At 35.2% G+C, this 64,449-nt stretch overlaps 6 protein-coding genes across 13 annotated transcripts; 3 read left to right on the forward strand and 3 right to left on the reverse strand.

The window, feature by feature from the left end:
• The first annotated feature begins 7,986 nt into the window (after positions 1-7,986).
• Positions 7,987-9,386, forward strand: LOC112733288 (uncharacterized). Of its 2 annotated transcripts, none has more exons than XM_072205750.1 (2): positions 7,987-8,260; positions 9,088-9,233. In XM_072205750.1, exons 1-2 carry the CDS (start codon positions 8,080-8,082, stop codon positions 9,090-9,092), a joined length of 186 nt encoding a protein of 61 aa, XP_072061851.1. In that variant the 5' UTR covers positions 7,987-8,079; the 3' UTR covers positions 9,093-9,233. The 2 variants fall into 2 exon arrangements, with proteins under 2 accessions (XP_072061851.1, XP_025637993.1); XM_025782208.3 differs by having other exon boundaries at positions 7,992-8,286; positions 9,088-9,386.
• A 71-nt stretch (positions 9,387-9,457) lies between these two features.
• Positions 9,458-14,977, forward strand: LOC112733264 (TMV resistance protein N). Of its 4 annotated transcripts, none has more exons than XM_025782171.3 (6): positions 10,065-10,824; positions 11,327-12,419; positions 12,564-12,893; positions 12,997-13,670; positions 13,785-13,998; positions 14,189-14,977. In XM_025782171.3, exons 1-6 carry the CDS (start codon positions 10,211-10,213, stop codon positions 14,948-14,950), a joined length of 3,687 nt encoding a protein of 1,228 aa, XP_025637956.1. In that variant the 5' UTR covers positions 10,065-10,210; the 3' UTR covers positions 14,951-14,977. The 4 variants fall into 4 exon arrangements, with proteins under 4 accessions (XP_025637949.1, XP_025637956.1, XP_072061844.1 ...); XM_072205743.1 differs by having other exon boundaries at positions 13,141-13,670; XM_025782164.3 differs by having other exon boundaries at positions 9,458-10,824; positions 12,997-13,998.
• A 12,835-nt stretch (positions 14,978-27,812) lies between these two features.
• Positions 27,813-32,203, forward strand: LOC112733298 (TMV resistance protein N). Of its 2 annotated transcripts, XM_072205753.1 has the most exons (6): positions 27,813-28,377; positions 28,892-29,984; positions 30,131-30,403; positions 30,507-30,898; positions 30,983-31,436; positions 31,516-32,203. In XM_072205753.1, the coding sequence occupies exons 1-6, from the start codon at positions 28,100-28,102 to the stop codon at positions 32,065-32,067; spliced, it is 3,042 nt and encodes a 1,013-aa protein (XP_072061854.1). In that variant the 5' UTR covers positions 27,813-28,099; the 3' UTR covers positions 32,068-32,203. The 2 variants fall into 2 exon arrangements, with proteins under 2 accessions (XP_072061854.1, XP_029146827.1); XM_029290994.2 differs by having other exon boundaries at positions 30,507-31,436.
• A 2,320-nt stretch (positions 32,204-34,523) lies between these two features.
• Positions 34,524-36,305, reverse strand: LOC112733307 (uncharacterized). Of its 3 annotated transcripts, none has more exons than XM_025782229.3 (5): positions 35,858-36,305; positions 35,604-35,685; positions 35,303-35,505; positions 35,074-35,143; positions 34,524-34,798 (listed from the first exon to the last, which is right to left on the reverse strand). In XM_025782229.3, the coding sequence occupies exons 1-5, from the start codon at positions 36,002-36,004 to the stop codon at positions 34,644-34,646; spliced, it is 657 nt and encodes a 218-aa protein (XP_025638014.1). In that variant the 5' UTR covers positions 36,005-36,305; the 3' UTR covers positions 34,524-34,643. The 3 variants fall into 3 exon arrangements, with proteins under 3 accessions (XP_025638014.1, XP_072061857.1, XP_072061858.1); XM_072205756.1 differs by having other exon boundaries at positions 35,074-35,139; positions 35,299-35,505; XM_072205757.1 differs by lacking the exon at positions 35,074-35,143.
• A 617-nt stretch (positions 36,306-36,922) lies between these two features.
• On the reverse strand, positions 36,923-40,458 carry LOC112733315 (adenine DNA glycosylase). The gene is made up of 7 exons (XM_025782238.3): positions 39,680-40,458; positions 39,252-39,311; positions 39,048-39,167; positions 38,879-38,976; positions 38,064-38,611; positions 37,595-37,701; positions 36,923-37,246 (listed from the first exon to the last, which is right to left on the reverse strand). The coding sequence occupies exons 1-7, from the start codon at positions 40,151-40,153 to the stop codon at positions 37,151-37,153; spliced, it is 1,503 nt and encodes a 500-aa protein (XP_025638023.1). The 5' UTR covers positions 40,154-40,458; the 3' UTR covers positions 36,923-37,150.
• A 1,295-nt stretch (positions 40,459-41,753) lies between these two features.
• On the reverse strand, positions 41,754-45,363 carry LOC112733319 (putative disease resistance protein RGA1). Its single transcript, XM_072222596.1, has 2 exons — positions 42,530-45,363; positions 41,754-42,194 (listed from the first exon to the last, which is right to left on the reverse strand). Exon 1 carries the CDS (start codon positions 45,361-45,363, stop codon positions 42,583-42,585), a length of 2,781 nt encoding a protein of 926 aa, XP_072078697.1. The 3' UTR covers positions 41,754-42,194; positions 42,530-42,582.
• Between the last annotated feature and the right edge of the window lie 19,086 nt (positions 45,364-64,449).

The raw sequence follows: 64,449 nt of genomic DNA on the forward strand, positions 1-64,449 counted from the left end.
TCCCTAGAAATTGGCTGAACTGGTGTCTCGAGAAGTCTCCAACGAAGTCGTGGATTAGTCGTCTGAGAGATGTATAATCAAGCTGGCGGTTTACACTTTCCAGTCATGTATTCACACGAACCCAAGTGGACACGGGTGATTGTCAGGCATGCGGTCCTAGTATGATAAACAGAGCTGATTGTTACTAATCATCCTATTCACCATGTTGAAGAACGAGTATACATCTTAGAATTAAAGCAAACACTTATCGAAGAGAAACAGTAATACTTTTATTAATTCATAGAACTCAGCAGGGCTCCTTCCCCCAACCTAGGAGGTTTAAAAACTCATACTGAAAGGAAAATACAATGGTAAAACTCGAATATGGCATAAAAGTCTCTAGATGATGTAAATCTAATCCTTTAAATACTAAACAAATGACTAGTAAGGGTAAAATAGTCTTTTTAGTGCTAAAATCCACTTCTGTACTCACTTGGTGAGTGTTTGGGCTGAGCTTTGATGAGATCCACGTGCTAGGAGGCTTCTAGGGTGTTGAACACTGGCTAAGGGGTCCTCTTTGGGCATTTGGATGCTGGTCTCTACTCCTTGGGCGCTGGACGCTTGGATGGGGGCAGGAGGCTGGCGTTGGACGCCAGTTTTGGGCCTTCTAATCTGAAGCAAACTATAGACTATTATACATTGCTGGAAAGCTCTGGAAGTTAAATTTTTATATCAATTAAGAACACTCCATTTGGACTTCTGTAACTCCAAAAAAGCTCTTCCGTACAAGGAGGTCAGATCCGGATAGTATCTGCAGTGCTTTCTCTGTCTCTGAATCAGACTTTTGCTCCAGCTCCTCAATTTCAGCCAGAAATTACCTGAAATTATACAAAAACATACAAACTCATATTAGAATCCAAAAATGTGATTTTAACACTAAAACCTATAAAAACTTAATAAAAATTAAACAAAATATACTAAAAACTATATGAAAATGATGCCGAAAAGCGTAAAGAAATATTCGCTCATCAATGTTCTTTGATTTGAGGGCTAATTGAATTGCACGAGCCCAAGAATGGTAGTTAGATGCATTTAAGGTCACATTCACAATGTAGATCCCAGGGTTCTCTCCTGGATGGCTGTAATAGGGATTGTGTATGTCATAGTTCGAATTCCAACTTACAGTGACAGCTAGTGGATTTTGGTTTATCTTGTTTTGCAAGTGTAGGTTTCCAAATCTTGAAAGATGGTTCAGAACTTTTGTGAGACATTGAATGTCGCTTGGAGAATACTCGTCCTCCGCCACTTCAAATGGATCTTGCATTCGCTCCTCATTTGCTATGGATGGGCCGAATCGGGAGCTTTCAACAACAACCTGTTCTTTCTCTTGAGCTTCGATCGTTTCCTCTCACTAATGCGAATCTTCCACGCTTACTGCACCATGTGAAAATTGAAATTGTGGAAGGTTCAGAGATAGAAAACGAGAAGGAAGAGAAGCAGAGAAAGTGGTGAAATAATTCAAATTTCTTGTCGAAAGAGAATGAAAAATTACAAGGGTAAAGTTCGGTACAACTGCACTATGTATACAACAGCATGTGGACCAACCAACCCTAGTTGAGCAAAAGCCAACTAACTAACTAAGGTAAGTTAACAGTTAATAATCTCTAACTAACTAGCTTCACTATACTTAGCATATGGTATAATAACGACCTATATCAACTAACAGTTTATCAAATGAATTAAAATTTCATAATAGATATTAGACGACTTTATCCTTTATTAATATAACATCATATTTAAATAATAAATATATTTATATATTAAATGATATGAAATAATTAAAAAATTATATTTTTTAACTAATTTTTTAAACTAAATTTTGTTCACCTCTTTTAAAAAAATAAAAATTAGATTAATCTAAAAATATTAAATTTTAAAAAATTATTATTGATTAAAAAATTAAATATCTCTTTGATGGTGAGCATCTTTTCTTTATTTTCTGTTCATTTTAGAGGTGAAATTACTGAGTTTTAATTAAATTTTAGTGTTTGAAACCTCTTTGGATGCTACTTTGAGTTGCTTTGGTGTTTTAATTATTTCAGGTGAAGTTTGGATCGGTTTAGTAGAGTGCGTGTACAAGAAAAGAGAAGAGTTTCGAATCAGTCAAGCTGACGCTAAATGCAGACCCAAAAGCCTTGTAATACGTGCCAAGCTTCTGCCAGCAGGGGCGTTAAACGCCAAGCCTGGCGTTTAGCGCCAGCAAGCCAGAAACGATTGGAAGTTCTCTGCCACTAGCCTGGCATTTAGTGCCAGGAAGTTAGAATCGAAATGGGAGTTTTTGCCACCTGGGGCGGTAAACGCTAAATCTAGTGTTTAATGCCAATGATGCGGATCAATCTTCACCAAAGGAGCATCTTTAGTTGGATTTGATTTTTAATTATTGTATTTTATTTTGTTTTAGTTATTTTTATTTACAAACAAAATCTTTTAGGTTTAGAATTTATTATTTTATTTTAATTTCAAATCAAATTAGGTCAGATATAAAAGGAAAAAGATTCAACCCTTCGGGAATGTTCTCTCTTACGCACTTCATTCAATAGTTTACACTTTTTAAAACCCTAGTTCCTCTTTGAGTCATGATCAACTAAACCTCCTTGGTTAATTTTAAGAGCTCTGTTTATTCTATAGATTAATACTATTGTCTCTCTATTTTAATTAATGCATTGATTTCAATTTCAAGGATTTGTTTTCGTTCTTCATCCTAGGAATTAGTGTATATTGGAAGATAACCCTTTTCTAATTGAATTCTTGTTAAATCTTGGAAAAGTAATTTACTTGGACAAAAGTTTGAAAGTAATTCCTCTTAAATACTAATTGCTTGGACTTAACAGAATACGTGACATATAATCTTCTTATATTTGGGTAATTAGGGTTTTTGTGGCTAATAGACTAGAATCGTACTTAAACCTCTAATCGAAATTAAGTGACCAAGGGATTAGCAGTTGACTAGGTTAGAGGAGACTAAATCACTGAAGAATTAGGGCTTAGTCAATCACAGTTTGCCATGAATTGAATCTTACATGATTAAAATAGTTGGTAAGAAATAGAATTAGAAATCCGGAAAATGAACAACTCTGAAGTCTTAACGGTTTTCTCACATATATTTTCACGCCAATTTTACTATTTGCTTTCTAAATCACTGTTTAATGCTCTCCAAAACATCATTTTCTGCTTGTCTGATTAAGTGAATCACTCAACCATTGTAGCTTGGTCTATCAATCATTGTGGGATCGACCCTCACTCACTTGAGATATTATTTGGTACGACCCAGTGCACTTGCCGATTAGTTTGTGGACTTTGAATTCCGCACCATTCTTCATGTTTGATTCCCACGACAAACCAACAACAGAAAATAAACATGAACTATCAAGAACTAACTTGTTGGGTGGTCTAAGGACATAACAAGTAAAACAAAACTAGTTATTAACGGTAATTTATAGTAACTAATTTATGTTATTAAAATAGAACAAAATTATGTCACTTTTTGCTAGTGTCATCATTAACACAAGTTCACTTAAAATTTTTAGACATATTGACAAATGCTTGGTATCATTATTCTAAGTTAAACACATAAAATTTGACCTTTAAAAAAAATAGATTTATATTATATTAAGTTACTTAAAGGAAAGGGAAGGGAAGGGAAGAGAATGAAGATGGTAAGAGAAGAGAGAGTATGTGTTAAAAGGTGGGAGGCGTTGAAAGAATATGAGTGACAAAAGTTAAGAAGAAATAATTAAATTATAAGGATATTTTAAATATTTTAAATTTTAAGTAAAATTTTAATAAAATGAAATTTTAAATTAGACCTATTTGAGTTGAATTGATTTTGAGAGAAAATAATGGAATTGAATTAAATTTTATTTAAATTAATTTAATTATTTTTGTTTCAAATATTAGAATTGAATTCAATTTCTACCAAGAGATTTCCAAACAGCCTCAAAGGAAGACAAATAAATGATGGATTTTATTCTAGTTGGACTACTCCACTTGTATGTTACGTCTAATTCTTCTCATAATCATGACGGAGATTTATCCGCTATAATTCAAATTTGAAATGTGTGCTTAGAAAATCACTACAATTTAAATAATTTTGGCTGTGTTTGTTTTGTGGACAGAATAGAACATGATATTAAGATAAAAATAATAGAATAGAAATACTAAAAATTATTTTTTATGTATTGTGTTTGGATATGATGTACAATACACTAATATAATGTTCAATTTTATGTTTGGATACACATAAACAAGATTAAAATATTATGCAAAATGACTAAAATAGACATATCTTTCATACCTTCTTTTTCTTTTCTCTGTCTCTCGCTCCTTTCTTGACGTTTAACCCTTCTCTTTGCTAAAAGACGGTAGAGGAATGATACCTACTATACTTGCTAAACTCTGCTTCTACCAATTCAAAATTTTTTGGGTACAATTTATTTACGTATTTTTTGAATTTTTTATTTTTCTGCATCTAAAATTTTTATTGTGGAAATTGGAAGATTCAATAAGTGTTGGATTTGATCTTTTTACCCCAACTAAAAGAAGAAGAAGAAGAACACAATAAAAGAAGATGAACACAGAGATAGAGAAAGAGTAGGGAGAAGAGAGTACCTATCTGTATTCTCTGAGTACCTCTCTGAGAACAACAATACAGAGAAGAAGCTCAAATTAGGATTTTTTAAAAAAGGGGTAATTATCTATGGCCAAAAAGGAAAAAATTTTCATTAAAGATCCATGTCCACCCTTCCAAATTCCGTGTCCATCATTATCCTTCGTTTAAAATGACACAAAAAAATAGAGAAAACTATCCTAGAGACACTGTGCCCAGTATCCACGTCTCTTTATCCAAACACTTTTTGGATGTTTACTGTCTATGTCTCTGTGTCCTATCCACAAGAACAAACGCAGCCTTTGATACACCTAACATAAATTTTCACCTTTTTTTTTGTGTCTAAACAACAAAGAAAAACACAAAGCAAAACACCTATCCTAACTCAGACATAATGATTTGCTAGAGAGCTTCACAAAGACTCAGACTAAATAATATTATTGAAATTATTTCTAGCTCCATATCTAGCCATTTAATCCGTAATTTTATTTGCTTCCCTACATATCTAATCAAATTGCATGTACTAGGATCTTAATAATAGCTCCTAAATCTTGTTAACTAAATCAACAACTTTAGATTTACACCCTCCAGGAGAGTCATACAAAAGATGAAGAATGTCAGATAATCCGTTTCACATACTATGTCTCTCAGTCCACAATTTCAAGCTAAAAGAAGGCCGCTCGAAACTGCAAAAAGCTTACATTGAATTATGGACCAGTGAAGAGAGCTACGAAAACAACTCGCAATCCAACCCCCATTAGAATTTCTAATAAGATAATCAAATTCAGTCAAGCTCAAATCAGTAAACAAACTAGCATCACAATTAACTTTAAAACTATTATCTACAGGAGGTTCCCAGGACAAATGGTTCCTGAAGGTACTAAAAAAAGTATACATGTTAATATATAACCTTAGATCCATAACCGTGCTACTGATGAGAGCAACCACCTTATGATTTGTTTAATGATTTTCAGCATTGAAAATGTCATTATACCTATGCATCTACAACCACCACACTTCGGCCCCCCTAAAAGAGCCTCCTTACCAGATATGACCTTTCGAAACCAAGCTTCTATAAAGAAGCCTTCAACCGAATCAATAACTCGAGGATCTAGTATCTGCCAAATAACTCCGGAATATACACAATCTCTAAGGTAATGTTCTACTGTCTCCGAAGTCACATTGCATCTCTGGCACATAACCGAACTAGCTAGATGCCGCGTGAAGCAGAAAACTTTCATTAGAAAAGCGTTATGAACCCTAAACCATACAGTCAATTTGATCTTTTCCGAAATATTCAAGTGCCAAAGCTAGTTCCAGTTGCTATTTTCATTCCAATTCAATTTATTCTTTAACAACCAACGATAAGCCTCTCTTGCACTATACCCTTTTGACTCTGCAGGCCACCAACTCCACCCTGGTTCCATGTCAGCCAAAGTCGGATAGTACAGGCAGTGAATGAAATGCTTGATCTCAAGAGGAATTGTTGATGCAAGTATCTCCACCTCCCAAGATCCATCATGCCACAAATTCGCTACTACAAAATCGGACTCAGATATGTGAACATAGGGAACAATATCACAAAGCCTTCTAAAAGGAGTCCACTTATCATACCACACAGATTGTTGCACATCTCTAACATTCCATCTGAAACCATTCTTAAGAATTGAAAATGTTCTTCCAAATGGTTGTTCTGACTGTTATTGTTGCTAAGAAAAGTTGAATTTCGAAAATATTTATGTATCATAACCTAAACCCACAACTTGTCTCTATTATTGAAGCGATCCCAAACTAATTTGCCAAAAAGAGCCATGTTAGCTGAGTAGGTGTCCCTAACACCCAAACCACCCATCCTTTAGGAGTTATAGCAACGACAACCCTCTCCCATTAGTTTGGCCGCTCCATAAAAATTGTCTCATCAAAGAATCTATCTTTTCACGAGCATACTTCGAAAGAAGAGCAATCTGCATGTTATAAATTGGAATAAAAGTCATTACCAATTTAACCAAATAAAGTCTTCCTGCCTTATTAAGCAAACACTCCTTCCAACTAGTAAGCTTCTTCTAAATCTTTTCAATAATATCCTAAGTCGTCCTCCTGAAAGACCTTTTATGCCCAATATTCATCCCTAGATATATTCGCAAGTCCTAACAAAAGCGGATAGTAGAAACTCCCGAGGGCACCTCTTTTCTTCTCTCAGAGATATTCTTTGAGCATTGAGCCTTATATTTACTAAGGTTCACCTTCAATCCTGATGCTTTGAAAAATAACTCCATAGTCTGCATAACCTCCCCTATCTGAGCTTTCGTAGCTTTACAAAAAAGCAGGAGATCGTCAGCAAACATCAAATGGGAGATTTAGAGCCATATCTGGAGACCAACACAGGTATCCACAACCCTTAAAAAATTCTATGAGTAATAAAACAAGAAAGAGCCTCCATACAAAACACAAAAAAATATGGCGACATAGAATAAAAATGATATGTCAACTAATTATAACTGGATTATGTGACAAATTGTCCATTGAAGCTGCTCCACCAATAGTTAGTTACTGGTGTTATTAATATTGTTCCAACAAGTCTATATTTAATGCTAATGAATTATAACTCAAATATTTTAGTTTTCTCATATTCACTTAAAAAGTTGCGAATTATGGTGTGTTAGTAACAAGTTAGTATAAAATTGTCAAATTATATCCTAATTGTGATTGAAGTACTTGAGGAGGCCCCAAACACCTTGACCTCCCATGGAGTATCCAGTGACATAAAATTAGGGTTCAAGTTGCAGCTTATCAGCAAGCTCTTCAACATCAAATGCCAAGCTTTTCGAAGCTTGGTTAGGATCCGAATCACTTTCATCGTATCTTGATCTATCAAAAAATTTTAATTCTTCAAAAACACACTAATCGATCAATACAAAATTAAAGATTTAATAAGAATAATATTAGAGTGCTATCAAAATTTATTGTTATTGGTTGTTTGTTAGTTATTAATATTTAAAATAATTTTGAATTATTATATTAAAAGAACTAAACTAAAAAAATTAAGTTTATAATTACGTGAGCAAAAAATAATAAATTCTAATAGTCTTTGCTACTTTTTTTTTAATAAATGGTCTAAATATCTGGGCTGAATTAAAAAGAACAATCCCACTAGATAAACAATGAGGTATGCGAACAATAGACCACGTTTTTAAGCCTAATTCTATTCCTGTTACTAAATGGGCCACAAGTTGAATCATCAATGGGCCAGGCTGAATCGGCCTAACATAAATGGGTCAATAAAGCAAAATAGTAGGCCCAATTGAATAATCTCTTTCTTGAAACGACGTCGTTTTTCATAGTGCGTTTTCTTCTTCCTCTATCGAAACGTCGTTTTTCCCAGGGCGTTTTCCTCTCTCTCTCTCTCTCTGTGATTGAAGAAGAAGAAGAAGAAGATGATGCGAACAAGGTTGCTATGGTCGAGCTTGGGATTCGTGTCAACAAGTGCAGTGTTCTCTCATTTCATATGGAAGGACCTTTGGGTTGATCGCCACGCTCTTTCCTCAGAAATTGACCACCATTTTCACGCGCTCCAAGCTCGCGTCTCCAACCTCGAGTCCTCTTCATCATTGTCTGGTAATCAAAATCCAGTTTCTGATCAGGTGCTTTCCATTCTACACTTTAATTTTTCCGGAATTGCCTTCAATTTTGACAATTTCCCTCAAATTTGCATCAAAATCGCTTTTAATTTTAATTAAAAATTAGTAACAAACTAACAATACATGACAGAAACAAAGAAAATGTGAAAATTGACCTATGTAAACACTTGTTGACTTTACGAAATCAATTTATGGTGATAGTCACTTAGATTTAGTGTGCTAAGTGAACAAATTCTGGCAAAAGTTATGATTTCCGATTTTAGCCCTAATTTTAGCTTTATGATTGTGATTGTTGTAAGAATGGTGAAAGGATTTTCGTAGTAGGAGTGATTTTTCTCTTTGATTGTTTTCGAATTCTTGGTTTTGACAATGTTAATGCTCTTGATTCTAGAATAGCTCAAGCTTTGACTATATTCTTATAAATCCTACTTTCTCTTAACTATGCAAATCTAGAGAATTCTTGAAGTTCAGGCTATGCAGATCTCAAATCAATTATGCAAACACTATATTCTATAAGCATGTTGAAACTAGAATCAATTACCCTCGGCTGTGTTTGGTAGCAAGAACATGACAAAACTATAAAGATAGAGGCACAAAAATGTGTTTGGAATTGGAGACAAATATACAAAATCAGTCTCAACATACACATTTCCTGCATTTTACATTCTTCCAAAAACTTGAGACAGATTTGATTGCGAAAGATTCAGTTAAAATAAAACTCTGTGCGTTGGAAGTGATAGCTTTGGTTTACATGAAAGTATTGTGTACTGATATTAAACTCTTATCTGTTTTTTTATATGGCAGATTGAAGGCTCTAGCTAAGTATTATTTTCTGCTCAAACGTTGTGTCTTCAAGATTTTGAGAGTGCTTTGCTTCAAAGCAACTGATGAGAAGACCCAAATTTTCTTTTCCCTTTGAAATTAGCAGATAGTTTACAATGAGATTTTATTAAACAGTATGCAACATTATAATATAACAATTCCATTCCTTTGGATGTTGAATTGAATATTGGGTATATTTTGGTAACCAAAGAAAACAGCTGAAGTAATATTTCATTGATTGTAGTGATTCATTTCATGAAAATTATTGCTAATTCAGTAAATTGTTTCAATTAGAATTAGAATTAGAATAGATTGAAATCTAACAAAGAGGTACTAGTAATTATTTACTTAAGGGGGGGGGGGGGGGGTTATTAACTCAGTACCTCCAATAGGAATAGGAATATTTATTAATGTATTTTTAAAGGAATTCCTCTAATACTCTTTTGAAATTAGAAGATAAATTATCTTCTCTCATGTTTTATTATGCAATAAGTATGTTTTATATATTTTAACACTTGAAATAATCATATTTAACCAATCCCAACACATAAAAATAAGCTTTTGGAACACATGAAATATACTTTAGGATTACACAAGTGTTTCTCAAGTTTTATAGTTCTATGAGAAAGAAAATGATGCAATAAGTTAATTATTTAGAATTTAATTCAGAGGTAATGCTCTATATTCAAATAAAACATAAGAAAAAATTTTATATGTTAAATACGTGTGTAATTAAAATTATTATGTGATAACTGATGAGTGATAACATACAAGAAGGGATTATTTACCTTTCAATTTTCAAAAAAATATCGAAATAATTTTAATTTTTAAATATTGCATTTACATGTATATATCGTCTCATTTGTTCTTTCTTTAAAATGTTAAATCTTTGTCCAAATGACAAATATCACAGCGACACGATGTTATTTCAAACACTTTTACTTTATTGAAAAGTTGACATCACGTTATTTCAAACAATCTGTTTCATGGAAGATGGAGCCTACCAACAAACACTTTCTGAGAAATTGTCCCTTGCCATTGGCGTTTTCTTCAGCCTTCTTCCAATTAGAACTTCTGCAACTGTATCTGAAGTTTCCCCGATCCAATGATTCCAATTTCCACACACATTCCTACCAAGGCTCTTAAAAAGACCATATTCATACTCTTAACAATAGCATCAAAATCAAAGTCAACTCTTGAATCAGCAATGATCACTGATGTACCTTCTTCTTCCTCCTCTTCCTCTCCCTCCGTCAAGACCCGTAGATGGATCAACCATGTATTCATCAGTTTCAGGGGTGAAGACACCAGAAAAGGTTTCACAGATCACCTTTATGCTGCACTGGAAAGAAGGGGTTGTATCAAAACTTTCAAGGATGATCATGACCTTGAGAGTGGGGAAATCATATCTGAAGGGCTCATCAAGGGAATTCAAGAGTCCATGTTTGCGCTTGTTGTCCTCTCACCAAACTATGCTTCCTCAAGATGGTGCTTGGATGAGCTGCAAAACATCGTTGAGTGCAGGGAAAAGTTCAACCAAGTGGTTTTTCCTATCTTCTATGGTGTAGAACCCTCTGATGTAAGGTATCAGAGAGGAACCTTTGAAGAAGCTTTCAGAAAACATGAAGAGAGGTTCAAAGAAGAGGAGGGTAAAGTCCAAAGATGGAGAGATGCATTGCAAAAAGTTGCAAGTTATTCCGGTTGGGACTCCAAAGATAAGTGAGTTCTCTTGTCATTCATTTTGATTTTTTTTTTTCCCTAGTGATCTGAAGTTTTTTTAACTTTTTGGTACCGAAATGAGAGAATTGGACACCAAACATAGTTAAAGTGATCAATCCCTTCTATATATATATTAGTTTATTTCTTGGCCCATAGTGAAGTATTTCAAGTTTTTAGGAGTAGATTTAACTCATACTCTAGAGACATGCATAACCATCTCTTTTCATTATAATGTTTAGAAGTTATATAAAAATCAACAATGAATGGTTTTGTAAATGGTTTGAGCACACATTAAATGTGCAGTAGACAGTAGTGTGAGTTTTCGAATTTTCTCTTTGTTCAAATGATAAGTCATCATCGTATATAGAAAATAGATGATACATAAAAATCCAAGTTGTGATCCATTCATTAATTCTTGAGTACATGAAAATTAAACTTGAGACCTAACCATGGACATGCGAAATTTATAATCATAGCCTATATTTTTTCTCCCTCTATGCAGTCATGAGGCAGCATTGATTGAAAGAATTGTTGATCACATACAAAAATTACTGATTCCTAAGTTGCCATCATGGGTAGGAAACCTCGTTGGTGTTGAATCAAGGATGAAAAAGTTGAATTCACTCATTGGTATGCAGTTGGATGATGTTCGCTTTATAGGTATATGGGGCATGGGAGGCATAGGAAAAACAACAACTGCCAGATTAATATATGAATCAATCGAAGAGCAGTTCAACTTTAGTTGCTTTCTTGCAAACGTTAGAGAGGTTTCTGCAACAAATGGCATAGTTCACATCCAAAGGGAACTTCTTTCTCATCTTTCTGTAAGAAGTAATTACTTTCATAATTTGTTTGATGGGGTAAAAATAATAGCAAACTCTTTGCACAACAAAAAGGTCCTCCTTGTTCTTGATGATATAAGTGAAAGAAGCCAATTAGAGAACTTAGCCGGAAAACAAGAATGGTTTGGTCCCGGTAGCAGAATAATAATCACTACTAGAAATAAGCATCTGCTAATGACACATGGCGTGCATCAGACATGCGAGCTTGAAGGCTTAGTTCAGGAAGAAGCCCTTCATTTATTCTGTCTGAAAGCTTTTAAACAAGATCAACCCAAAAGCAAATATCAGAATTTGTGCAACGAAGTGGTTGAATACACAAGAGGCCTTCCATTGGCACTTGAAGTATTGGGGTCTCATCTTTGTGGAAGAACTCCTGAGGCTTGGCATAGTGCTTTAAAGCAATTAAGAAGTTCTCCACACCCTGAAATCCAAAATTCATTGAAAATAAGTTTTGAAAGTTTGTCGAGCACAGAGAGAGAAATGTTTTTGGATATTGCTTGTTTCTTCAAAGGCATGGACAAGGATGAAGTAGTAGAAGTGTTAGAAAATTGTGGTCATTTTCCACAAATTGGAATTGAAATTTTGATTGAAAAATCTTTTGTCACTCTTGGTAGGGGTAATAAATTGGAAATGCATGATTTACTTCAAGAAATGGGAAAGAATATAGTGTTTCAAGTATCTCCAAATGATCCAGGAAAACGTAGTAGATTGTGGTCTCAAGATGACACCAGCCATGTGTTGACACAAAATAAGGTTTGTGCCAATTCTTCTGCCACTACTGATGATTGGTTTCAGATCAACAAAAATGGCATGCAATATTTCTTTTTCTTTAAACATTTGTTTTATCTTTTAATCAACAATATTGCACTATTGAATAATTACAATTCTGAATGTTAGGGAACTGAAGCAATTCAAGCAATAGTACACTATGCTCAACCATATGAAGCAAGATGGAGCTCTGAAGCAATTCAAGCAAAAGTACGCTATACTCGACCATATGAAGCAAGATGGAGCTCTGAAGCTTTCTCCAAGACCAGCAACATAAGGTTGCTAAAGATACGTAATGTGTGTCGTCTTTCCCATGGCCTTGATTGCCTTCCTTATGCACTCAGAGTTCTTGACTGGCAAGGATGCCCTCTGAAAACTCTGCCACTTACTGATCAACTGGATGTTGTTGACATCAATTTGTCTTGGAGCAAAATTGAACAACTTTGGCACGGAAGAAAGGTAAAATCCCTTGGGTAAGTGCTTTTTTCAAACTATGTTTTAGCGATGTTCACAAATCACAATAACATTGAAATTTTGCTTTCACATGTATACTTTTGATCAGATTTTACATAAGTTGAAGTGCATCAACTTGAGTTTTTCCGATAACCTAAACCAAACCCCTGACTTTGTGGAGGTTCCGAATCTCGAATCGTTAGTTCTTGAAGGTTGTACAAGCCTAACCGAAATCCACTCATCTGTTATGCAGCTCAAGAAACTTGTTCAATTGAACTTAAGAGGCTGCAAAAGGCTCAAAGCTCTTCCAGGTAAAATGGAGATGAGTTCATTAAAGGTTTTAAATCTTTCTGGTTGTTCAAACATGAACACTGTCCCAGACTTTGGGAATTGCATGGGACATCTAGCAGAGCTTCATTTGGATGGAACTGCTGTAACAGAGCTACCTTCATCACTAGGATGTCTGGTTGGACTTGTTCTTTTGCATTTACAGTATTGCAGGTATCTTCTTTGCCTTCCGGATACCATTCATAAGTTGAAGTCCCTCGAAGTTCTTAATGTTTCTTATTGCTCGAAACTCAGTAGCTTGCCAAAGTGCTTACAGGAAATGAATAATCTGGAAGAACTTTATGCAAGCAATACTGCCATTGAAGAACTACCCTTATGTTTATGTTATCTAGAAAACATCAAAGTAGTGTCATTTGCTGGTTGCAAAGAGTCAACATCTGAGTTAAATTGCTTTCGAGTTGCATCTGCTGTTTGCGGTCCATCCCCTTTGATAAGGTTAGATTTAAGTTATTGCAATCTACTTGCTGAATCAATACCAGATGGTTTTTGTGGCTTATCTTTACTGAGGGATTTAGATCTTTCTGGCAACAACTTTGTTAACCTACCAAGCGACATTTCTAAACACACTGCGCTTGAATATCTTCGTCTAAACTCGTGCAAGAAGCTTCAGTCATTGCCTGAGCTTCCATTAAGCATAAAAATGATAGAGGCAAGCAACTGTTCCTCATTGGTAACTTCTAAATTCCATCCATCTAGCAAATGCAGCATTTTTGCATCACCTTTACAATGGCACTTACCAAGAGAACAGAAGAGCCTGCTCAAGGTTTGTAACCCTACTATTTCTTGACAGAATTATCCATTCCTGTCAATTATTCATTATTGCAATTCTATGCCAATTTCAGGTCTTTTTTATTTTTGCTTGTGTTATTTCCTGTGTGTGTCTGTGAAATTGTGGCTACTCTCTTCTGAGAATCACGCGTTCCTTAACTATCGGAAAAAAATGTTAATTTCAGGGGATTTGCTTTCCGAGAACACGATTCGACATGTTTATCACAGGCAATGAAATTCCATCATGGTTTGCACCTCAAAAGTCCTCTTCCTTTGCAGAAATACCATTTCCTCATCCTTCTCCTCCAACTGAATGGCTGGGATTTGCTCTCTGTTTCTTGCTGGTAGCGGATCGGCCTCTGAAGGGTTACCATGCAGAGATCGGTTGTTTCACGGCAACACAAACATCATTAGAGTCCTGCATACTCGTACCAGATATTCAGGCCAACAAAATAATGGTACCGTACAAAGATGATTGGAGGGCTGAGTCTCCCGTGATCACCAGGCATCTTCCTGATATGGAGCCAAAACAACCTCACCTTTACATTCTCTTTCTGTCCATTGGAGAATACCTTGAAAGAATGCATACAGGTTATGGATTTGGTTTGATGAGTTGGTCTATCTGTTCATTGAGAATAGTGCAGGCTGGGTGTCGTCTGGTGTGCAAGGAAGATGTTCAAGATATTTATGGAAATCATTCCCATACTTCCTCTGTAGGGCCTAAGGAAAAACAAACAAAAAACAAACAACAACGATGGACCAAGCTCATAACCTTTCTTTCTTTTCCTTCCACTCCAACGGCACACACAAACACTTCATTGCAGCAATACACACACACCTCTCACCGCCAATGCTACTCTCTGATCTCCCTCCCTCATGTCACTTCTTCAACAATAATTTTATATACTTTTATTACAATTAATTTCATTACTCTTCTTCTATTCTAATTCTATTATGTCCTATCTATTGTGCTCTCTTGTGTTGGCTTTTATTCTAAAATTTTATTGAAGTAGTCTAAACTTAAAAAAGAGAGAAATCACCTTTAATTCAAGCACAAAAATACTAGGAGAACAATGATTATTTTGAACAATATGAATAACCACCAATTAAATAAAAACACGTTACACCTCCAAATTAATCCTCTAAATTTTAATATTAAAATAATCATCCGTACATTAGTAAAATAAACATCCGATATATCTATTGTTTACATTGTTTAATATTTTCATTGTCTACCTATACTTTCCATTCAAGTATTACTAATTATTAAGACATGAAGATAATTCTTTAACTTAATAATTATCTATATTTTTAATTTTTATCATGCTTGGAGTGATGGGTATTAATAAATTTGAAAATTTAGGATTAGGGTAAGATAGAATTTAAAATTTTTGGGTATATAGGTTCTATTATGTCAATTGATGTTAAGATTAATTTATTAGAATTATTATCGTTATGTTTGTGATATTAAATTCTCAAAGGAACCACTCTCCTTGCTTGTTAGAAGTTGTTGAGTAAAAATTTCTCTCTTAGAGTTTAATCTCTAAGTAAATTTTGTATCTATAGTTAAATTTTAGCATTTGTATCATTTTTACAATTATCAAAAATAATTTTAAATTTTATTATTTAATTATTTACTAACTTATTTGTCAACATGATGTTTATGTTAAATATTTTACAAAGAAAATCCCACTTGAGACATAATATTTTTTTGTTGAAATTAATGAAGTTGTTATTTGAGAAATTAAATTATAATGTAAATATTATCTTACGTATACACTTTGAATGTAAGTTAGTATTGTATTGATGATGTACTTATTGATTTGTTTGCCAACTTTTAGCTTGATAATAGTTTATATGTCAAAATATTTTAGAAGGTTCTATGACAGAAGCTAGCGACAGTAAGCGCTAGACTTGGTACACCATGTCAGTATATAATTGTACTTTCAGGTCCATATGAATGAAAAATGGTACTTCTCTGTTTCATGTCTGCAAAATTAGTGAAGTATGTCTATTTAGAATTCACACAAAGAAAAATAACCTAAGTGTGATTTTTCTTTGTTATTTTGACTTTTCTGAATTAGATGACCTTTCACTGATATTTATATAAAATAAAAAAGTTTGAATGTTTGATGTCTATAAATAATTATCCTTGTGTTTGAGTATATTTCTGTCACTATTATTAAAGTGGATTTATTTTGACTAAAAATTTATTATTTATACAATTATCTTTTGTGGAGTTATGAATGCTCTGTTTACTCATTGAATTGTAAAATTCAATCTGTTGTTCTTTCATTTTTTTTAGATATGGGTCTTGATCCTAATTTAACTTCATCAGTTTCGTACTAGGTTTATTTGTGTTGGTGAGTCTTTTTTTTTTTGTTCAAGGACTTGATGTTTTGTGTAAATAATTTAGAAACTCTTTAAACTTATTAAATTGTTCCATGTTGTTTGTAAATATTAAAGTCGAATTTTCTATAAATATAATGAATATGTTTTAAGTATGATGCTGAGAATGTAATTTTTTAGTATACTTAAAAAATTTATTTATTTTTATTTTTTGTAATATCGATTTTTGATGCTAATTGAAAAGATTTTTCTAAGTGCCAATCACGATTAGATTGAGTCATGACATCTTCTTACCATGTTTAGTTTGTTATTACCATGTTGGTCCTTGTGAGTTGCTGCTAATGACATTATATATAGATTTGGTTTTGTTCTGTCTTCAATACTTTAGTGAATGGACTTGGAAATTTTGTTGGGTGCATTTTTTGTTATCTATATTCTATCTATAATGCTACTAATTTAAGTTCTCTGATTTGAAAGATTTTGGAGTCTAGTTTTATTGACATATATAAAAGTTCTCTCTTAATGATAAACTACAAATAACGAAAATAAATCTTCTCTAATGAAAAAAAAATTAGATGGTGTGTAGTATTTAATCTAATTATTTATTGTTTTCTCTTATTTATTTCTAATTACTTATAAAATTAAAGGTGAGAAATCACACTATATTCTATTAAATATTAAAAAAACTGGAAAAGATTACTTTTCCACCTTTTTACTTTTCTCAAGATTATTGATTATACAGGGGTCAAGCATCTTTTATTCTTTTCTACCAATCATTTTGATTTTATTAGAAAAACGCTATCACTTGCCAAATTTAAAGTACTTGAAGATTGTTTCATCTTACATGGATATTACTAAATAAATAATGAAAAACTTGTGCATTGATCAGAATGCCCTACCATAAACACATGTATATATAATATAGTTTTTAATTAAGCCAAGGGCCCAAGGGACAATAGAATGTTAAATTGTTTGTTACATCACTTTGCAACCCAAACGAAAATGTAAAATTCTCACTATTTTGAAGATTTTAATCATTCTTTCCATACAGGAATGATACCCTGTGCTGCCAAACGTTTCTCAACCCAAAAGATTATGAGCTTTGCAGTAACTTTCTTTTCATCAACAAGAAATGGCTCAACCGTGCTTGGTCCTGAGTTATATGATGACAATGAAAACCTCTTTGGACCTGTTCCAAGCCGAAAATATAATGTTGGAATTATTAATATGTCATATGTGTAACTAAAATAATGGCATAGTAAGAGTTTTAATATATATAAATAGTAGAATTTTAGTATTTGTAACTAAAAATTTTATAATTAATATTATTATGATATTTTTAATGTATGTTTATTGTATTTAATTAGTACTAATATATTTTAATTGAATAATAATAGATAAAATTTTTTAATTAAAAAAAGTATTAAAGAATTATTGGTTAATTTTTAAGTTTTACCAAATAATCAAAGTTGTTGATATGATATGATATTATTAGAGGAAAAAATATGGTTTAAACCCAATGTAAAAAAGATTAATGTTAATTTTTATATAATATAGATAGATAGATAGATTGAGCAATGCTATGACGCAAGATAGACACGGATACAGGACGACAAACGAATTTTAAAATTTTATACGACATAGGGACACACATATATATAAAATATAAAGTATTTTTTCGATAAATTATAATAATATTTTGATATTTTATTGATATTAAAGATAAATTAATTTTGTAATTATTTTTAGTGTCTTATTTTAATTATATAAGTATTTAAAATATTTTTTGTTATAATAAATAATAATATAATTTCTAAATTTATTTTAAAAATACATGTTAAAAATAAAGCTGGATACGTTGACACACGTGATAGTATTTAAGTGTGTTCAAATGTGTCCCGAAAAACTTTTTTTATGAGTAATTACCCAAATCAATCCTGAGAATTTTAGAATCGGATATTTTAGTCCCCAAGGATTTATTATTGAGTGACTATATATATATATATATATAATAATTTAATGAATAAATTTATCATTATTTTTGTCCAAAAAATACAAAAAATATAGTACAATATTATTGTGCAATTAATAATAATTATTATTTTATTTTATTTTATTTTATTTTTGGACGGAGACTATTATGTCTAACAGAGAGAAACGTTGGGGATTAATTTGTGCATTAGTTTTTCTTAAGGACTAAAATGTCCGTTTTTAAAATCTTTGGGGATTGATTTGGGTAATTACACTGCCGGAAAATAAACTGGGGACTGATTTGTCTGACGGAGTAAAACCTTGGAGATTAATCTGTATATTAATTTTCCTTGGGGACTAAAATGTCCAATTCTAAAATCTTCGGGAACTACTGATTTGGATACTTACTCTTTTTTTATTTCTTATTAAGTCACAGTGAAATATAGCACACATCGCATATCGAACGAATATAAATGAATATCATATTCAAAATATATCCGATACACAGACACATCCGATACAGAGACACGATAACTCAACAAGATGTACCTGCTTTATTGGAGCAATGTGATGTATATAGTCTCTATTAGTTTGTAAATATTTAAACAAATACAAAAATTGATATACAGTTATTCGGTAATTTTTTTTATATTGGGCTACATGGTGTAAATTCAGTTGGGACTAGAAGATCCATCATGGATCATGAACTCGTGACAAAGACTAAAACACCCCTATAAAAAGCAGGAAATTACACTCCTAAATTCTGCATTAACCCATTTTAAATTTTCAATTCGATTCTTCTCTTTGCTGTTGCTCACGGTGGTCCAACCGTTTTTTCCGCTGCTTCTTCTTCACTATTTCTACGTTTTCCTCTGTTCGTCTTCACATCTCAAAATTAGTAGAGAAAAAATTAATTCATAAGTGATTATCTAGGAATAATGTTACATTGAAAGGATCCCATTATAATTCACGACACTAACTATATACCAGTAAAGTAGCATTAGTGAAACAAGGAGAAAGAAGGACAAAATGCATCAAAAAATATCATGGTAAAACAAAGAGAAAGCAGGACAAAATGCATCAAGAAAATATCTTGTCTATCAATTGAGTTTGTTAGAAACAAGAGACTGGGAGAGGAATCTGAAAAGTGTATTATTCAGTGTGATCAAAAGTACAATATACAAGGGATATTTATAGGTGCTAAATGAATCAGAGTAATAAAGGCATAGAATCCTATAATTAATATACAGATATACTATATAAATATAGACGATACTAATTAGTCTAAATTGATGCTAATGATTCTCTAACATCCCCCCTCAAACTTAAGTGGGAGCTAAGGAGACCAATTTGAGTTTGGATAACAAAGTCCGGAAACGAGTCGGGTGATGGGCTTTCGTGAAGATATCAGCAGTCTGATCTAGTGTTCCAACAGCAATGAGACGAATAGCATCAATAAGGATACATTGCCGAACAAAGTGACAATCAATTTCAATGTGTTTGGTGCGTTCATGAAAAACATCATTATAGGCGATCTGAATAGCACTGCGGTTATCACAAAAAATATCAGTAGGGGACGACTGAGGAGCACCCAGATCCGCGAGAAGCCAATGAACCGAGATAACTTCAGCAGTGGTGTCAGCGAGGGCACGGTACTCAGCTTCTGTGCTTGAGCGAGCAGTGAACGTTTGCTTCTTAGCACGCCAAGAAATGAGAGCGTCGCCAAGAAACAAACAGTAACCAGTAGTGAAACGACGATCAGTGGGATCACCAGCCCAATCAGCATCGGAGTAAGCCTGAAGAGACAAAGAGGAATGGGCCGAAAAATAAAGGCCATGAAATAGAGTGCCTTTGATGTAGCGAAGAATGTGAAGAACTGCCGCATAGTGAGTAGTACGAGGAGCTGACAAGAACTGGCTAAGTACATGAACTGGATAAGCGATGTCTGGTCGGGTGACAGTCAAGTAGACGAGACCACCAACTAACTGTCGATAGAGAGTCGGATTATCCAAAACAGTGTCATCCATAGGGGTAAATCGAACATTAGGCTCAAGAGAAGTAGACTCAGTGCGACTATCTGTAATCCCAGCGCGAGCAAGAAGATCTGAAGCATACTTAGCCTGAGAGAGATAGATACCATCATCGGTGGAGATGACCTCGAGACCAAGAAAATAGCTGAGAGAACCAAGATCTTTCATCTCAAAGGTTCGGTGAAGTGAGGCCTTGAGATCAGAGATACCATCAACATCATCCCCAGTAATGATCATGTCATCAACATACAGAAGTAGAAGAACGACTCCACGTTCACTTTTACGAATAAAGAGAGCATGCTCATGAGGACTGCAAGTGAAACTAAGACTGCATATGGTAGTGCTGAACTTGTCAAACCATTCACGAGGAGCTTGCTTAAGCCCATAGAGTGCTTTGCGAAGGAGACAAACTTTGCCAGAGGGACAAGAATAACCCGGAGGGGGCTTCATATATACCTGCTGTTTCAAATCTCCATTAAGAAATTCATTCTTCACATCCATTTGACTGAGAGACCTTTTTTGACCGCAGCAATGGCAAGAAGAGCGCGAACAGATGTGAGACGAGCAACAGGAGCAAAAGTCTCTTCATAGTCAATACCATATTCTTGCGTACAACACTGAGCAACCAATCGCGCCTTATACCGGTCAATAGAACCATCAGAGCGAGTCTTGATCTTGTATACCCATCTGCTGCCTACAACTTCTTGAGCAGAAGGAGGATCAACCAAATCCCAAGTGTGTGTCTTTTCAAGTGCCTGTATTTCTTCCTGCATTGCTTGTTGCCAATTTGGATTTGTGGAGGCTTCTCTGAATGACTTAGGTTCATGTTGATGAAGGATAGTAGAAAAACAATGATAATCAAGAAGATGAGGAGGTGGATTCCTTACCTTTGAAGAATGAGTGGGAGGAGGAGGCATGGCAGTAGGAGCAGAATCATCGTCCAGTTTGGAATCATTGGAAGATGGAGAAGGCGGAAGAACAGGAGGCTGTAGAAGGTCACTCGAGATAGAATCTGTAGAATCATCACTAGAAAAAAGATCAACATTGGGGTTAGTAAATAGAGGTGACTGAGTAGTAGGGATTGACTCAAAGGATGAGAACCGAGAAAACATGTGATGCTCCCAGAAGACAACATGACGAGATATACGGACACGTTTAGGGAGAGGATCCCAACAACGATAACTCTTGTGTTCAGTGCCATAACCAAGGAAACAACACATACGAGCCCGAGGTTCAAGTTTACTATGTTCGTGAGGCTGAAGAAGAACAAAACATACACATCCGAAAACTCGAAGAGAACTATAATCTGAGGGGGTATGATAAAGACGCTCAAAGGGAGTAACATTACCAAGAACAGAAGAAGGGAGTCTATTAATAACATGAACAGCAGTAAGAACAGCTTCACCCCAAGTACGCTCAGGACACGAAGAAGAAAGGAGCATTGCACGGACGGAGTCAAGAATGTGACGGTGTTTACGTTCAGCTCTACCATTTTGTTGCGACGTACCAGGACAAGAAAACTCAGACAAAGTACCCTGTTCTGCAAGAAAGGTTAAGAGTTTGGAATCACGGTATTCCATAGCATTATCACGTCTGAAAACCTTAATGACCTTTGAAAATTGACTTTTAATCATAGTAGCAAAGTTGATATAGATTTAGGGTAACTCATGGCGATTAGTCATCAAATAAACCCAAGTAAAACAGGAATAATCAATCAATGAAAACGACAAAGTATCGAGCTCCGCCCATAGAGGCAGTAGGAGCGGGGCCCCAAACATCAGAGTGAATGAGATCAAAAGGAGAGCAAGCAAGAGATGAATTATTGTGAAAAGATAAAGCAGGTTGTTTGGCAGTTTGGCAAGAAATGCAATCAAAAGATTCATTTGGAACCTGATCTAAAACACCCTGAGACACAAGAGGACGCAGTTTTCCTAAGGAGGTATGGGCAAGACGTTGATGCCATAAGTGAAGGGTAGAGGGAGAAGAAGCAGCACAGAGATTTGGTACATGAGGAATATGAAGTTTCTCGAGTTCAAACAACCTTCCGACCTTACGTCCAGTCCCGATGATCCGTCCCGTCCGAGGATCCTGTACACGACAACCAGAAACAGAAAAAGTGACTTCAAAACCCAGATCAACAAGTTGACCAACAGAAATAAGATTAAAGTTTAATTTGGGAATATAATAAGTATCAGGAAGATTAAGAGTCGACTGGGATATAGAACCCTTGTGTGTTGGGTGCAAGAGGGAACCGTTTGCAGTATTGACAGAAGGTCCATTTGTAGTGGTAGACAGAGACGAGAAGAGATTACGCAATGGAGACGTGTGATTAAAGCATCCCGAGTCAAAATACCATTTAGAAGTACCTGGAGGGGTCGAAAGAGCAGCAGGGGTATTACCATAAAGGGAGAGAAGACGTTGAAGAAGAGACGCAATATCAGATAGAGAGACAGGAGACGAGTTAAGAGAAGCAGTGGTGGTAGATTCAACAGTAGAAGCAGGCGCGGGACGTGGTGGGCGAGTAGGACAGGTAGTAATCAAATGTCCCGAGAGCTTGCAATAATGGCAAAACAGTTGCGTACAATGGTAACTAATATGACCTTTCTGGGGGCATGTGCGACATTCAACAGAGAGACAGCTGGAGAATGGGTGCCCGAAACGGTTACAGTTGCGACAGAAGGCCCCCTTTCTGTCTGTGGCAGCAAAAACATCTGACTTTTTCATAAAAGTAGTCATAGAGAACAAGGAGATGAGAGAAAAACTGCAATTTCTGAGCAGAAAATGAGGAAACGGATGGCAAAATCAGAAAGAGCTCACCAAAAAATCTTAGGAAGAGTCCCACTTGTCCGCCACGTCGTCAGACACGTCAGCGAAGAATGACACGTGGCAGCACCTGAGAGGAGGGAGAGAGACACGTTGGCAGCGTGCTGGAGGCGCGGGCCAGGCACGAGTCGGGTCGGGTCGGGCACGCGGGTCTACGGAGGAAAGCTTCGTCGCGACACGTGGTAGCACCTGGAGCGTTGGATCGGTGCCGAGATCAACGGCTGCTGAAACTTCTGGAAGGCAAAACAGCAGTGGTGGCCAGCTCACTTCCGGCGGCGCGTGGTGGCGCGTCCTGTGGCGTCCAGTGGCGAGGTTGGCGGTGTTGGAAAGCTGACGAAGAGGAGATCACAATGATGCCAGAGGTGACGAACCAAAGCGTCGAAAACACAGAGAAAAATGAGGGCAAAGAGGCACGGGTGGAATCTGGAAAGGAGAGCAACCTGATCGTGGCAGCGTCTTTCGGCGGCGCGTGGAGGCGGATGGCGGCGATTCTGGTTGCGTTGGAAGCACGGCGACAAGACGAACAAGATGGTTACGGGAGTGACGAACCAAAGCGTCAAAAAGGAAACGAAAAAGGAGGCCAAAGAACACTGCCGAAAAGGGAAGAAAAACAATGGGGCTATAAACTAAAATTCATTTGAAAAAAAAAACCTAAACTCTTGATACCATGTTAGAAACAAGCGACTGGGAGAGGAATCTGAAAAGTGTATTATTCAGTGTGATCAAAGGTACAATATACAAGGGGTATTTATAGGTGCTAAATGAATAAGAGTAATAAAGACATAGAATCTTATAATTAATATACAGATATACTATATAAATATAGACGATACTAATTGGTCTAAATTGATGCTAATGATTCTCTAACAGAGTTGTTAAACTATAATGGAATTCACAAGCTAAATAGCTAGATGTGGTTAAATTCTTGGAGACTCAAGTTATCTCTTAGCACAAAAATAAAATAAAAAACTACTAATAGATGCATGATTTATCAATTAGGATCAAGTAGAGAGAATAACACATTAGAGAAGTCTGCACTTATTATCTAAATTTGCACTTATAAAACACATTTACAATATAATTCAATGAAACAGGGCTGACCAATTTTTGTTAGCAACCAAGAAACACAACACAAAAACACGATCAATAAAATCAGAAAAGTAGAAAAAAAAACATGGCATTTTAATCCTATTGCGCTATGTCACATCCAACGAACTGAATCACATCAATACCAATGACTAATATTTTAAAGGTGTCAGGTAATTTAATACATTTCAATAACTGAAAACAAAAACTACAATGGATGAAATGAATTTGTTTAGGAAATTTTATTTTTATGATAAATATAGAGAAAATCATTCAAACTCAAACTCAGATTAACTGGGAGATAAATATCCTTCCGTTAAATGTAAGGAAAAGTGAATCCAGCCGTTTGATCAGAGATGAAGGAACCTGTACATAATTCGAATGAGAACTGAATAATAATAATAATAATAATAATAATAATAATAATAATAATAATAATAATAATAATAATAATAATAATAATAATAATAATAATAATAATAATAATAATAATAATAATAGTAGTAGTAAATACCATAAACAACCATGGTGATACAATGCTAATTCATTTTGGTGTTGTATAAGTGGTTTGTTCTTTAGGATTATTTGAGATTTGTTTTCACAATTCATTTGTTATGGATGGATTTGAAAATAATGCCGTTGGTAGATGTAGGATGAGTCATGGTTCATGAGTGGTTGGTGTTGGTGAGTATAATTTAAATTCAGACCTTCCGTTTTTTGAAAAACTAACTTTTGATATATTAAAATAGTAAAGTTATCCACCACTCAACGTAAACATGGAAGCTTGAACTTTTTCCTCTTTAAAAACAAGACCATTAAAAAAGAACACTAAAAACAAGTTTCACAAATCACTTGATGATAAAGAAAGTTTCACAAAGAAGAACACTAAAAAGAAGTTTTACAAATTACTTGATGATAAATAATTTGTGTTTACTATTTTTTGCTTTCAGTTGCTGAATTTATAAAGGTTAGATGAGTGAAAAAATACTAAAAATATCTCTTTGATGTGGAGATAAGTGTTGAGAGGGAATGTGAGAAATCGACACATCACATGACATGTGGCTCCTTCAAGAAGTTTCAATGCTAAAAACAAAAGTATTAGAGAAGTTAAATTTGTAAGTATAATTTGAATAACAAAATTTATTAATGCAGTCTTAGATTCCATTAAAACATCCCAATAAAATTGTTATAATTATTTAAATGACATTGTTGTCAAAATTTATTAAATAGCTAAGTATTTAATTATTTCTTTATTCTTTGTTATTATAATCATACGCGTGAATATTTGATCCAGTACTTAATATTTATTTTATGATTTTATGATATGTATTACTCTAAATTGATTTTAATTTGACAAATTGTCATTAATTAGACAATAAAAAAAATTATGCAACTTAACTTTAACAAATAAAATTATAAAAATAAAAAAAATGAAATGATACTAAAATTAATCAATCTTCCATTTACAATAATGCTAATGTTTATTTTGTCCCTTTTTTTATATTTTATTTTTTAGAGATAGAAAGGTGTTGAATAATCCTACTTCAATTAATCAAACATAAAATTTATTTTAACAAATTATATCGATATAACAAACGGGTTTATTTTTTAACACACTACATATATACTTCGTAAATTAATCTTTTAAAAAAAATATTACAAATTTTTTTTAAGGATAAACCATAAAAAATATACTTTAATAATTTTATCGTTGATAAAAATACGTTTAAATTTTATTATCAACAAAATTTTTTTAAATAACTAAAAAAAACAACAAAAATTACCAATATTAAATATGTATTCTCAAAACATGTTTTAGAGAATAAATATTGATAGTTTTTTTGCAAGTATAACTAGAAAAAAGAGATATTTTTATTCCTAAGATATTATAATTTTTATGTCTATATTTTTTTTGGTGATTTCTTTTATTAATATCCAAAAATAAATTTAAAAGATAAAATAAAAATGGAGAGATCAAAATTTTATCTCATTTTATGTATGTATATTTTAAAATTATCTCAATATTTTTTATAAAATTTTAAATCAAATGTATAAATAATTTGTTAAATACAAAATTATTTATCACTTACAAATAAATAATATTATTTTTATTTATTTTTATTATATTTTTTAATTATTTAAAAATATTTTTTGTCAATATTAAAATTCGAATGTATTACAACATATTCAAGTATAATTTCAATATATTTTATCCATTTTATAAATGTACCATACAATAATATAATAAGATATGTTAGATACACAGTTCGCGCATGAAAATAGATTCTTTCCATTTTCTTTACTTGAGAGAATAAAGTGTGATCTCTCACCTTTAATTTTATAAACGGAACCAAAAATAAATAAGAGAGAAAGAACAATTAAAGATGAAATTAAATACTGAATACCATCTAATTTTTTTTTGAAGAAGATCCACTCCTGTCCGCATCGCGCAGAGTCCACACTAGTTTCATTTAATAAAAAGAACACTATTGAGCATCTCACATGTGCCTAATGGCCAATGTTCTCCCGCATTTTTTTCCTTTATTTTTTTTTGGTATTCTCATTTTTTTTCTTTATTATTTACAGGCCATATAATAAAAGATCAAACCATCACATGACCCAACAATCAATCCGGCCCAAATCTCCCAGTTAGCACTGACGAAAAGCAAGACAATGAAAATTCTGTTCGACTCAACTGATTCTTCCATGAGCGCCCATATATGGTTGACATTCTGCTTCTTCCTGCAAAAAAAAAACAAGTGTCAAAAAAAGATGCATTAAAAAAGAATATTTGTATATCTGTATGAATTTAGATCTGTACATTAGAGCAACCCTGTATGTATATATCGTCTCATTTGTTCTTTCTTTAAAATGTTAAATCTTTGTTCAAATGACAAATATCACAGCGACATGATGTTATTTCAAACACTTTTACTTTAATGAAAAGTTGACATCCCTTCTTTTTCTGAAGTTTCCCCAATCCGGTGATTCCAATTTCCACACACATTTTTAGAGGTGTTGCGGATGGGATCAGATCGCTGAAAATTTGATTCGATTCGCACAATTTTCATCGGATATGATATTTGCGTTTTTTAGTGTGGGATCCGATACGGATCAGATCGGATCAGATCGGATATCGGATATATTCGCATAATTAATTTTTTTTAAATTATATTTCTATATTAGAAAATTCAATAAAAATATTTCTTTTATATTTTTAAATTTATTTATTCCTAAAATATTTTTAATCAAACTCTTTCTAAATAACAAAAATAAAATAATACAATATATGAATAATAATTACTAACTAAAACATACAAACAAGTAAATATAATACCAAACATATATATATTTATTTATTTTAAATTATTATTGTACGGATCCACCGATTAGATACGCGAATATAGAGCAGATATTCGCTGATTCGATCCGATCAATTTACGGATCGAATTATATCCGCAATTTTCAGATCGAATGCCGATATTTACCACAGATCTGCGGATACGATCCGGACACCCTACACATTCCTACCAAGGCTCTTAAAAAGACCATATTCATACTCTTAACAATAGCATCACAATCAAAGTCAACACTTGAATCAGCAATGATCACTGATGTACATTCTTCTTCTTCCTCTTCTCTCCCTCCGTCAAGACCCGTAGATGGATCAACCATGTATTCATCAGTTTCAGGGGTGAAGACACCAGAAAAGGTTTCACAGATCACCTTTATGCTGCACTGGAAAGAAGGGGTTGTATCAAAACTTTCAAGGATGATCATGACCTTGAGAGTGGGGAAATCATATCTGAAGGGCTCATCAAGGGAATTCAAGAGTCCATGTTTGCGCTTGTTGTCCTCTCACCAAACTATGCTTCCTCAAGATGGTGCTTGGATGAGCTGCAAAACATCGTTGAGTGCAGGAAAAAGTTCAACCAAGTGGTTTTTCCTATCTTCTATGGTGTAGAACCCTCTGATGTAAGGTATCAGAGAGGAACCTTTGAAGAAGCTTTCAGAAAACATGAAGAGAGGTTCAAAGAGGAGAAGGGGAAAGTCCAAAGATGGAGAGATGCATTGGAAGAAGTTGCAAGTTATTCCGGTTGGGACTCCAAAGATAAGTGAGTTCTCTTGTCATTCATTTTGTTATACTAGCAACTTTGATTATTTTTTGCCCTAGTCATCTGAGCTTTTCTTATTTTTTTGGTACCAAAATGAGAGAATTGGACACCAATCATAGTTAAAATGATCAATCCCTTCTATATATAGTAGTTTATTTTCTTGGCCCATAGTCAAGTATTTCAAATTTTCAGGAGTAGATTTAACTCAGACTCTAGAGACATGCATAACCATCTATTTTCATTATAATGTTTAAAAGTTATATAAAAATCAACAATGAATGGTTTTGTAAATGGTTTGAGCACACATTAAATGTGCAGTAGACTGTGTTTAAGTTTCCGAATTTTCTCTTTGTTCAAATGATAAGTCATCATCGTATATAGAAAATAGACGATATATAAAAATCCAGGTTGTGATCCATTAGTTAATTCTTGAGTACATGAAAATTAAACTTGAGACCTCTATAACCATGGACATGCGATGATCATAGCCTATATTTTTTCTCCCTCTATGCAGTCATGAGGCAGCATTGATTGAAAGAATTGTTGATCACATACAAAAATTACTGATTCCTAAGTTGCCATCATGGGTAGGAAACCTCGTTGGTGTTGAATCAAGGATGAAAAAGTTGAATTCACTCATCGGTATGCAGTTGGATGATGTTCGCTTTATAGGTATATGGGGCATGGGAGGCATAGGAAAAACAACAACTGCCAGATTAATATATGAATCAATCAAAGAGCAGTTCAACTTTAGTTGCTTTCTTGCAAACATTAGAGAGGTTTCTGCAACAAATGGCATAGTTGACATCCAAAGGGAACTTCTTTCTCATCTTTCTGTAAGAAGTAATTACTTTCATAATTTGTTTGATGGGGTAAAAATAATAGCAAACTCTTTGCACAACAAAAAGGTCCTCCTTGTTCTTGATGATATAAGTGAAAGAAGCCAATTAGAGAACTTAGCCGGAAAACAAGAATGGTTTGGTCCCGGTAGCAGAATAATAATCACTACTAGAAATAAGCATCTGCTAATGACACATGGCGTGCATCAGACATGCGAGCTTGAAGGCTTAGTTCAGGAAGAAGCCCTTCATTTATTCTGTCTGAAAGCTTTTAAACAAGATCAACCCAAAAGCAAATATCAGAATTTGTGCAACGAAGTGGTTGAATACACAAGAGGCCTTCCATTGGCACTTGAAGTATTGGGGTCTCATCTTTGTGGAAGAACTCCTGAGGCTTGGCATAGTGCTTTAAAGCAATTAAGAAGTTCTCCACACCCTGAAATCCAAAATTCATTGAAAATAAGTTTTGAAAGTTTGTCGAGCACAGAGAGAGAAATGTTTTTGGATATTGCTTGTTTCTTCAAAGGCATGGACAAGGATGAAGTAGTAGAAGTGTTAGAAAATTGTGGTCATTTTCCACAAATTGGAATTGAAATTTTGATTGAAAAATCTTTGGTCACTCTTGGTAGGGTTAATACATTGGAAATGCATGATTTACTTGAAGAAATGGGAAAGAATATAGTGTTTCAAGAATCTCCAAATGATCCAGGAAAACGTAGTAGATTGTGGTCTCATGATGACATCAGCCGTGTGTTGACACAAAATAAGGTTTGTGCCAATTCTTCTGCCACTACTGGATGATTGGTTTCAGATCAACAAAAAATGGCATGCAATATTTCTTTTTCTTTAAACATTTGTTTTATCTTTTAATCAACAATATTGCACTATTGAGTAATTACAATTCTGAATGTTAGGGAACTGAAGCAATTCAAGCAATAGTACACTATGCTCAACCATATGAAGCAAGATGGAGCTCTGAAGCTTTCTCCAAGACCAGCAACATAAGGTTGCTAAAGATACGTAATGCGTGTCGTCTTTCCCATGGCCTTGATTGCCTTCCTTATGCACTCAGAGTTCTTGACTGGCTAGGATGCCCTCTGAAAACTCTGCCACTTACTGATCAGCTGGATGTTGTTGACATCAATTTGTCTTGGAGCAAAATTGAACAACTTTGGCACGGAGCGAAGGTAAAATCCCTTGGTTAAGTGCTTTTTTCAAACTATGTTTTAGTGATGTTCACAAATCACAATAACATTGAAATTTTGCTTTCACATGTATACTTTTGATCAGATTTTACATAAGTTGAAGTGCATCAACTTGAGTTTTTCATCTGAGCTAAACCAAACCCCTGACTTTGTGGAGGTTCCAAATCTCGAATCGTTAGTTCTTCAAGGTTGTACAAGCCTAACCGAAATCCACTCATCTGTTATGCACCTCAAGAAACTTGTTCAATTGAACTTAAAAGGCTGCAAAAGGCTCAAAGCTCTTCCAGGTAAAATGGAGATGAGTTCATTAAAGGTTTTAAATCTTTCTGGTTGCTCAAACATGAACACCATCCCAGACTTTGGGAATTGCATGGGACATCTAGAAGAGCTTCGTTTGGATGGAACTGCTGTAACAGAGCTACCTTCATCATTAGGATGTCTGGTTGGACTTGTTCTTTTGCATTTACAGAATTGCAGGTATCTTGTTTGCCTTCCGGATACCATTCATAAGTTGAAGTCCCTCAAAGTTCTTAATGTTTCTAATTGCTCGAAACTCCGTAGCTTGCCAGAGTGCCTACAGGAAATGAATAATCTGGAAGAACTTGATGCAAGCAATACTGCCATTGAAGTATTTTTAAATTGCTTTCGAGTTGCATCTGCTGTTTGCCGTCCATCCCTTTTGATAAGGTTGGATTTAAGTTATTGCAAACTACTTGCTGAATCAGTACCAGATGGTTTTTGTGGCTTATCTTTGCTGAGGGACTTAGATCTTTCTGGCAACAACTTTGTTAACCTACCAAGCGACATTTCCAAACACTCTACGCTTGAATATCTTTGTCTAAACTCGTGCAAGAAGCTTCAGTCATTGCCTGAGCTTCCATTAAGCATAAAAAGAGTAGATGCAAGCAACTGTGCCTCATTGGTAACTTGTAAATTCCATCCATCTAGCAAATGCAGCATTATTGCATCACCTGTACAATGGCACTTACCAAGAGAACGAAAGAGCCTCCTTAAGGTTTGTAACCCTACTATTTCTTGACATAATTATCCATTCCTGGCAATTATTCATTATTGCAATTCTATGCCAATTTCAGGGGATTTGCTTTCCGAGAACACGATTCGACATGGTTATCACAGGCAATGAAATTCCATCATGGTTTGCACCTCAAAAGTCCTCTTCCTTTGCAGAAATACCATTTCCTCATCCTTCTCCTCCAACTGAATGGCTGGGATTTGCTCTCTGTTTCTTGCTGGTAGCGGATCGGCCTCTGAGGTATTACCATACAGGGATCACTTGTTACACGGCAAAGCAAACATCAGCCAACGAAATAATGGTACCGGATAAAGATGATTGGAGGGCTGAGACTCACGTGATCAGCAGGAAGGTTCCTGATATGGAGCCAAAACTACCTCACCTTTACATTCTCTTTCTGTCCATTGGAGAATACCTTGAAAGAATGCATACAGATACAAGTATAGGATTCGGTTTGAGGACCAATTCCCGTGGCAGTCCATTGAGAATAGTGCAGGCTGGTTGTCGTGTGGTGTGCATGGAAAATATTCAAGATATTCTTGGAAATCATTCCCACTCTGTAGGGCCTAATAAAAAACAAAAATCAAACAACAACGATGGGCCAAGCCCATAACCTTTCCTTTTTTTCCTTCTACTCCGACGGCACACACAAACACTTCAATGCAGCAATACACGAGTTAATACTTAAATTGTCTCCTGAAATTTGACCTCTGATTTAATTTAGCCTTCAAGGTTTCAATTGACTCTAATTATACCCTGAAATTTTGACCTGTGACTCAAATTGGTCCTTCTGTCGTTTTCCGTCACCGGAAAACTGACCTGTCAATTTTGGTTGACACCTGACACTCTTGCAGTTAGATGACGTGGCAAAATGTTTGAAAGCATCAATTTAACCCCTAAAAATTTCAAATAAAACCTAGAAGTCTCAATTCTCCCAAATCGCAAGAGTGTCTTCAAGAGTTGAGAAGAATGTTGGGAAGTAGCAGCCAAGGTTCAGGTAGCTCTAGTAGAGCTCGTTCGCATGGTGGCTGGGTGAAGAACGCACACCGTGACAGAGGTGGAAAGGTTCCGCATTAGTGCGGTTGTGGGTTGTGTCCTATTCTTCGGTAGTCTGGGCGGATTCCAATCCAAAAAGACCATTCTATGAATGCTCTAAATATAATGTGAGTTGATTGAATTGTTACAAGTTGATTCTGTGTCTTATTTCTCAAATGCTTGTTGGTTTTGTAGTTGTTCTTCCTTTCAATTTTTTTTTTTGGATTTTTGGTGTTGTAGACTACCGATAAGAGATGGTGCGACTTTTTTAAATGGGCAGATGTTGAAGAAGAAGAAGCCATAGTTGACAGAAATGAAAGTTCAGTTAATGAAGACCATTGGAAAATATCTCTGGAATAAAAAATTAGTGCAGTTGAAGCTAAAATTAGAATATTAAAAATACGAAATATTATGTTGTCTGTGTTTGTTACTATTTTTTTCCTGCCTTTCTTCCAGGCAGCACCTGGAGCATGCTTCAACTTAAATTCCCTCAACCTAGCTACCGAAAGACCACCTTCAATATCTGATTTAGTAAAACTGTCTTGTGGTCCAGGCTTGTATAGGCTGTATTTTACAGATTCGTACGAGTCATGTGAATCACCGTCACTGCCATTGTTAACATCGAGGTTTATATAGGTGTTCTTGTTGCCAGTATCTTGTTTTTGTCCCACTACTCTTCCTTTTAGTCTAGCAGAGGATCTTGTTGCAGTATGAATTGATTTGGATAAAGTGGCTTTAGATTTGGGGGTTGATTTTGGTGTTGGATTGGGCTTGGATGCTGATTTGGGTGTTGGATTGGGTTTGGGCCCGGACTTGGGTGTGGACTCAATTGTATTTGATGTGGGATTGGGTTGAGGTGCTAGTTTGGATGTGGACTTGGGCTTAGGTGTAGGTTTGGATATGGGCTTAGGTGTCTCCTTAGGTGCAGGTTTGGACTTAGGTGTAGACTTCGGTTTCTCCTTAGTTGCTGGCCTGGGTCTAGGTGTGGGTTTAGGTGCTGGTTTTGGTTGGGGGTATCTCCTTCAATAGGGGGGTGGAAGCAGATGCAAGATGCAGGTAGGGACTTGGATGCCTCTTTGGAAGGGCCTTTATCACTACAAGAAAAATCACTTTTAATAATAATAAATATATAAAAATAAATGATTGGAAGGGTGAAGAAAATATAAAGATACAATATAATACATTGCAAGTTCTAGGATCTGTCAGATAGGTTTCTGAATCTGCATTCTGTAATCAATTTCCTGTCAAATATGCATTTTCATCTTTCAGAATTCCTGTTTTCGCTGATGTTTAGAGTTTAGCTAAACATGATATGCATAGATTTTACAACTGAATTTGTGTTTTATAGTACCAACTGGTAGTTATGGTGACAGTAAATTTGGAGTTTGAGTTGGCCTGGTCTGAAACATTTGATGGTTTTGAGAGAGAACAACTTTTTGAACAACACTATTGGCCGTGTAACTGATGGAATTTATGAAGGTACCACTGAGTTTGAATTCTGGTTTTATCATTTTGATAAAAACCAACCACAGTTGAATGCAAGATTTAAGATTGGATATTGATCTTAAGATAATGTTACCATATGAAATATACTTTAAGATTACACAAGTATTTCTCAAGTTTTATAGTTCTATGAGAATGGAAATGGACTTGGAAATTTTGTTGGGTGTATTTTATGTTACCTATATTCTATTTATAATGCTACTAATTAAGCTCTATGATTTGAAAGATTTTTGGAGTCTATTTTTATTGACCTGAATAAAGGAGCTCTCTTAATGATGAACTACAATAATCTTAACTCTATTTTTCTCAAGATTATTGATTATACAAGTGTCACAAGCATATTCTGTTCCAATCATTTTGATTTTAATATGAAAAACAATAATTGCCAAAATTTAAAGTACTTGAAGGTCGTTTTATCTTACATGGATAGTATTCTGTTGGAGAATATGTTCTCTTACATGGATTTCACTAAATAAATATCAAAATCTTGTGCATTGATTAAATCAAAATGTCCTACCATAAACACATGTATATACAATATAGTTTTTTATTAAGCCAAGGCCCAAGGGACAATAGAATGTTAAATTGTCTGTTACATCACTTTGCAACCAAAATGAAAATGAAAAATTTTCACTATTTTGAAGATATTAATCATTCTTTCCATACAGGAATGATACCCTGTGCTGCCAAACGTTTCTCAACCCAGAAGATTATGAGTTTTGCAGTAACTTTCTTTTCATCAACAAGAAATGGCTCAACAGTGCTTGGTCCTGAGTTATATGAAGACAATGAAAACCCCTTTGGACCTGTTCCAAGCCAAAAAAAAAAATGTCATATTACATATGCATGTTCCTTAATAGAAGACAACAATCGATAACTTTGACAAGTTATAAATATGGAGACAGAGAAATATAAAATTTGCATCTTAAAAGTTACTGTTCTTTATACTGATCTCTATTCTAAACATATTTTTGTGTCTCTGTAAGACTGTATCCATGTATTTATATTAAGTCTGTAGTTAAAAGAATGTAGTCGTATAACCTTACATTTTCTCAATGACACAAAAAAAAATGTTACCTACCAGTTATGCCAGTGGGAAAGAAGGCCCAAAATGAATATGGATTTCCGTTTTTCAAGAATGAACCTTCTAACTGTCAATCAAGACACAATCAAATATTAAGATTTAATCAATCATGAAAATTTTTGCAAGGTGTGAGCACAATCTTAATAAACTACTCTAGTTGAATTTTGGTTAATTTTGACAATGTTACTAACAAATAGTTCTAGTCATGTAGCATTGCATTACTAACCTTATTGTCCTTAAAGACCAACTCAATCTCAGAAAGATCTTCTTGAGCTTCAAGTATTTCTTTAAGTGAAGGGATCACATCCTCCTCCATCATCTGAGGTAGCGGCTTGGATGGTGCTTTAGCCGGAGGCTTCTTCGCCGGTTCGGCCTTTGGCGCTGCCGCCTTTACCTCTTTTGTTTCGGACTCCTTTGTTTCAGAAGTAGCTATGACCATAAAATGAAATTAGAGTTTTTTGCTTAGACTAATCATTAATAAATAAAAGAAAGATTCAACCTTTTATTGTGTTAATGCATGAACACACCTGCTGTAGTAGTAGATGATTCTTGAACAGCAGAACAACATGTGATCTTGTTTCTGTTAGCTGATTTTAGTTTACTTACAATCTGCAACAAAAGAAAATCAAACATTAAAAGAAAGTGAACTTTTATAATAATCTTAATCCAAAACTAACATCATAAGGATCAAAAAAGGTTTAACTACATGTGCAATAAATTCCATAAACTCAATCCAATAGAAGACATCGAAATTTTCTTTATTGATTCATATAAAGCATACCAAAGGTGGAATTGGTGATGATGATGAAGAGGGTATGGAATTCTTAGAAGCATGCAAAGAAGAAGAAGAAGGTGAAGTAGTTAATGACCACAAACGAAAGCTAGAATCACCAAGTGTTCCTCCTCTTAACAAAATTGCCATTTGCATTGTTCTCCTATCTTAAATGCTTCCCTTTTTTTTTTTTTTTTTTCCTTGTTCAATCTCCAACCATTTTCTTTTTGTTGTCACTGGTTTGTTGATGATAGTTTTAGTGAGAAAAAAAGAAACTAGAGTGGGAGGAACAAAATGAAAGAATCCTCTGATCCACATGGTTCTTTGAAACAATATGTACCACTGATTTTTATGACTTATATTTCTCTCTATCTAATATTATATGAAAAATGAAATTAAAAAAAATATAACAAACTTGTTGGAAACACTAGAGTACAAAACTAGAGTAGTGACAATGAATGAATGTAGTAGATTTCAACCGCATATTGAACTTGCCAAGACAAACTAAAACTCCTTTTAACTCTTTTAGGAGATTTTCTCCCAGATCCACATGTTTTTCTTTAATTATTTTAACCCCCTTTTTTTTTACTTGTGAAAAAATTCAACAAAACGTGCACTATTTGATTTGAACAATTTTTTTTACTACGTGTATAAAAAAAATAAACCACTAAGTCAACCATAATGTATTTATGTATATTTATAAATATTGATTCACATATTTTTCTAATTAAATATTCAGCTACCAAATTAATAAGCCCACTATAGTAAAATAATCAAACTTACAATAGTAGAATAATTAAACTTGTTTACAATAATATAATGAAACTTTTTAATATATAAACCTTTTGATATGCCAAATATATATTTTTATAAGCAGTCATTAATTTTTGGTATACACTTAGCAAGTTTAATCCCACCATTTTTTTAGTTTGTTTAAATATTGAAGATTTGTACTCATGTCAGGTGTGTCATTTTAATAGCTTAGTCTCTATACCATTAGACTAGAAAAATAACCAAAGAGATTACTATTATTATTATTATTATTATTATTATTATTATTATTATTATTATTACTTTTTGTTTTTGTTGAAAGAGAGATGTAATATTTGGTAGAGGTATAGAATACATAAATTATGTCATATAGGTTTGTCCTCTTGATTCTTTGCTGAACATAAGTTACAAAGTAAAGAAAGCACCTTAGCAATGAACTCTAAAAATACAAGAGAAAAATATTTCAGTGTTGTTATATTTAATTTAGGTAAGCACAAGGTAGCAAGTTTGAACCATGCTCCCAACCTTGTACTAGACTATGTTTCTTCTGGTTGTTCTACTTCTCTTTTTAGCAGGCACATGGGAAGGAAAACTTTTCTGCTTGAACTTTTGAACCAAGTTGTATACCTGCATATATAAAGCATCAAGAATATGAAACTTTTAAGTTCAACCCTTAAATCACTAGAAGCAAAATATTTAGTAAAATAAATAATGTCTCTTAACTGATTTGATAGTGCACAATTATTTATAGCAGTTGTAGTTTAGAGTTTAATTATGTTAAAAAGTGTAAAAGAGTTTTATATTGTTGCCACTTAGATGCTTGCATTCGTAAGACCTTTTAGTATAAAATCACAATTTTGCTAATATAACAATACATAAAAGGATGTTAAAAAGCAAATCCTTTAGTTTATAAGGACCAATTCATATCATACAACTGGAAAAGATTATGTTAAGGTTGGAGTCTCAGCAAGCTACCTTTCTTACACTGGTTGTTAGTCCCATACTTGAAAGCGAATTGCCGTCAACGCATTTCCAATTTGTAGTTTCATTTCCATGGCTACTCAACAAATCTTCTACTTTCCCTAACAGAAAATAAATCAACAGGTAATTAACGTTAATACCGAAAAGTACTGTGTGCGTACCGAAGTCAAAATATATGCAATTAAAACACTTAATCAAGAGCAGTTTTATTGAATCTTCCTCTTTCAAACTAAGGAATCATAGATACAAGGTAATATAGTTGTGAAATGCCAATTCACCTGACTAAGTTTCAAGTGTAGCAATTTGTGTAATAGATTATGGACTGTCATTTAAAGTTTACTATTAGCAACAAAAATATTTCTTAAGTTTTAGAGAGAAAGGGGTAGTGGTAAATTTTTTTTTTTTTTTTTGGAGAATTAAAATACCGAAACCATCTTGCAATGCTAGATAGACAGGCACAAACCTTTCAATTGCAACACTAGTAATTCGACATACAACTTGAGGCGAATGTGACTGAAAATGTGAACAAATTCCCCAACATCTTCCCTCAAAACAATATTGCAAGTCCTTTTGCTTTTGGTGTCAATTTTGAGAACATTTTTCAAGAAGGAATTCGTTGCCTCTCTTCTAGCCAATGAAGCAGTTTCGCCATCCAAAGAGGCAGATGGAAACTCCCAGAGACCGGCAAGCAATCCTTCATCAGGCCTTTTTACAAGAATAAATTTGCTTGTCGACTGTTTTTCGTCTGAGATTGTATCAGCTCCAAGTAACTCAACAACACATACAGCACTAAAGTCGCATCTTTGTTTAACCTTCGTGCCCTTTACAGGATAATCTGTTACCACTACGGAAGTATCTTCTTTAGAAATTGACAGTGCTTTACAAAATTCTGATACTGGACATGATGAGCAGCTTGGATTCAAAGGCGTGCACACGGTTGCCCCAAGTTCCATCAGGGATTGATTGAGGTCCCCTGGCCGAAGAGGATCGACCAACTGAGCTGCTACTTTCCTTAATCTCCGTATCAATCCCACAAAGAACAAAGAAAAGAAAGATGGTAAAGAAAAAGAAATACAAGCCTAAAAATATAAGCTGAGAATTTACTTTAATGCATGAAAATATGCTTCGATTTTTTCATTTTCTCACTTTAGTCTAAAGATCAGTTAAGGAAAAAAAAAATCACACAACTGAAAAGCTAAAACATGTTTCACCTTCTATGTAATAGTTTGCATTCTTTGATGACTTAAATGATTTGTTCTTGAAGTTCACAAAACTCACCAAAATCTCCTAACAGTTGCTGAATCTTTTGGATTAGCAGAAATGGCCCTTAATCTAGCAATCACCCTTACCACGTTCCCATCAACAACAGGTACTGCCTGATAATTTAATCCATGAGTATCCAATTGCAAGTTTCTAGGAACCAAAATCACAGAAACAGCCTACCAACCTCGTTGAATGCTATAGAGGCAATTGCTCCGGCTGTATACTCCCCAATTCCAGGAATTTTTTGTAGCATGGAAGCCATTTTAGGAATCCTTCCTCCTTCTGCAACGATTTTCTTCGCACCCTAACAGCAGGAAGAGAAACAATTTTCAAAGCTTACAGCACATACTGGTATAAAGAAAAATCAAATGTTGTAACGAAAGATCACCTCAAAAAGAAAACGAGCTCTTCGATAGTAGCCCAAACCTGCCCACATTTCATTTACTTCCTGCACAAAGATGGTACCAATTGTGTTGGGAGGATACAATTAGTCTACCAACTACAACAAATGCTTCTCAGTTTTCAAAAGATTAAAAGGTAATTTGATATCTATAGTCCAAAGAACGTAAAAATAATTCATTAACAAAAGAGTAAACAATGATAGATATAAACTAACAGAGGAACTACAACATTTTGAGCAATGTTCATGATAACTAGATAAAAAAATTTTAAAAAAATCTAGAACTTGACAATCATAACTGAACACAACATTTGAATTACAGAAATCTCTAGCAATTTAACTAACAACATTACAAAGGGTAGCAAGTAGCAAGAAAGGAATCAAAACCAATGAAAGATAAGTGATGGGAATAGTACCTCAAGAGAAGCTTGAGCTAGATGATGAATAGTGGGCCATTTCTTCATCCAACGGTTGTAATAAGCAATAACAGTCTGAACCCTTGTTTGTTGAAGCATCACCTCAGAAACCCACACACCATAAGCCCTCCTTTGCACCTCTTCATCTTCTTCTTCTTCATCATCATTGCCATTGGAAGCATTCTTGAAAGTTCTCCATGGAAGATCCCTGTGGTTGTTGTCATACCATTCCAACAAGGCTAGCCTCAGTTTGTGAATCTCATCTTTGGTGAATGAGGAGGAGCAAGAAGAAGGTGCTGAATCCTCTATGTCTTGTAGTTGAAGGTGTTCTTCCACCAAAGTTTGTTTCCTTTTTCTGTTGCTGACCCTAATAACAGTGGCCTTGGCCGTGTTGTTCCTCTGAGACATTTTAACAAACAGTTGTGATGCAGAACTCAGAAGTGGGTTAACAGCTCTATCCAATGTTGTTGGCATTCAAATCAATAATCATGATGCAATCTATGAACTGTGATACTGATACAACTTCTTGGGAGATGGAGAGCTATGCAGAGCGGTAGGGCGCCCTCCCCCAACCCCACACAATATTTGAATTATTATAAATCATTCTCAGGATTATCGTCAATTTTTTCCACTAGTTATTATTAGTATTATACAATACTTGTCATTTGTCAATTGTATATTTTTGAGTATCCGCTAAAATTGGTTCCTAAATCCTAACAAATTTTAGAAAGTCCATAATATTTGCACTTTTTAGATTAAATTTTGTTGATGTGCGGATCGAATGTGAGTTTAAGAAATTTTGATTCAAGTTTTTATTATTTTAGAAGTTTACGAAATAGATTGATTTTAAAAAAGATTAATTTATTTTATAATAATATTTGTTAAAAATCTAATTACACTATAATAATTTTTTTGAATTATATTTTATCAACACATATTAAACAATTTAAATGATAGATGGGCTAAATTGGTGTCAGACATTTGTTCCTTCTCAATTTTATGTTTCTTAATAAGTGTTTACTAGATTTAAAAATATCCTCTAAATTACCTTCGGAGGCAAATTTTTTTAATAATGAAAAAAAATTGTGTATAATCGAGTATCATAATTAATTGGTGTATTTTTCATATAATTTTTTTAATTTTAAATAATAAATTTGACCTTAAATTTAAAAAATTTGAGAGTAAAATTTTTATAGTGTACAAATTAAATAATTTGATTTGTGATGAAATAAAATTTTTTTTACTAAAACACAAATTTAACCTTTAGATTCGTATATTTAAAACATTTAAAATAAAAAATGATGAATTTGACTTTTAGATTTGTAAGTTTTTTTAAAAAAATAAAAATCACAAATCTAACCCTAAAATTTGTGGTATCGATAAAAAAAAATTACACAACCCATTGTTAAAAAACACCATCTGAACTACAACACAAAAAGTCAAAAAATAAAAAGCACTGCATTAACAAAGAATGAAAATTCACCTGCGATTATTTTTATATATTATTGATAGTTGATAATAATGAGATAATTTAACATATTTGATTAAATTTTCATCTAACCATCTTTAACAATAAACTTTATACAAAAATAATTGCACGTGATGACGAAAGTTTAATCCAACCATATTTTTTAAATAAGAGATGAGGTTGGTTATTTGAAAAAAAAAATAAAAACAAAATTAACTCATTAAACTAATTTTAAAGATCAAAATACACATTACCTCTATCATCTATAAAACACATATCAATATGAACTCAAGAAAAGCTTTTTAAGCATATTCCAAAACTGATTAAATGTAATATCTTGACTGTTCCATTTAAGGGCCGCTGGCCAATGAGTTGCTGCATGCACAAGGCGGGATTCGAACCCCTGATACTTGCTTAAGCGGACGAGTGAGTTGACCACTCGACCAATCCAAGTTGATTACCAAGTTATATATATAAACTCACAGTAAATTAGTAATATACTTGATTACTAGCTAATCTGGTTAATAATGTAAAATTTTACACGACTATACGCCAATTTTACTACTTAAAAAAAAAAAAAGAAAACAGAACAGCCACCAATTTTACTTCAAACTGAAAATGCTACGAAATTATAGAGACATGGTGTTACAACTTACAGGTTCTCTGAGGAACACAAACATGGAAAGAGGAAAATTACAGTGAAATCTCACAGAATATAGATAGGAAACTCAATAGTCATGCTAGCACATAGCCATAACTTATTACATCATGATCAGAGTATCAAACTTAGATGTTTCCCAAACTGAGTTGAAATCACACATCTGTGCAATATTCTCTGGAAACAATTTATTGAGAAACTGAACTTTAATTTTGGCACCAGACCCCAGAGACCTTCCATCTTCAACTTCTTAAGAGCCTTTTTAATACAGAGCACAGAAAAGTTGAAAACCCACATCTGTGCAACATTATTTGGAGACTCCACAGTGGTTGCAGATTTTGAACACCTTTAAAAATGCCATGGATGGCTGAAAGCACACTAAACTGGACCTGATTAAAAGGTGAGGCGGAAACAAAATTAATCAATTAAAAAAATGTTCAATTTTGAGATTAGAGCAGGCAGTAAGAACCAATCTTCCGACAAAAACAGAAACTCAAATAAACAAAGCAAACTTAAAAGAATTTTTAAAAAATTATTGCTGACTCTATTGAAAGTGTTAACTTAAAATGAATGTACTTAAATTGCATAACAAGCAAACTGAAACTATGAAATCAGAGTTGCATGCCATGCAGAGTCCACATATTTGACAAAGAAATATAGCTAGCTAATAGAAGATATTAGCTCCAACAATGTTTACCATAGGACAGTTTGAAGAATAGCTTACCTTAATCTGCTTTGTTTCTTGAAATCCAAGCTCCTCATCTATTCTTGCGCCTTTTAGTTTTCTGGTAGCAAAGGACATCCTTCAATAACTGGTTTCAGATTTTCCTTCTTCTTTATGTAGTCAGGAAGTGATCCTAACTTTTTACAGTTTACAACTGACAAAGAAGACAGTTGAGGCATAATCTTCTTGTCTCCACCATTAACATTGATTCCAGTCCACCCTTTCCACTCATCCAACTTTTTGAAGTGAAGCTTTCTCAATCTGGGAAATGCAACTGCATCAGGTGAGGAGCCTTCGTTGACAGCATCCTCATGGTTTAATCCTATTCCCAGAAATTCGACACCTACCATCTTCACATTAGGCATATTCGTGATCTCAAGTGATTCAAGGAATGGGAGTTTCCCTAAAGTGGGCAAAACATTGCATTCACTACATCTATGAAGCTTTAGTTGTGTTAGTTTGTTCAATTCCATCATCCAGTTGGGGAATGAACTTCCTCCGTAGTCAAATATTCCAAGGGATTGCAATTGAGGAGGTGCTTCTAAGCTATCAAGTAGGACTTGATCGTTGGCCTTCGATCCTACGATAGAAAACCACAGTTCCAAGCCAAGCAGATTTTCCTTGTTCTTTAGATCAGCTCTTGTAGCTTCAGAAATTTCAGTTTCACCACCCAATCCATCTATGGTAAGGCATCCTGCGATATTGTTTAGATTTTCCAAATCTCCAAGGCTGCATGCTATGCCTCTGCTAGCACCACCACTGCTCCCGAAGAATCGATTTAAGGTTCTCAACAAGGTTAAGCTTGCAATCCCTTTTGGTAGGTAGCTAAGGCTTGTTGTCCAGAGAATCTCAAGATGCCGCAACTTGATCAATTTGCCTATACTTTCTGGCAGTTTCTGAAGACTTTTACATCCGTTGAGATTTAAAGTTTGCAAATTAAGCAAATTACTTATTGCATCAGGCAACTCCTTTAGCTTATGATTGAAAGACAGGTTAAGGTACCTTAGATGTAGCAGTTCAGTTGCCTCCGATGGAAGCTTTTCTATTGGGCAATCGCTCAAATCCAACGCCCTGATCCTCTTCATACGAGGTAGACGTTTGGCAAGATTTGTTGGATCCATGTCGGAAAACTTGGACAAAACCATTAGAGTGTGTAGTTTATCTGCCTTGAGTTTACCTCCATTGTCAATTGAATCTAGGAAAGAGGTTTGATCTTCAAGATACAGAGTACAATGACGGGTAAAATGACGATAACGAGCAGGCTCTGTTACAGCGTCGTTGTCTCCGGACTCTTCACCAGGAAGCATTATGCGGCATTCGTTACGCGCAAGATCTTGGATAAATTCATGCATTTCTTTCTTCAATTTGCATTTCAAGGCGCCCTCGCCTTCCCGTCCAGAATCTCTAGATTCTTGGAAGGCAGAGCGATCTCGCAATTGCTTGACGTATTTCCCGCCTTGTATTTCCAACTTGTCCTCTTCATGGGAGGCAATAAAGCCCTGTGCCATCCATAGTTTGACGAGCTCGTCTACTTGAATGGAGTGATTCGTAGGGAAGATGGAGCAATACAGCAAGCATTGTCTCAAAGCAGGAGACATTCTAGAATACAAGTTTTCACTCAACGTGGCACAAGATGTCAAGTCGTACTCCGGTAGCTTCCCACTCATCAATGCTTGCTGCCATTCTCCGAGAGATCTGCCGCGCAACTTAACACCAAAAGATTTAGCAACAGCTGGCTTCCCCCCGCACTTTTCTGCGATTTTTCTTCCAACTTCGCCTAACGACCCTTCCAAAGATGACTCATCCTGATCATCACCAAATGCGTGATGTTTGATAATTGACCAGCAAGCTTCGGGGGAGAGACGTGTCATAACCACGGTGTGTGTGGATTCTGCTACTTGTGCGACTTCCTTCTTCCTGGTGATAATCAAAATGCTATGAGAGGAACTACTACGAAGCACGTTCATTAGATCTGACAAGTGGTTCGAATCTAGGTGGCTGACGTCTTCCAGAACAAGAAGGAGTTCCCTGTCCTTTATGAACTTATGAAGCTCAAGTTTCAATAATTCAAATTCATTGCCGGCGTATTTCTCTGGTGTTTCAGGAGCGAATTCCAGCATAGACTTAACAATTCGCTTCACATTGAATTGTTGAGAGACAGTTACCCATGCCATGAAATGAAATTTACTTTTCACTTGAGTACTGTTGTAGACATGTCGGGCCAGCGCGGTCGTTCCCATTCCAACCTCTTCTCTAACAAGACATATGCATCTATGATATTCCTTAGTCAACCTTCTAATTAAGTCTTGAATTTCAGCATCTCGACCAATCATGAGTTCTTCGTCTATAATATTTGAGGGAACTGCGGGCGAATGCAGATCTAATGGCTCCGGCTCAGCCTCGTTGGGTGCTGGATCCGAACTCGAACCAAGTTGCTCAGCCTCGTTGGGTACTGTCGAACTAAGATGCAACTTGCTGCCTTCTTCAATCAAGGCCTCAAACTTACGAATGATGCTGCTCGCCTCCTCACGGTTTCCCTTCTTGAGGCGTTGGAGGAGTCGGAGGCCTACAAAGTGTGACTTCTTCGGCGGTTGCAGTAGCTCAAATTCTTCTGAAACACCAATTAACTCATAGCATAGATCTTTAATGCCTTGAAACCATGACTTCACTCGTCGAACCTTCAGGTTTTTCTCTGCGTCTTCAATGACACCCTGGACAGCAACGGATATCTTTGATGCCCTCGACCGCATTTTTCTCTTAACCACCTTATGAGAATTCGCGTTCTTCAAAACCTTTACTCCCGCCATGATCACTGTATCGCCATTATTGCCCATTGTACATCACTTTTTTTGCGGATTATTTGAGTGTTTGAGCCCCTGTAATGTATGTATCTGTTTTCTGTTAGTTGGTTGGTTTGGTTTAGAGTTTAGACTTAAGCTTAAGACAAGTCTATTGGCACGCGCCTCATGCATAATATATTCAATAATGCTCCACATCCAAGTAAAAAATACATCCAAGTTATCCAAGTCCTTTTTGATTCACGCGCCTCCTCCAACCTCCAAATCGTTTGTGATTTATGCGCTACATATAACGTAAACCTTGCTTTGCTCAACATAAACAAAGCTGCAAACTAAACCTTCGTTTCTGCTTGTGTTTGCTTTTTTCTTCTTCTCTGCTTGCGTTCTTCCTTATTGATCTGCATTGACTTCAATGTAATAGGCTTCGTCGTTGTCCTCTGCTCGCGTTTTCGTTCTTGTTGTTGTTCTTCTTCTTTTCTGCTCGCGTTCTTCGTTATTGACATGCATTGACTTCAACGTAATAAGCTTCGTTTTCTTCTTCGATCTGGACTTCTAAATCGAAACAATGAATGATTCAACTTTAAATAAGTTGAATGAGAGCGATTTGGATTATTCTTCTGAAACGAATCAAGCTGATGAGGTTTGGATTATTCAATTTTGAATCGAATTCAATGGAATGCAATTTCTAATTCTATTTTGAATTGAATTGAATGGACGCATGCGTTCTGAATCTGAATTGAATTGAATTGAATTGACAAAATCTAAATTGTAGAAAGATGTATTTCGAATTTGATCTTGTATAATGGATTATGTTTCGTTCAATCAGTAGTATACAATTGTTTCACCATGAGTATTTGTTTCGGTTCGTTATGCAGAAAGCTTTTTGAATTTGATTTTATATACTGGATTATGTTTTGTTCACTTAATACTATAGAATTGTTTCATTATAATGACGTTTTCGAATTATGTTTCGTTCACTGAGAACTATAAAATTGTTTCACCATAGTGATGTTTTCGGTTCATTATGCAGACCAGGTGTGTTGTGGATGAAAAATTTGTCCCAAAGGTGGGGATGATTTTCAAGACACTAGAAGAAGTCGGAAAGTTCTACAAATATTATTCCAAATTTGCTGGTTTTTCTACAAAAATAAAGAACATGACTCGGAAGGGAGACGAGTTTAAGAATCAACTAATCGTATGCAGTAGAGAGGGGAGGTAAAAATCCAAGATATCTCCAACTCTGAAGACAAACCCCTCAGCCGGGTTAAACTGTCCAGCCAGAATCTACGTACATATAATGAAGGACGTTAGTCTTTGGACAATTTTTAAAGTTGTTTTGAAGCACTCACACCCTTGCTATCCAGACCGTGTAGAGATGCTCAAACAACACAATGAGCTAAGTATGTTTGTGCGTCGAACCATCGAAACCAATGAGGAAGCTGGAATTAGACCGAGCAAAACTTACCAATCGTTTGTAGCAACAGCCGAAAGTCACCGGGAACTCAGTTTTATAGAAAAAGATGTGAGGAATTACATCACAAGGGAAGTATGGAATGTTTCTGAACAAGATGATGCCAAAGAATTCGGGAAGTACCTACTAAGAATGAAAGAGAAGAACCAAAATTTCTTTTTCGAGCTCAACCTCGAAGGCGATCACTCCATCAAACATGCATTCTGGGCCGACGCAAGAAGCATGGCTGCATGCAAGTATTTTGGAGATGTGGTTTCATTCGACACCACCTACAACATAAACAAGTATTCGGTTCACCCAACTTCAGTACTTACGTTCACTATATGCACAAGTTTCGGTTCATTTAACCGTGAGATTGTCCATGTATGCAGGTACAATCTGGTTTTTGGTTCATTTGTGGGGGTGAATCACCACGGTCAGTCAACACTTCTCGGATGCGCGCTGATGAGAAACAAGGACATCAATCATTCAAATGGCTATTCGAGTGTTGGTTCCGTTGCATGGGAGGGAAGCCACCAAAAGGCATTCTCACCGACCAATGCGCATCGATGCAAAGGGCCATCGAGTTGTCCATGCCAACAACAATTTATCACTAGTGCATTTGGCACATTATGAAGAAGATCCCAAACAAACTAAATGGCTACAAGCGACAAGAAAAAAATCGAACAAGAGATGAGCCACGTCGTTTGGAACTCATTCACAAAAGATGCATTCGACAGAAATTGGAAAGATTTCCTCACAATGTACGACTTAGGAGGCAACAAGTGGCTCTCTGGTAATTGAGGTTTCAATTGGGATTATTTTCATGCCTTTACCTTTTTGGGTGAAAACATGCACACATTTCGGTTTAGTACAACTAATCAGTTTGGTTCATTCTGCAGAATTGTATGAGGATCGGCATATATGGGTTCCAGTTTACCTGGATCACCACTTTTGGGCCTGGATGGAAAGCACACAAAGGAGCGAGAGCATGCATGCATTTTTCAACAAGTTTATCACACACAACAGCTCCTTGAGTCAATTCGTGAAGCAATACGGCAATTGCCTAGCAAGCAGAGAGCAAAGAGAGAGAGAATTCGATTCTGCAGATTTTCACACCCTGATACCGTGCACAACAAAATCAGCAATAGAGGCTCAATTTCAACACGTTTATACCCATGAGAAGTTCAGGGAAGTTTAAGCTCAATTTAGAGGAAAGGTTTACTGCATCACAAGATCAAAGCATTCCACTCTAGGTTTCACAACATACGAAGTGATGGAGCAGGTTTCTAACTCCACATTCAACAAGTTTTTCGTCACCTATGATGCAGTATCACGAGAGGTAAAGTGTCAATGCCTGCTGTTCAAGTCAAGGGGAATACTGTGCCGCCACTCTTTGAGCGTCCTAAGCTTCGAGCAAGTAGATAACGTGGCACCAAAATACATACTGGAGCACTGGAGCAAGAACATAAAGAGGAGGCACACACACATCAAGAGCAGCCAAGACGAGCCTTTGCTGGAGCCAAGAAGCAAGAGATTTGATGATTTGGTATTTTGGTCGCACAATATCTGTGAATTTGCATCCGAGTCTAAGGAGTTAACCGGAATTCTGCACCGAGCATTTGACAATGTCATAGCTGAGATGCAAGAATATCAAGCAAGAAGCAAAGGAAAAGATTTGTTATCCCATGAAGAAGCGACATTGAGCGACGTGAACGATCTTCAAAGCCCTCTACGTGTCAGAACAAGAGGCCGACCCAAGAACAGACTTGGATCAAACCTGAAGAAAAGATCTCAAATGCCACAAAGAAAAAGCTAGCTCCAAGCGAGGTAAAATTGATTTGCTTTCGATTAGGCAAACATTGATTTGTGCATTTTGCTAATATACGATTTATTTTCTCTTTTTACAGTTGAATCTTTTAGACGGCGGACCAACGATTCAGTCAAGTTCCAGCTTTTGCAATGCACTGGATATGAATTATCCCAAAGAGGATTATATAGGTTTTAGGTTTTATTAATATAAATTTCTTTTCATCCATGAGCAAATTTCGGTTCACTGAAGTTATAGGAGGGTTAATTTCTGACTGTTGTTAGTCTTTAATGAATAGTCACTTTTTTTGTTTTTGATATTAGCTTTTGTGAAATTATTTACTCACAAGTCACTTTTTTCTTTATTGAATAGTCAATTTATTGTGCTATGTCAGAGAGTTCAAGTGTTTTTGATACTGATAGAAACATTTTTTTATAATTAGCTCTATGCTATATTGATATATGTAATTTTTCGGTTCATTTAGTGTATTAATTTTTGTTCATTGTATTTTTGGGGTTCTTAATGTCTTGATAAATACCCTGATTCCATTCACTGTGAACCTGGAACAAAACAGCAGCCAGACAGTTCCAACAGATATATAAATTAACATATCAGACCAATAGGACAAGGAGTAATGCATCTTGAATCAGATATAAATATTAACATTAGATATATACATTGATATTAAGATTAGTTATATACATTAACATTTACATTAATATTCACATATATACATTGAAAGAAGCATTGTTTTCTTTTTTACAACCTGTCAATCATAGTATATCCTATTTACTATCTAAATCCGCAGATGAGAATTTACAAAAAGGGCTGGAGAGGGCAGCAGATGGCTTTGGGAGTCTTATTGCTTCAGATGCCCGAATCATTTGGTCTCTGATTTTGTTCATTTCATGCATTAGAATATTCGGACCATATTCCTGCCTGAGCCATCAATCTCTTTCTACATTTCAATCGAAAGGAATTAGTTACATAAGAAATGAACCCAACCAAAATAAGAAATGAAAGAATTGCATTAATTTTAAAACTACTTAGTACTTACTTGTGTCCAAGCTTTATATCGATATCTCTTCCCGCTTTTGATATTTCGAGGATCAATTGTTTCAAGGCATTTCATGATGTATATGCCACAATCATAGCTAAGCAAGAATTTAGTATAATACGATTAATAGTATACAAAATAAAACACATTAAAAATAGCACTATAGAAGAGAAAGATTTTTACTCTGTTCATTGGCCATTCAGCGCGATATACTCTGCTTCTTCTCCCTCTCTGTCCTCCATTAAGGGTTTCACCCCAGTGTAAACCCTCATCTGGAAAATTATTAATCCCTGAAAGGGACAGAAAAAGTGAATAAAAAGAAGCAACAACAATGAACTGAACACATAATAATAGGTGAATCAAAATCACAACTACACTGAACCGACAACAAATCATGATTTGAATAAAACAAGATAAACAATCAATTACCGAATTCTACTCATGTTTGAATAATTTACAACAAAATAACTTACAACAAATTTGTTCAGTTTCACTCTCGATTCAGGTATATCTTTTTTCTTCTTATTTACAGGGTCAAGGACAGAAAATGCCTTTTTTCTTGACATCAGCAATCCACAACCACCAATGCCGTCTGTTGCAGATCGGCACAAATAGCTGAAGTTTGGAAAAATGATAGAATATTTCAATCGAAACAATAGCAAATGAGAGAATTATGGAAGAATTTTTAGAAATGACAACTTACAAATGGATACGATGCAAATTTTCTTTTGTCAAGGAAACGACATTGGTGGGCATACTAATCGATATCGAACCGATAGGCCTTCTTGGTATTTGGATCAGTGTAGTCCATGTCGTAGTTTCCTAACATAAACATCTGCAAAACGAACATTAGTTAAATCACCAACGACCAAACAAGTGAATCTAAATTTGCCAACACCATTGAACCGAACATAATTCATATGTTGAATAAAACGTGATAAACATTCAATCATCAAGAGAAAATTTTTCTTCATGCAAAAGAACTCAGCAAAACACATAACAATAAGGTGAATCAATATGAACATTTCCACTGAACTGAACACCAATCATTTGGTGAATAAAACGTGATAAATATTCAATCATCAAGAAAAATATTTTCTGCATGCAAAAGGACTCAACTGAACACTTGACAGTCAAATAAATCAACATGAACAACTCCACTGAACATAACTCCATTCATGTTTTGAATAAAATGCAATAAACATCAATCAACAGGGAATAAGAAATTTAGCTTACCACAATATCTAGCGGCACAATGTATATTTGTTCCTAAAACCGGCGACCTTTTATTTGGTTAAGAATCATGTTATGTATAGTGCCCACCTACAGGAAGAAAATTTATGAGATATAATGTATAAGAGTCTTTAGAAAAATCATTAATGTTAACGGAGTTGGCAAAGAATTTACCGTGCTTTCCACCTGTTCTTTGGGCATTATAGACATGAAATGTTGTCTAAGCCCTTCGTAATTTGCCTCATGCTTCAAGACGAATATGGCGACATATTTGTTGCTACTATCTTTGGTCTGTTTCACATGTGTCATCCAACGATAACACTTTTCGATCAACTCCTCCGTGATTTCTTTATTTTTTTCGGAGTTTTGTAAACTTCAACAGCTGTGACGGTTGGATCGACAGTTGTTGCTTCAGCAAACTTCAATGCTGCTATCACCCTAGCATCTACCACCGCCTCTTCCAGGATTTCAAGCTCTGAAACCGTAGGCTCAAAGGGGTGAGTTGGTTGAGTCACTGTTATTTGAGAGGGGGAGTTGGTTGAGATGTTAGGGGACTTATCCCAAGGCTGAAGAAAGGCACATCATTTTTCCATTGCCTAGGACGATCAGCACTACAAGACGACAGAGATATAAAACAATGATATTAAACAAAAATGATATTAAATGATGTAGTGAACCTAAATTAAACCATGTGGTGAACTAAAAATATCCATATTTGAACAAAATTGATATTAGACAATAGAGTGAACCAAAATGAAACAATGTGGTGAACCAAAATTATGTAGATTTGAACAAGCATAAAACTTACAAATCAAGCTGTGCTTCTTCTTCCAATTGCCGTGCCACCTTAGCTTCTTGGCATGGTTGCTGTTGTTCTTTGGGAGGGCTATTGCATTAAATAGAAAAGAGTTCAGTAACAACGCAGAATTATTATCATGTACCATTAAAACTAATAAAAAGAATTATAATTACCAGCTAGACCAGAAGATTATAAAAGTTGATATTAATTAAAACTTACACATTCATTGGAGGTTCTGGCTCCGTATTCCTTGGGGAAGATTCCTCAGCAGCCTGCTTTTGTTGTTCCGATTGTTGTGCTAGTGCTTTTTCGCAGGGCTGCTGTTGCTGTCCCAAATGGCTGTTGCATTAAACAGAAAACAGTTCAATAATGATCCCAAATTATTATCATTTTCTATTAAAATTAATAAAAAAAATTTTATATGCAACTTACTCATTATCAGAAGTTGGTTGTGTTTGACTTTCCAGAGGGACATAGATAAAGTCATCTTTTATCAACTTTTCCTTGAGAGAACTTGGAAGAGACAATGCAATAAGAGCTCTACGGAATGTAAATAAGGAAGAAGTTAATGTTGAATAATTAGAATTGGTTCTGAGAAATGGAAATCTGCACATTGAAAAACTCACATTTCCAAAGGTTCAGAACGAGTTTCTTCTCGAACCTCAATAATTTGTATTTCAGAATCAGGTGTAGCGCTACTGACATTTAAACACGATTTCCGTGTGATTAATTAAACAAAAATTATTACCTAAATCTAAAAGAGCAACATAAATATTTTTAACTTACACTTGTGGAGTTTTAAAACTCTTTCTTTGATGAATTTTTTTTTCTAAAATATTTTACTGAGGTTTTCGGGGTATTTTTCTTAAAAACAAAGATAACAAATTAAAATTAGAAACCAAAATTAAAAGCAGAGGTTTAGAAACACATGAAATTCATTTTTGGGAACCACTGAACCGAAAGTAAAGCCTGCAATGAACCAATTTACCTGGTATTGTCCGGGGCATTTACAGACGGTGTAGAGCTTGCCTGAGTCTATAAGAGAGGTTCGCTACCCAAATTTACAGTTGGTAGTCTAAGCAAGATAAATAAATATTAATAAGTGAATCCAGAGGAATTAGAAGAGGTTCTAGCAAAAGCTAGCAAAGAAAGAAAAAGAACTCAGTATAAGAAACTGAATCTTACGTCTCAGAGAAATCATTTTGCGCCTCCGTTGAGTCAAACTAATCCGGAGCAATGTTTGCTGTCTGAGCCCCATCATTTTTTTTCTTTGATCTCTTTTCTCTTAACATCTCCAACGCTTGTCTTCTTCTTTCTGCAGCGCTGCCTTTTACTTGTTCAGTTCTGAAAATTTATAAAATAAGTATCAATGAACCTAAAATGAAAGCATCGATAAAAGAAAATATGATTCAAGAAACTTACTCCTTGTTAGATTTGGTTTCTTTTTTTGCCACCCTCTGCGGTTGTTTTCTTTTTACTATGGGTGTTTTTTCATTTTTTTTTCTCTGCAACACAGACAAACACATCGAATTTATACCGGAGACAAATATAAGCAAGAAAAAGATTTCTAATGCTAAAGGACCCAACTGAAGATACTAACAATCAAGTGAACAAAAATAACAAACTTCACTAAACCGAATGCAGTTAATGTGCTGAATAAAACGTGATACACATTCAATCATCAAGAAAAATATTTCTGCATGCAAATGGAGAAGTAAAGACGCTAACAATCAAGTGAACAAAAATTACAAAGACCAATGAACCAAAATCATTTCATGTGCTGAACAAAAAGTGATACACATTAAATCATCAAGAAAAATATTTCTGCATGAAAAAAGACTCAACTGAACACTTGACAATCAAATGAATCAAGTTGACCAACTCCACTGAACAATATCACATTTGTAATTTACTTAACAAGCATACATAAACAATTTTCAGCAAAGAACAGCAAAACTAAACCAGATGAATATCATACAATCACCCAATACTTATTGGCTTTCAGATTTGCTTGTGCTCTCTGAATCTGTCAGCACATGCTTCCTTTTTTTGCTTTGTTTTTTAATCACCTTCTGTGGTTGTTTTCTTTTCTTTGTGAGGGGTTTTTTCAATTTCTTCTTCTCTGCAATACATAAGAACAAGCGCATAAGAACAATTTTAAGCAAATACAAGTAAGATGAAACCAATATGAAGATCAAACTTACTGGTTTTCGGATTCACTTTTGCTTTCTAAATTTGTGGGACTGCTTTCAGTTTCTCTTGTTGTTTTTGAATCCATCTCAACAAGCTTTCGTTTTTTAACCACCCTATGTTGTCTTGTTCTCTTTGTTGACAGTGTTTTGTCAGATTTGGATTCAGATTCGGAAAATGTGTTTTCTTCTGAAGAAGAATCCAGATGAACAATTTTCTTTTTGTCTTTCTTCCCTTTTCCTTTCTTGTCTAACTCCTTCCTTTTTGTTTTTTCCTTCATCATTTTCTTTCTATACAGAAGTCCCTAAAATAGAAACTTATTTAATGACCAAATACACTAATAGTCAACTGAATCAAAATCAGCAACCCCACTTAAACGAACTACACTAATGTGCTAAATAAAATGCCATAAACATTTAATAATAAAGAAAAATATTTCTGCATGCACAAGGACTTAATTGAAAATGCTATCAATCAAGTGAATCAAAACGAGTAACTCTAATAAATCGAACAACATTCATGTATTGAATAAAACGTGATAAATATTTAATTATAAAAAAAACGTTTCTGAATGCATAAGGACTCAATTGAATACACTAACAACCAGGTGAACCAAAATGAGCAAGCCCACTGAACTGAACAAGATTCATGTGGTGAATAAAACGAGATAAATATTTAATCAGCATGAAAAATATTTCTGCATGCACAAGGATTCAAATGAACACACTAACAATTGCAACTAGGAGAAATAAATTAACTATAACCTAAACCACAAGCTTATTTAGTTAGAAATGTATTTTAGGAGCATCTGAAACAAAATTTTAGGAGAAAATTTTTGTTTAATTTACCAATGTGTCCTTTGCTTCCTCTGAAATTCGATCAAGCATCATCTTTTTTGTCCAATGGGCCATCCACGGTGGCAGGGGAGCATCAGGTCCATACAAGCAAGGGAACTTGGTCTCATGGAAGTAAATCAGCATCAAAATGAAAACATAGCCGTCAATGGACTGTTTCTTTCCCTTTCTCTTGTTTTCGATTCCCTTCCTCAAGAAGCTGAGCATATGTTTTGCCCAATCCCATTCTTGGATGTTGTCTACATGAAACATAGGCGGCTTATGGATCGAGGAGGCCACACTTACCGTAGTCGGCTGCAAGAAGCACCTCCATATAAAGACGACAAAAGTCCTCCAAAATTTTTATTAGTTCTCCTCCCTTCAACACTCATATCCAGGACAGACTTTGTCAAAGTCACCAATGTAACATTTTTGAGGCTGTCAAATATTACCTTGTCTTCCGGATTCAGTTTGCCGTAATCAACCTTTTCAGGAAAACGATTCCCTACAATATTTTAATAGCAACAAATCAACCAAAAAGGCTCAGTTTAATTTTCTATTCACCAATGAACCGAATTAAAGGGAGCAATGAACCGAAAATAAGTAGGAAGTAGAAAGTGTATTAACGTCGTTGATTATGCCCAGCTCATCTGCTACCTTGGCAGGAGTTATGTATATTTTTCTATGGAGAGTTTTCAGGCATCCATCATACTCATCATAACAATCAATCAATTCTCTCAAGAGGGCGTGAGAGACATTCATTTCCGGGACATGTGCCAGAGCACCGAATCCCATTTCTTCAACTATATCTTTCTTTTCCTGACTCATTCTTGAACACTATTGCTATTGCCTTTGTTTAGCATCTGCAATCATGAGTTTTCTGGAAGTTTTCAAACAGAATGTGACAATATATTTATAATACAAAATAGATATTATTCGAATGAAAGTGGATAAATATATTTAATGTGCTTACGTTATAGCGTGGCTTCTCCTTCTTTGTCACCATTATCTTCTTGAGTTTTGCTGTAATGAAAAAATTTGGTTAATACTTCACTTAATACACCGACAAGCACAAGCATGCATATCTTAATCAAGTCAATGAAAATGTCCTAGCCCACTGAATCGAACCCCTTGATGCACTGAATAAAACATGATAAATAATGAAACAGCTAGAAAAGCCCTAGTTTCACTCACATACACTATCCATTGAATTGAATGAAAATTAGAACAAATTTCATTCAAAGCCCTAGTTACACTGTAAAAATACAATAAGAAAAACCCTAAACCCTGAACACAGTAAATATCAAGTGAATGAAAATCACCAAGCCCACCGAACTGAACAACATTCATGTGGTGAATAAATCGTTATAAACTTTAAATCATCAAGAATAGTATTTCTCCATGTAAAAGAAGTCAACTGAACATAGTAACAAGCAAGTTCAAGTTTACATACACTATCTACTCATTTACACTATCGATTAAACTGAATGAAAATAAGAACAAATTTTATTCAAAGCCCTAGTTACACTGTGAAAATGCAATCAGAAGAACCCTAAACCCTGAACACACTAAATATCAAGTGAATGAAAATCCTCAAGCCCACCGAACCGAACAACATTCATGTTGGGAGTAAATCGTTATAAACTTTGAATCATTAAGAATAGCATTTCTCCATGCAAAAGAAGTCAACTGAATAGAGTAACAAGCAAGTTCAAATTTACATACACTATATACTCATATACACTTTCCACTGAACTGAATAAAAATAAGAACAAATTTTGTTCAAAGCCCTAGTTACACTGTAAAAATGCAATCATAAGAATCCTAAACCCTGAATACAGTAAATATCAACTGAATGAAAATCATCAAGCCCACCGAACCGAACAATATTCATGTGGTGAATAAATTGTTATAAACTTTGAATCATCAAGAATAGTATTTCTCCATGCAAAAGAAGTCAACTGAATAGAGTAACAAGCAAGTTCAAATTTACATATACTATCTACTCATATACACTATCCACTGAACTGAATAAAAATAAGAACAAATTTCATTCAAAGTCCTAGTTACATTGTAAAAATACAATCAGAAGAACCCTAAACCCTGAATACAGTAAATATCAAGTGAATGAAAATCACCAAACCCATCGAACCGAACAACATTCATGTGGTGAATAAATCGTTATAAACTTTCAATCATCAAAAATAGTATTTCTCCATGCAAAAGGAGTCAAATGAACAGAGTAACTAGCAAGTTCAAATCTACCTACACTATCTACTCACTTACACTATCCGCTAAACTGAATGAAAATAAGAACAAATTTCATTCAAAATCCTAGTTACACTGTAAAAATGTAATCAGAATACGTCGATCTACTAAATGAAGCAAATCAATCCAGTAAACTTAAAATGCAACTAAGAGAAACAATATATTGCATGATTTCAAATGATCAGTAGTTTTTGTCATACCTTTGTTAGTCTCTGTTGCTGTTTTCGTTCGTTTTTACTTATTCCTTACAAAATCTTTTCGCAATTCATCTCTAGTAGTATTTTTTGCAGAAAACTTGAGTGAAGTTTGAGTGATTTTGAGAGAGATTTGAAGAGAATGAGTGGTTATGTATTAAAAAAGAAATAACATTTTTTCATAATGAAGCGCAAATGAAAAACGAAGAGTTTCGTGTGTCTTTGGCGCGTAGAATCACACTTCATTAATGTTGGTAAGTGAATTTGGGTTTAAACCAACTTGAATAACTTGAATACACATTTAGCATGACTGTAATATATTTACTGGGTACGCAGTGGAAATAATACTCCGTACTCCGTAGTGCATAGAGCCATAAAATACGTGCTTGCGGTGAATAACAAAACCAAATTGATTGAGTAATGTAATATATCATTTTGGTACATTTCCCCATGCACTTTTTATTTATATGTTATAACTAGATTTAGACACACGGAGTATGCATAAATTAAAATTATAAATTTTTATAAATATTTTTTAAATATTAAAATATAGATAACTTTTTATTGTATAATTAATTATAAAATGACTTATATAATTTTTAAAATAAAAAATTATATCATAATAAATTCTATAATTCTATAATAATAATATAATAAAAACTAATTCTATCAATTTATTTTATATATATATCAGAGTATTTATTTTATCAAATGTTTAAATTTGTAAATCATATTTTTTCTTGCATAGTCATATGAAGAATTGATCTTTATATTATTGTAAAATCATAGTTAAAATGAATAAACAAAATTTGTCATATATAATTTCTTTTAGCTATTTTTTATATATTGTTGTGTTGATTAATTTTGTACATATAAGATATAACATCGAACAAATTCATAAAAAGCAATTATAAAAAGGGTTATGAAATAAGTATTATTTAAAAGTCCTTAAAATATAATTAATTGAAATAATTAGTGGAAAAGGTATTGTTCTTGCTTGTGAAATAGAGGTATCAACCGAGCTTATGCGCTTTGAGGCTGATCGTCCGATCCTTGAATTCTGAGCTTTTCTTTTCTAGTGTGACGTGAATAACGCGAACAAATGAGGAGGGAGTATACCTACAAAGGCACTCCGAAACTTAAGTCAGTATATTGTGTTATATCTCACTTACCGAAGAAAATACTTTACCTGGCTTTTATATGGTAGACTGCTCGGCTATTACGTCTTTAGTGTTTAAAGTCGATTACAAAAAGGTAGGTAACGTCCCTTGATTGCGTTACCATTTTGTCGTCGGTTATAACGGAGCATTTATCTGACCGAGTTATGGCTCATGAATGGAGGAGCTATAACGGACCATGCCGAGTTATAGCTCGTTTATGACGACCATATCATAGCCCCAAAGCTTGGCCTGTGGAGAGTTTTTAATGAAGCAGGTTGAGCTTCTTTGAGGAGTTATAACTCGGTTGGATAGGTTATTGAGTGAGCCCCCAGTTCAACGTACTTCATTAAAAAAGTATTGTTTGATATGACATGGGGAGTTGTGGCGTTGTTTTGGGGAGGAGAGAGAGAGTTTAATGGGAGCATTAAAGGCTTGTTGCCTTTCCAATGTAGTTTGTGGTTTTAGATTTTAATGGAAACAGTTTCAGTATTCGAACCGTTTGTTGGGTTACTGCTAGAAGTTAACTCTAGTTTCTTTTGGTGTTTGGGTTTTTCAATTTTGGTAACAGAATGAGCAAAAGAGGTATGTTCACTTTGTCTCTTTGCTTCTGAATTATTTTCTCTTTCTCTTTTCTCTTCTTCTGCTCTTGTTCTCTTCTGCTGTTCTTGTTGTTGTTGTTTTCTAATGGGGTTGGAGAAGGATAAAAAAGGTGAGATTGATTGGTCTTATGACTGGGTTGGTGAGGATGTGAAATCTCGAATCTCTTTGTTTCGTGATGAATCTGCGGTGAAGGAGGTGAACTTAGCAAGAGTCGTTAGGGCTGGTTCTGGGGTTCAGATTGAGTTGCTTTCATGTAGTAACGATGATAGGGTGTATCATCGATGGCAGGTTTCGAGTTCCTCTACATGCACAGCTGTGTGCTTGAGGAGTTGAGGGTGAAATTGCCATTTACAGAATTTGAGTGCCAAGTTCTGAAACAGTTGAACTGTGCTGCGTCTTAGCTTCATCCTAATGGCTGGGCGTTTCTGCGCTCCTTTGAGATTTTGATGGAATATCTTGAGGAGACGCCTACGGTTGATTTGTTCTTTTCTTTATTTCAAGCAAAGGGGGTGTGGAAAGGGGGTTGGATAAATTTTAATAGCACCCCTGGGTTCGCTATTTTTAGGTTGTATAAATGTATCTTAAGGTTAGGAGTGTAGAAAATGATTTTCCTTTTTATGTTGATGAGAATCTGGCCGAGAAGTTTCCTTTGTGGTGGTGTTCGGAACCGCAAAACATACTCGGTCCTGAAGTAATTTTGCCGAGGAATGTGTGTTTGATTGAGTTTTTGGTTGAGGGTATTGACCGTAAGGATCTTATATCTATGTATGAGTTACTCAAATGGGAAGATGATAAGGAGTTAGTGATAAATTACCTGGGTGAGTTTGGGATATTTGTTGTTTTTGTATTGACTTTGTATGGGTTTCTGATGTGTTCTTGTGTTTGTATTGCAGGTGGGAAGTACCCTGGGGTCTCGACTGCTTCTTTGAGGTCACGCTTTAAAAGTAAGAATTTGGAAAAGGAGGTTTCATCGTCGAACCGTGAGAAAGTGGCAACGCCTGGGGAGGTTGTTCAGCCTCGTCAGGGGCGTAGGAAGGTAATTACGAGAAAAAGGAAGTCGGGGGTGGTGGATTTGTCTGATGAGTCTAGTGGGAAGGAAGAAAAAGTGTCTCTGGAGGAGATTCGGGCTTTTGTTGGGAATCAGAAAAAACTTCATGAGATGTCCGAGCTTAGTGAGGGTATTTCTGTGTGGGGAAAAAAGTATCCTTACATGGCTGTTGTAGACTAACATTGTCAATCTGAGGCTGATGTTTCTCTTGCAAAAGAGGTTGGTGAAGTAGCTATTGGGCAATATATGCAGGTAAGGTCTTCCCTTTGGTTTAGGTTTTATCCTAGTTAGGGGGGTTTTATGTATTTTTGCTTTCTTTGTTGTTTATGTTTTGCAGGTTGTTGGGTTGAGGTTGGCCAGCTTGGGGCGGAGCCAGGAGCTGGGGCATAAGAAAGTGGTAGAGGAAAAGGATGAGTTTCTGGTGATGAAAGAAGAATTAAGTAAGAGCAAGAATGTTGTTTCTGAGCTGCAGAGTAAGTTGGCTGATACTAAAAAGTCGCTGAAGGAGACTAAGGATAGCTATGCTAAGGATGTTGAGGACTTGAAGAAAAAAGAAGCTGATTTGGCGAGCATGGAAACTTGGCTGATTGATGTTACTGCTCGGCTGAAGGAGATGGAGAAGAAGAAGAGTGATGAAATTTTGGATTCGTTTGTAGAGGGTTTTGAAAGGGTGGCCTTACAGGCGAAGTTTATTGCTCTAGGTGTCGATTTTTCTGAGTTGGATCCTAGTAAGATCATTCGAGATGGGAAGATGGTTGAGGATGATGGTGTTGCCGAAGATGAGGCAGAGAATATTTAGTATTTTAATGTAGTTTTGTTTTGGTAAAATATTTTTATGTTTTGATGGATAATGTAATTGATGATACATTATTGACAGTAACTGTTTTAGAGGTCATTAATAGAGTTTGTTTGACCTTATCTATATTCGTTTTCGATTTGTGCTGAGTTGTTTGATCGGCTGTTTGTGCGATTGATAGGAATTCAGTTAAGAACATTCCATGTAGTGTTTGCCGAATATGCTTGGTTCGAATGTTAGATGAAGATGTTTGTCATTTTGAGGTTTGATCATAGATGAAATCGTGCCAAGCATTGTTAATTGTAAAAGCAAACGTGATAATGTGACACAGTTTGTATAAAATGAGATAGGTTCATTACATATAATAGAATTGGTAGTCCCTTGGTTACAAAGGTTCAGGTAGGCTAGCCTCGTTAAAACCTCTCCAAGCAAAACCCATTGGGAAAAATCTTGGTAGTAGGAAAAAGAGTACAAGCCTGTCCCTGATGTTTAACTGTAAAATTTCTTTAATGTGGAAATATTCCAGGTGTTAGGTAGTATTGTACCATTCATGGATGCTAGTCTATATGCTCCGTTGCCGAGGACTTCTATAACTCGGTAGGGGTCGTCCCAGTTTGCTGCGAGCTTTCCATGGGATGGAGGTCGGCGAGTTATTTCCGTCTTTCGAAGAACTAAGTAGCCAATTTGGAATGATCAGTTTCTGACCGATTTGTTATGTCGTCGGTCGATTGCTTGCTGAGCCACGCGTTGTCGCAGTGTGGTTGTTTCCCTTATTTCTTCGATGAGATCCAGCTCGGCTCGTCGGGCTTCATCCTGATTGCCGAGTTGAGTTCGGACCGAGCTGTGTGAGACTTCTAAGGGTATCATAGCTTCAAAGCCATATACTAGGCAAAATAGTGTCTCCTTTGTTGATGACTGAGGTGTTGTGTTGTAACCCCAAAGGATTTCTGGTATAAGTTCGGCCCAAAGTCCTTTGGCATCATCTAACTTCTTCTTTAAGGCATGTAGTATGATCTTGTTCGCTGCTTCTGCTAGCCCGTTTGTCTGAGGATGTTCAATGGAAGAAAAATGTTGTTTGACCTTAAGGTTCTGCAAAAAGGATTGAAATTTATGGTTGGCAAACTGGCGACTATTGTCAGTGATGATATGATAAGGAATGCCGAATCGGCAAACAATATTCTTCCAAGTAAAGGAAATTATTTGTTGTGATGTGATTCTGGCTAAAGGTTGGGCTTCCAACCACTTTGAGAAATAATCAATTGCAACCAATAAAAATTTTACCTGCCCCGGTGCCGTTGGGAATGGACCGAGGATGTCTAGTCCCCATTAATAGAAAGGCCAACTTACGTCGGAATAATGTAGTTGTTCGGCAGGGAGATGTATGAGTGGTGCATGTTTCTGACAGTTTTCACAAGTCTAAACTTTAGTCTTGCTATCATGTTGTAAGGTTGGCCAAAAGAAACCTGCACGGAGTATTTTTTAGGCTAGGCTCCGAGCTCCTGTGTGTGTTTCACAAATGCCCTCATGTGCTTCTGACAGGGCTAGGTCGGCTTCATCTTTGTTGAGACATTTTAGTAGCAGCCGAGTATATCCTCGGTGATATGAAGTTTCGTTGATCAATGTGAAGAACGATGCTTGTCTTCGGAATCTTTTTGTGTTGCTGACCTTATTTGGTATTTGACCTGTTTTCAGATATTGTATGTAATCGTCCTGCCAACCCTGTTCCTGTGTGACACTTAGTACATCTGTTAGACTTACACTTGGTGATGTAATAGTGGATTGGTATAGTGCGGATAAGTCGGATTGTGTGCTGTCGAGTTTAGATAAGATATTGGCTCTTTGGTTTTGTTCTCGTGGGATGTGTTGAATTTCAAAATTTGAAAACTTTGAGATCAAATCTTTTACTAATAATAAGTATTTAGAAAGGAGAGGATCCCTTACTTGAAAGTGGTCGCTTACCTGTTGTACGACCAATAAGGAGTCACAGTATACCTTTAGAGTGGAAATGCGGAGGTCTAAGCAAAGGCGGAGTCCTGCAACGAGGGCCTCATATTCGGATTGATTGTTGCTAGCTTTGAAGGATAGGTGCAATGAGTGTTCTAGAATAAAGCCATCATCGGACTGTAGACGTATTCCGGCACCACAGCCCTCGGTGTTAGATGAGCCGTCGACGTATAAGCTCCATTGTTTTGTATGATCGTCTTCTGAAGGGATAGTTAGTTCTGCAATGAAGTCTGCTAAAAATTGGGACTTAATCGGCCCTCTTGATTGGTACCTTATGTCGAATTCTGACAATTCTATTGACCATTTAATAAGTCTTCCGGCAATTTCTAGTTTATGTAACACTTGGCGTAATGGGTGATCGGTCTTCACATGGACAACATGACTTTGGAAGTAAGGTCGGAGTCTTTTTGCTGAGAAAACTAGTGCTAAAGCCAGCTTTTCAATTCTCAGGTAATTGAGCTCGGCGTGTTGAAGAGTTTTGCTGACAAAGTATACTGGATGTTGAGTTTTGTCCCTTTCTGTAACAAGAGCAGAGCTTATAGCCCAATCAGTTACTGATAAATACAGGAATAAGTCTTCCCCTTGATGGAGTTTCTGTAAGATCGGCGGTTGGGAGAGAATAGTTTTTAGTGTTTGAAAAGCTCTCTCGCAATCGTCATTCCAGTGAGATTTGTTTTTCTTTTTTATCGTTCGGAAAAAAGGAGTGGATTTTGAAGCTAAGCATGGAACAAATCTGGATAGTGCAGCCAGTCTTCCAGTGAGGCGTTGGACTTCCTTTAGGTTTTGGCTTGTCATTCCAAACTGCTCGGATTTGTCCTTTACCAATGGTTTGTTGGCTTTTTCCGAGCTGTGTCTTGGCGACCATGTCGTCGACATACACTTCGATGTTTCTGTCGATTTGTTTTGCGAAGACTTTGTCCATAAGTCCCTGGTAGGTTGCTCCTGCATTCTTTAGTCCAAAGGGCATAACTTTATAGCAGTAGTTACCAAATTCAGTGATAAATGCCATTTTATTTTGATCAGAGGGATGCATGAGGATTTGATTATAACCCGAATAAGCATCCATGAAACTCAAGGTAGCATAACCGGAAGCGTTATCTACCAAAGAATCTATGGATGGTAAAGGGTAAGAATCTTTCGGGCAGGCTTTGTTTAAATCAGTAAAGTCGACGCACATGCGCCACTTACCGTTTTGTTTCCTTACCATTACCACATTTGCTAGCCAGGTAATAAATCTGATTTCCTTGATGAACTCTACATTGATCAGCTTTTGAGTTTCTTCTAATGATGCTTTTTTCTTTTCTTCGCCGAGGTTCCGTTTCTTCTGTTGTACTGGTCGTGCAGACGGGTTTATTGCTAATTTGTGGCTATCGATGCCGGGCATGTCGGAAGGTGTCCATGCGAAGAGGTCAGCTTGTGTTTGTAAAAAGGCGGTGATGGCTTTAGTTCAGCATCGTCTAGGGATGTACCTACATAAGTAAATTTGTTAGGATTATTATGAAAATATACTTTCTATAAGTCTTCGGATGGTGTAGGTCGCTCCAGAAAGTCGGCTCATGGGTCAAGGTCAGCTAATGCCGAGTTGTTTGCTGCGTGGTGTAGGTTGTTGACTTGTTGTTTGAAATGGGTTGGTAGCTTCATGATGATGTTGTAGCATTGGCGCGCCTCTTTATGATCTCC

The sequence above is a fragment of the Arachis hypogaea genome, chromosome 2, assembly GCF_003086295.3.
Source record: "Arachis hypogaea cultivar Tifrunner chromosome 2, arahy.Tifrunner.gnm2.J5K5, whole genome shotgun sequence".
Lineage (NCBI taxonomy): Eukaryota > Viridiplantae > Streptophyta > Magnoliopsida > Fabales > Fabaceae > Arachis > Arachis hypogaea.

Coding starts and splice junctions, on each gene's coding strand:
- LOC112733288 (XM_025782208.3), top strand. CDS start 8,080: ATGATGCGAACAAGGTTGCTATGGTCGAGCTTGGGATTCGTGTCAACA.
- LOC112733264 (XM_025782164.3), top strand. CDS start 10,211: ATGATTCCAATTTCCACACACATTCCTACCAAGGCTCTTAAAAAGACC. Junction 12,894..12,996: donor AACTTTGGCACGGAAGAAAG/GTAAAATCCCTT, acceptor ACTTTTGATCAG/ATTTTACATAAGTTGAAGTG. Junction 13,999..14,188: donor AACAGAAGAGCCTGCTCAAG/GTTTGTAACCCT, acceptor TGTTAATTTCAG/GGGATTTGCTTTCCGAGAAC.
- LOC112733298 (XM_029290994.2), top strand. CDS start 28,100: ATGTTTGCGCTTGTTGTCCTCTCACCAAACTATGCTTCCTCAAGATGG. Junction 28,378..28,891: donor GGTTGGGACTCCAAAGATAA/GTGAGTTCTCTT, acceptor CCCTCTATGCAG/TCATGAGGCAGCATTGATTG. Junction 30,404..30,506: donor AACTTTGGCACGGAGCGAAG/GTAAAATCCCTT, acceptor ACTTTTGATCAG/ATTTTACATAAGTTGAAGTG.
- LOC112733307 (XM_025782229.3), bottom strand. CDS start 36,004: ATGCAAATGGCAATTTTGTTAAGAGGAGGAACACTTGGTGATTCTAGC. Junction 35,506..35,603: donor ATCATCTACTACTACAGCAG/GTGTGTTCATGC, acceptor TTATGGTCATAG/CTACTTCTGAAACAAAGGAG. Junction 35,144..35,302: donor TGGTCTTTAAGGACAATAAG/GTTAGTAATGCA, acceptor CTTGATTGACAG/TTAGAAGGTTCATTCTTGAA.
- LOC112733315 (XM_025782238.3), bottom strand. CDS start 40,153: ATGCCAACAACATTGGATAGAGCTGTTAACCCACTTCTGAGTTCTGCA. Junction 38,977..39,047: donor CCTCTATAGCATTCAACGAG/GTTGGTAGGCTG, acceptor TTAAATTATCAG/GCAGTACCTGTTGTTGATGG. Junction 37,702..38,063: donor ACTAGTGTTGCAATTGAAAG/GTTTGTGCCTGT, acceptor ATTTTCTGTTAG/GGAAAGTAGAAGATTTGTTG.
- LOC112733319 (XM_072222596.1), bottom strand. CDS start 45,363: ATGGGCAATAATGGCGATACAGTGATCATGGCGGGAGTAAAGGTTTTG.